Source organism: Oryctolagus cuniculus, chromosome 8, assembly GCF_051225735.1.
Source record: "Oryctolagus cuniculus isolate XC-2025 breed Fujian yellow rabbit chromosome 8, ASM5122573v1, whole genome shotgun sequence".
Lineage (NCBI taxonomy): Eukaryota > Metazoa > Chordata > Mammalia > Lagomorpha > Leporidae > Oryctolagus > Oryctolagus cuniculus.
Window position 1 is genome coordinate 135,867,052 of NC_142874.1, and position 72,089 is coordinate 135,939,140.

The window sequence follows — 72,089 nt, forward strand, 5'->3', positions numbered from 1 at the left end:
ATAGTAAAATGCAGTTGAGTATGCTGTACCCATACTTGGTAACGTGTTACATACAGTTTGGACTTATTTTCTATAGAGTAAGGATATTAAATTATGGTTTGTGCAGAGGAAGAACAGAACCTAATTACCTTAAACAACACAAAGCCACAAATTGCTATGGCTGAAACTTCACCCAACTCTCCAACCTTGTTCACATTCCTCATCTGTTTTTGCTATCTCCTCATTTATTCAACCAATGTTTCACATCAACTTTCTGATATTTTCAGAAATGTTTATAAATATTTGGATTATTCCATTGCCTCCAAGAGGCCTAGAGAGAGAGAGAGACAGAGGTGTAAACACAGTTTTGAGTAAGAGGAGTCATTGAAGGGATATCCATTCATTAATTCACTCATCCAAGCCATACTTCCTGAGCACTTATTATATGGTACTAAAATTCATTATAGTAGCGATACAGTAATAAAAGACAAACATACATTCACATAGCTTTTGGTTTAGCTGAAATAACAGAAAATAAATAAATAAATAATCTAGGAAGATATATGTATAAGTACAGGGGCCTGCCATATGTTCCTATACATTAAGCTATAGCTTGTGACACTGGCTATAGCTTAATATTGGATTGCAATTTGAGTCCCTGCTGCTTTACTTCTGACAAAGCTTCCTACTAATGTGCATGGGAAGGCAGTGGAAAAAGGGCCAAGTGCTTGGGCCCCTGCAACCCACATAAAAGACCAGGAAAAATTTCCCAGCTGATCGCTTCAGCCTGGCTCATACACGGTTATTGTAACCATTTGTAAACTAGTGATGAAAGATTCTCTCTCTCTTTCCCTCTGATCACTTCCTACCTCTCTCACCCTCCTTCCTTCTCTTTTCTAACCTCTTTTTAAAATAAAATATAGATCTTTAAAACATTATAGATATATTTATGTAAATTGTGAAAGATTATAGTTTAGCTAGAATGCAGGATATTACGTAGCATGTTATGTTGGCTTTGTATCTTAGAGAGACAAAGTCATAAGCCACATGACACCCTGCATTCCAGCTAAATCGTAAACTCTTTTAAAATAAAACCTACCCCTGCCTTTCTCTGAAGGGAGGAGAGAACCTCCACTTTGACTATGACCGTGTCTAAACAAGATAAGAGTCGGAGAACTCAAGGGGCTTCCATAGCCTTGGAAACTCATGACTGGTGCATAGGGAGATTACTGATGCCATAAACAGGAGTGTCAATTTGTAAAGTCAACAACAGGAGTCACTGTGCACTTACTCCTCATGTAGGATCTCTGTCCTTAATGTGCTGTACATTGAGGCTTAATGCTATAACGAGTACTCAAACAGTATATTTCACTTTGTGTTCTATGGGTGTGCAAACGATTGAAATCTTTACTTAATGTACACTAAACTGATCTTCTGTAAAAAAAAAAAAAATTATCAATTCCCAACTTGACTCTCACTGGGATTAAACATGACAATAGGTCTGATCTGATTTCATCATCATTTAAAAAAAATCATCTATTATTTTTCACTTTATGTTTCTGTGTGGGAGCAAACTGTTGAAATCCTTACTTAAGGTATACTAAGCTGATCTTCTGTATATTAAGATAATCGAAAAAGAATCTTGATGTGAATGGAAGGGGAGAGGGAGTGGGAAAGGGGAGGGTTGTGGGTGGGAGGGACGGTATGGGGGGGGGAAGCCATTGTAACCCATGAGTCGTACTTAGGAAATTTATATTCATTAAATAAAAGATAAAAAAAAAACCTACCCCATAAAGAAGAAGGGGCAAATATACCAGATGGGCAGCCATCAACATAGAGACACAGGAGACCTGAAGAAGAAAGGTAGCATGATGCCTCCAAAAGAACTCAATACTCCTCCAGAATAGGTCCTGAACTGAAGGAAAGGGATGACATGGCAGATACAGAACTCAAAGCAGTGATTGTAAAGAAGCTCAATGCGATGCGGGAGAATAGAGACAGATTAAAGAAATGAGGAAATCAATGAGCGACACGAATGAAAATATGACAAAGGAAATAGAAATCATTAAGAAGAACCTACTAGAAATTTTGGAGGTGAAATCACAATCAGTGAAATAAAAGATATGATTGAGCAATTTAATAGCAGAATAGACCAAGTGGAGCAAAGAATATCTGACCTAGAGGAACAAAAAATTGAAATAGCCCAATCAGACAAAAATAAATAGAAAAGAATAAAAAGAATGAAGGAAATGTACATGAAATATGGAATACTAATAAATGAGCAAATACTCACATTATAGGCATTCCAGAAGGAGAAGAAAAGGAAAAAGGCATTGAGAATCTGTTAATGAAACAATAATTAAAAATTTGCCAGGTATTGAAAGAGACATGTACACCTGGAAGCTGAAAGAACACCAAGCAGACTCAGCCCAAAAAGGTCTCCTCCAAGGCATATTGTCATCGAATTGTCAAAAAGTTAAAGACAGGAGCCGGCGCCATGGCTCACTTGGTTACTCCTCCGCCTGTGGCGTCAGCATCCCATATGGGCACCGTGTTCTAGTCCCGGTTGTTCCTCTTCCAGTCCAGCTCTCAGCTATGGCCCAGGAATACAGTGGAGGATGGCCCAAATGATTGGGCCTCTGTACCCACATGGAAGACCAGGAGGAAGCCCCTGGCTCCCGGCTTTGGATCGGCGCGGTGCGCCGGCCATCACAGCCATTTGAGGGGTGAACCAATGGAAGGAAGACCTTTCTCTCTCTCTCTCTCTCTCTCTCTCTCTCACTGTCTAACTCTGCCTATCAAATAAAAAGAAAAAAATTAAAAGAGAAAATCCTAAAGGCAGTAAGAGAAAAGCATTAAATTACTTATAGAGGGAAATCAACTAAATTAACGTCAGAATTCTCAACAGAAACCCTAGAGGCCAGAAGAGAGTGAGATTATATGGTGCTGAGGTGTAGCAGGTAAAGCCACGCCTGCAGTGCCGGCATCCCATATGGGCGCCGGTTCAAGTCTCGGCTGCCCCACTTCCGATCAAGCTCTCTGCTAAGGCCTGGAAAAGCAGTAGAAAATGGCTCAAGTCCTTGGGCCCCTGCACCCATGTGGGAGACCCAGAGGTAGCTCCTGGCTCTGGCTTCAGATCAGCGCAGCTCTAGCCGTTGTGGCCAATGGGGGAGTGAATCAATGGATGGAAGAACTCTCTCTCTCTCTCTCTCTCTCTCTCTCTCTCTGCTTCTGCCTCTCTGTAGCTCTACCTTTCAAATAAATAAATATTTTTTTTTAAAAAAAGAATCATCATCCAATCAAAAAAATGACAAGTCTTAGTTTTTAATCTATCAATACTAACCTTGAATGAAAGTGGATTATATGCACCAATTAAACATGAGCAGGCATAGCTATCCTAACGTCAGATAAAACAGACTTTAAATCCAAAACTGTAAAAAGAGATAAAGATGGACACTACATTCTGACATAAAGTTCAATGCAGCAAGACATAAAATCATAAATACATATTCACCCAACACAAGACCACTCAAATATACACAGAAAACACTATCAAACCTAAAGGGAGACATAGACTTCAATAGAATAATAGAGAGTGACTTCAACACCCCACTCTCATCAATGGACAAATCATCCAGTCAAAAACATTAATAGAGATACACTGGAGTTTAAACATACTACAAAGCAAAAGGGCATAACAGACATTTACAAGATATTTCACCCAACTGCTACAGAATACACGTTCTTCTTATCAGCACATGGAACAATTTCTAAGATAGATTACATAAATGGCCACGAATCAAGTCTCTGCAAATTTAAATCGTATCATGTAATTTCTGAGACAATAACAGAATAAAACTAGAAATCATAAATAAGAAGAACAATAGAACACTCACAAATATTGGAAATTAAACAACTTGCTACTGAATGATCAAGGAGTCACTGAAGAAATTAAAAAGGAAATCCAAAACATTCCTGAAATAAATCGAAATGAAAACACAACATATCAAAACCTGAGGGATACATCAAAGGCAGCATTAAGAGGGGAGTTTATAGCATAACGTGTTTAAATCAAAAAAGAGAACTATCTTAGTCATCCAATGATTCATCTTGAAGATTTAGAAAATCAAGAACAAACCAAACTCCAAATCAGCAGAAGGCAAGAAATAATAAGGTTCAGAGCAGAATTTAATATAATGGAAACTAACTAAATAATACTAAAGAATAAAAAAACAGGAAGTTAGTTTTTTGAGAATATAAACAAAATAGATAAAATTATAAATGGACTAACAAAGAAAAAGGAAAAAAACTCAAATATAAATATTAGAGATAAAAAATGAGACATTACAGCTGACACCCCTGCAATACAAAGGATCATAAACTACTTTGAAGAACAAGATGCTAATAACCTGGAAAACCCTGAAGAAATGGAAAAATTCCTGGATTCATATAACCTACCAATAATAAATCAAGAAGATAAAGATGGGGCTAGTGCTGTGGTGTGGTGGGTAAAGCCACTACCTGTAGTGTTGGCATCCCACATGAGCACCAGTTCAAGTCCCAATTTCTCCAGCTCTCTGCTATGGCCTGGGAAAGGAGTAGAATATGGTCCAATTCGTAGGGCCCCTGCACCCGTATGGAAGGCCCAGAGGAAGCTTCTGGCGCCTGGCTTTGAATTGGTGCAGCTCCAGCCATTTTGGCCTTTTGGAGAGTGAACCAGCAGATGGAAGACCATTCTCTCTCTCTCTCTCTCTCTCTCTCTCTCTGCCTTTGCTTCTCTGTAAGTCTGCCTTTCAAATAAATAAATGTAATCTTAAAAAAACAAGATATAGACAACCTAAATAGAACCACAACAACCCATGAGATTGCAACAGTAATCAAAAGTCTTGCATCAAGGCAAGATCTGCATCCTGATGGCTTACTACTGAATTCTACAAAACACTGAAAGAGGAAGTAACTCCACTACTCTTCAAATCATTCCAAAATGATCAACAGGATGGAATTCTGCCAAAATCATTTTATGAGGACAGCATACTTTTATACAAAATCAAATGAAAACTACAAATCTATATCCTGAATGAACATAGATGCAAAAATTCTCAACAAAATATTAAATACTAGCAAATCAAAGCCACAATGGCATTAAAAAGATCATACATCATGATAAGGGGGAATTTATCCCATAAATGCAAGGGTGGTTCAATAATCTCAAATCAATAGATGTCATAATTGATATCATTAGAACGAAAAACATTTCAATAGATGCAGAGAAAGCATTTGATAACATACAACACTGCATCATGATAAAAACTCTCGAGAAATTAGGTGAAGAAGGAGCATTCCTCAAAATAATAAAATTATGTATAACAAACAAACAGCCAATATCATACTGAATAAAGAAAAACTGAAACCATTTCCCCTCAGATCTGGGATAAGACAAGAATGTCCACTTTCACCACTCTTATTCAATATAGTACTGGAAGTTTTAGCAAGAGCAATTAGAGAAGAGAAAAAAATAAAGGGTGCCAAAGTTGGAAAAGAGGAAATTAAACTATCCATGGTTGCAGATAACATAATGTTGTAAATGGAAAAACCTAAACAGTGCACTAAAAAGCTGTTAGAATTGATAAACCAAATTCAGTAAAGTTGCAAGTTAACAAAATAAACATACAAAAAAAAAAACACACTAATGATTAACTCATTTGTTAGAGAAATCAAGAAAGAAATCCATCCACAGTAGCCATAAAAAATCAAATATTTAGGAATAAATTTAACCAAAGAAGTGAAAGATTTCAACAATGAAAATTATTAAACATTGATGAAATAAATTATCAAGGACACAAAAAATGAAAAGATGTACCTTGCTCATGGATTGGTGGAATCGATATCATCAAAATGTCTATAATATATAAACCAACTTATAGATTCAATGCAATCTCTATCAAAATGCTGATGGCATTCTTTACAGATTTAGGACAAACAGTCCTGAAATTGATATGGAATCACAAAAGACCCTAAATAACCAAAGTGATCCTGAGCAAGAAAAAACAAGCTAAAAGCATCACAATGCCTAATTTTAAAGCATACTACAAAGCTGTAGTAACTAAAACGGCTTGGTACTGGCATAAAAAATACATTTATCAACGGAACAGAATAGAGAGCCCCAAAATAAATCCACGTACATATAGCCAACTGATTTTTGATAAAAGTGCTCAGAGCATACAGTGGAATAGGAATAGCCTCTTCAAAAACTGGTGCTGGCAAAACTGGATGTATATACATAGAAGAATGAAATTAGATCCATACATTTCACTATGTACAAAAATCAACTCAGGATGAATCAAAGACCTAAATTTAAGACTTGAGTCTCTGAAGTTGCTGGAAGAAAACATAAGGGAAACCCTCTAAGACATTGGGTAGGGTACAACTTGTTAGAGAAGACCCCCAAAACATAGGCAACAAAAGCAAAACTAAACAAATGGGACTATATCAGTCTCAGCATCTTTTGCACAGAAAAGGCAACAATTAATAAAGAGATATCCAACAGTATGTAAAAAAATTGCAAACAGCCTATCTGATAAGGGATTAATAATCTGAATATATCAGCAATTTAAAAAACTCAAGGAAAATAAAAACAACCAATCCAGTTGGGAAATGGGCAAAAGACTTCTATAGACATTTCTCAAAAGAAGAAAGGTAATGAAAATAACTGAAAAAATGCATTTAAAATATGTATCTGAGTGTATTTCATTTTTTTTCTCATCGTGCATCTAGCTATGGACTAGCATTTGAGATTTAGAGCTACTTTTCCTTTTTCTGAAAAGCTGTATCCTAAAGACATGTTTATCTTATTAATCATAATGTCAATGAGTATATAATTAAATAAATTAAGAGTCACAGAATCTCCTCTTATGAAGGAATATTGTTGAAAATCCAATATTATCCTTACTTTGTCCAAAAATCAAGCAATTCTGGGGCATTTTTTGGCATGGTGGGTACCACCACCTGCAATGCCAGCATCCCAAATGGGTGTCTGTCTGTGTCCTGGCTACTCCACTTCTGATCCAATCCCCTGGTAATATGCTTTGGAAAAGCAGAGGAAGATGGCCAAAGTGTTTGGGCCTCCGCCACTCACATGGGAGACCTGCAGGAAGCTCCTGGCCCTTGGCTTCAGCCTGACCCAGAGCTGGCCATAGCCATTGCAGCCATCTGGGGAGTGAACAAGCAGGTGGATGATCTCTCTCCCTCCATGCCTCTCCCTTTCTGTCTAGTTCTGACTCTCAAAATAAATAGATACGTGTTTTTTTAAAAGATTAATAAATTCTTTCATTTTTCATCTTTCTACATCTCATGTTGGCACTCATTCTTCCTTGTCTTCCAGTTCAAAGATTGATTTGATCTTGCCATTCTCTGAAGCCAACTGCCAACTTGCCCTGTAATTTTGCTCCTGTCTGCTGAATATCAGTTGGGCACCTCTCTTCTGCAACATTATTTTTCTCTTGTGTTTTTAAATAAAATGCTTCACTCTAAAATGCCACACTTTACTTCACAGATCTTCAAATCACAAGACTTCCCGAAAAAAAAAAAAAAAATGCCTCCAGTTCTTGCCATTCTGCACATAAAAATGTTCCAATAGCTTCCTCTTTGTGTTGGATTAAATTTCAAATGAGTTACAGCACTGAATAGAGCCTGCGCAATGTAGACCCTACGGATTCTCCTCTTGACTCACCTTGACTGCTCCACACCCTTCTCTCACTGTTTGCCCTGCACAGTCCTGTTGTTATTTCAGGACCTCAAGCAGCCTGGAAGGTTTCCTAGTTGCAGGATCGTTGAACTCCCATTGCTCTCCCACTTAGTTCTCGGATCTTCACAGGGCTATTAATCAGGTGGCCACTCAGCTGTGCTGTCCACAGAGACCAGCAACACTCAGCCAACCTTCAGTAGCACCCCCATCCCAGTCACCTGCCCCTGCTCTTTCATTTTCCTTCTATCAGTATCTGCAGTTGACTTTTGACTTTTTGACAGCTGTCTCGTTTCCACTCTGGGATACAACGCTGATAAAACAGGGACCTTTTCTGCTTCTTTTACTACCACACTTATAAAGCAATTTCTGACACAGAAGTAGTGAACAACATTTTCTGTTAATACATGCAAACATTTTACTCAGTTCTGACCCACATATATTAATTATCTTCTGCATTATATTGTTAAAGGATTTTAACCTCAACCTTTTATACTTGCTTTGAAAAATGATAAATGATTTCAAATATGCTTCCTTGCAATTTTCAAATAACAAAAACTTTATAATAATATTAGTATAGTGTCTTATTGTGAATTGTGCTAGAATCATATACATGAGAAAAATCAACAATTTGCTTTACAATTGATGAGCATCAAAATACGTGCCCATAAACACACATACACATTTACATGTAAATACTCATATATTTGAAGTAAAATAGAAAATTGAGATTTGTTACTGGTAGATGGTAATTTACATTTTTCTAATTTTCAAGATCATAGCTAAAACAGTAGGCCTGGGCCAGTGCCATGGTGCAGTAGGTTAATTCTCCGCCTGCGGCACCAGCATCCCATATGCGCGCCGGTTCGAATCCTTGTTGCCCCTCTTCTGATCCAGCTCTCTGCTGTGGCCTGGGAAAGCAGTAGAAGATGGCCCAAGTCCTTGAGCCCCTGCACCCACATGGGAGACCAGGAAGAAGCACCTGCTCCTGGCTTTGGAAAGGTGCAGCTCCGGCCATTGTGGCCATTTGGGAAGTGAACCGACGGAAAGAAGACCTTTCTCTCTGTCTCTCCCTCTCACTGTCTGTAACTCTACCTGTAAAATACATAAATTAAATTTAAAAAGTAGGCCTTCCATTACAGATACCCACAATGTCTAGGTGATAGGCAGACTCTAAGATGGTCCTCTGTGATCTTCCTCTTTTAAAACCTTGTTGATTTTTTTGACTTTTTTATTTCTATAAAGCGAACAAATTTGATGTACTTAATATATAGTTTCAAGAGCATAATAAAACTTCCCACCCTACTAACCCTGCCTCTCTTCCCAACCACACTTTCATCATACTTCCTCCTTCTTGTCTTTTAATTTTTATAATACTTTCAATTTACTTTATAGTCACAAGCTTCACCCTCCACTAAATAAAGAATTCAACAATCTGGAGAGTGGGATAGACCTTGCGCCTGGCTTCTATCCAAAAGAGTACATGAAACATAAGGGGATGTCATTGTCATGATTGAGTGCCACAGGTTATGACTTCCATGATGCTGCATACACTATTGGGGTCCTGGGTTGCGTGATTCATAACACAAGCTGCTGTGTTGGAGAGACCCACTTGGAAAGCACTGGGGTTGACTTGGGCCCAAAGCCAGGAGGGAACTGAGTTCTGAAACAGCAGCTTACAAGCAGACCATTTTCCAGCTAAGCTTGAGATGAGTTGTAGCACATCCGTATATGAAGGCAGCCTGTGAGCGCCACTGAGATACAGGACACAGCTGAGCGCTGGCTGGATTCAGGACCCACCAAACCTGTTCGTGATAAATACTTGTTATTAAGCTAAGATGTGGTATCATATTTTACATAGCATAAATAACTATGATAGGCTCCTTTATATTCAAATTCTGTCTTAAAATATTTAGAGTTTGTACCCTTATGTTTTGGTATTCACTCTGCTTTTTCATTTACATGTTTATCTCTATGATCTTTTCCTTTTTTTTTCTTTCAGCCCATGCTTTCTTTTCTCTCCATCTAGGGAAGATACATCCTTATATATTCAACAATATATTTTTCAGCCTTCAAGTTACTGCAATGTGACATAAATACCACTGATCATCAGACCCTATGTGTGGGTTTATCACAAAGAGTTTGTTATATAGAAATATATGATTGTGTATTAGGTTGGGGAGCTGACAGAGATAACACACATTTCAGTGCAGATAGGTTGAGGAAGAATTATAAATAAATTGAACAATCTCAAATGTTCAGGATGTGTTAAAAATAGTTTTCCCTGGAGCTGGCATTGTTGCATAGCAGATAAAATCGCTGCCTGCAATGCCAGCATCGGATACGGGAGCTAGGTTGTGTCCCGGACACTCCATTTCTGATCCTGCTTCCTGCTAATGCGCCTGGAAAAGCAGGAGAAGATGACTCATGGGCTTGGGTCCTTGGGGAGACCCAGATTAAGCTCCTGGCTCCTGGCTTTAGTCTGGCTGGGCCTGGTTCTTTCATCCATTTGGGGAGTGAACTAGCAGATGGAAGATTCTCTCTCTCTCTCTCTGTCTCCTCCATTCTGTAACTCTGCCTATCAAGTAAATAAAATAAATCTTTAATAGGACAGTTCTGCTCATTTATTTTATTTTATTTTTATCAGAACTTGTATGTGTGTGGGTATTTTTGAGATCAGATGTTGCATTCTGAAATAGTTTCAGTTAGTTAAATCTAGATGTAATTCAATATAGAGCCTCAAATTCCCACCAGTTATAGGCAAATTATAGGGCATATTTTCAGCTAAATTTTATTACTATTTTAAATTAATTTCTGGCACATAGTAAACATTCAAAAATTGTGTTTGTATTTGAAAAAGGAATTGAAACCATTATTGTTACTGCTCTTTACTTCCATGAGTCTTACTCCAAAATGTGTGGATTAGTGTATCTATTTTACATCTGTCTTGTTTACTAGACACTGATTCCAAGATGACAAGGCCAATGTATTTTGTGAACACCAAAATCTTCTGCTGGAAGCAAGGTATTACGTATGACACATGTATGTTAATAAGGAAAACAATAGTTCATTTTTATAAAATTGATTCTGATAACAAAGTACATAAATGATTGTAAAGGCAAACTATTTCAAGTCCTTTTCCTTTAATATCTAATCTATTGCTAGATTTCTGGTTTTATTGTTGCTTATGGTTTTGAGGTGGGGGGGAACGTGTGGGTGAGTTTGTGTGTGTGTGTGTAAAAATCAAGGGTAATTGTGGGTGTCCTCACTGTAATAAATTAATTGTAGTCTATGAAACAGGTCCCATTCCTCTAAATATGACATGTAAGTTACTTCAATAATATTCCCTATGTTGAGAAATGTGTTTTTAAAGTATTTTCCTCTGTGTTAAATTCTAAATCTTTCTTCAGACTCAATTCAGATAAAATTTTCTTCCTGACAGTCCCAGTATTTATCAAACCTTCCCCCATTCAATTTTTAAAAAACATCATCTTATATATGTGTGGGGAGCAACTCGGACTAGACTAAGTTACTGGAATCAAAACTTATTCTATGCATCTGCTCTCCCACAATATGGCGCTGGGAGAGGAGGAAACAGCTTCTACACAGCTGCCTCCAGTTCAACCAATAAACAGCAGGACCTGCTCCTGATTGGAGGAGAGCAGCGTACTCGGCGTGTGGGTAGCAGAGTTGGGATTGGTGGAAGAGGACTATAAAGGAGGAGAGAGACAACATGCACCAGGAACACCTGAGGAACATCTGAGCAGCCCCCAAGAGAGCCGGCCGGCGGTGTGCCGCTCCCCCGCAGAAGTGGGGAAAGTGGCAGGGGGAACCGCCCTTCCACAGAGGTGGAAGAATCGGTAGCCAACCCAGGAAGAACCAGCAGCAAACCCGGGAAGGGCCGAGCAGACAAAAGAACAGCGCAGGGTCCTGTGTCGTTCCTCCGTGAAGAGGGGGAGCGACATATATGGTCACATCTCATGCCTTAATAGACTGTTAACATTTCAAAGACATGAAAAAACCTTATTTCAATTTGCCTTCTCTACATTTAACACAACAAAAGATACGTACTTAACATCTAAGTAAATTAAATTAATGAATCATTGAGAAACTGTTTCTAGTTACGGGATTTATGTCAAAAAATATAAATCACAGCAAGACAAACCATTCTAGCATTGTTCCCTTGCTATAACATTTGTTATATAAACTAAGGATAGTAAATGGGCCACAATGCTTTTGTCCAATGGGACACAGATAATTCTCTCCCTTAGTTGTTTGCTTTATTGACTTCTTATCACATAAAAGAAGTATAGGTGTCTCTGCTCTGATGAAAACAGTCTTCTGGCCTTGTTAAGGCCTCTAATTTTTCCTTCAATTAAATAGTCAAAAAAGCAGTGAGATTTAAGGTGCTTCTTTCCTTATTGGACCATTAGCTCCATCTATCCTTTCATTGTGAGCATTGATACAGCCTTAGATTACTCAAAAAAAAATTGAAAATGAATTACGCTCCTCGAGGCTGTGGTTAATTAAATTGGCTACCCTTTTGTCTTCAGTGTGGGCAGCTGGAGCTCCGGACTATAGAGGACTAATGAGTCCTACTTAAGGTAAGTCCCCAAGGGATGTGGATTCCTGCTGTCAGGCGGAATACCATTCAGATCACAAAGTTCTCCAGTCTACTAAGTAGGTCAAACTCTCTAAGGCAGAATAGAAAGCCATTTTGGTCTCTTGAAATCAGAAACTATGAATTTAATTACTTATTACATCCAACAAACTTTCTTTAAATGTTGCGTTGGATGGCTGGTTGTGCAGAAGTGTTAAGAAGTCCTCTGTTGTTGACGTGGAAGGCAAGGTCTGTTGGAAGTCATATGTCTCAGGAGCATTCAGGAAATGCCATGTGCCTAAATAGGTCATAAGATTTACACTAAAATTTTTAAAACACTAGCCAGATACATGATTAAAATTACTACACTTGATAGCAAACTACATTGTATTATACATTTTAATGCTATACATCATACATGTGTGTTTAGCAATTTGGTGTTGAGAATAAAGTTTGTGGTGGTTTTCTCATTTTATATATGTAATAATTAATAATATATTATATATATATAATGTTATAATTAGTTAGAATTTTTCAGCACAGCCCAGTGTATAGAACAAATCTTGAGAACATGTCAGTACCATCACATGTGTTATTCACTGTTTAGCTGTTATGACATAGGTAAAAGTAGAATAAAGATATATAGTAGTAGTAGTATCAGAAACAAACATGAATTATTAAACACTCATGAATTGGAAAAGACTTTAGTATTCACTTATCACTGATTAGCTTATTTATTATACACAAATTGATAGTTATTATCCTTGATAATTAGAGAAACTGAGGCACAGACAGTACACAAAATTTGCTCATGGTTATACAGAGACTCCACGTGAAGCAAGATCCCAAGCCCATACTCACAACACAGCCCACACCCTTATAGACAAAGCAACGTTGCCTCCTTTTGGCAATGCATTGAAAGATTTTGAATCTCTTATATTTGGGATATGAAGACAGATTACAGATGATGTAATGCTCTACTGATCAGTCTTTCCCAGGCCCCTGCAGACTCAGTGTCATCTGGTTGGTTGCTAGAATTGCAGAATTTGAGCCTAAACAGACACTGAACCAGAACATGCATTTTAACAAGATCCCCAGGTGCTTTGCACACGTTAAATCTGAGGAGCACTGATCTGCCACAGTGGTTCTCAGCCTTATATTCACATTCAGAATCGCCTGGGGAAATGTATGTGTGTACCTGTGTACACAGATGTACTATATCCCATTTCAGAACAATTACTGTAAATAATCTCTGGATTTCTCACCATAATATGTTTTAGGCCTTCAAGATGATTTTAAGATGTAGTCAATGTTTCAAAACATGATGTAATGTTATATATTATGTTCTTCCATCACATTCTTTATATCCCAGAAGCATCAGTTTGCACTAAAATAAGCTTTGCATAGCTAATTGGAGTATTGCCTAATAGAAGTAGCTAAGCATATGGTGAGGGAAATGATAGATATTTCTTGTAGACTAATTATCCGAAATCTAACTACACTGAAACATATCAAATGCAGGTTCTTCATTTGTTTTATTGAAACATTTTCCTCTCCTGTTTTTTAAGTATGGCAATGGCCAATAACACTTCTACCATAAATAGAAATATCCACAAAGAGAGTCATTCTTAAAATGTTTGCCTTTCTTCTCCTTGGCTTTACTGTAACATTTAAATGTCGTGCTTTAAGAACTTAATCCCTTTATATGGGATCATCCTGTACACCCCTCTGCTTAACTATCACCCCATTCCACACATTCAACTTTCACTGTGGCCAAGGAAGTTACATGCAGAGTCCTGATATCAAACTCCTGTTTCAGACCCCTGCCTTCTACACATGCATTTTCTGCTGCATTTTCTGTCTTTTAGGTTTCCTTGTAAAACCACAATACCCCATATGATAATCTGAAATGAATTCAGCATTGTACTGAATTGAAATTTTTGTACTCTTTGTTTTCACCATTGTACCATAATCATGAGAGGGTAGATTTCATTATTACATATTTTTTTAAAAAAATTATTTATTTATTTGAAAGAGTTACACAAAGAGAGAAGGAGAGGCAGAGAGAGAGAGAGGTCTTCCATCCTCTGGTTCACTCCCCAATTGGTCACAACAGCCAGAGCTGTGTCAACTGAAGCCGGTAGCCAGGAGTTTCCTCCAGTCTCCCATGTGGGTGCAGGAGCCCAACAACTTGTGCATCTTCTACTGCCTTCCCAGGCCATACAAGAGAACTGGATTGGAAGTGGAGCAGTTGGGACTGGAACCAGTGCCCATATGGGATGCTAGCACTGCAAGTGGCAACTTTACCCACTATTCCACAGTGGGGACTTCATTATTTACATATCTCTTCATTTACATTATTTAAATTTAATTTCCAAAAACTCAGTTTGCTTTATTGTAGTATTTGATAAATATGAGATGATTTAAATAATCTGAATAGATGATATAAATGTTCTCCAAAGTCAGATATTCAGCCAAAAAAAGTCCATCAAAAATAAAATATACAAATATACATATGGCAAATATGATTATATGACTGGTTTAGTAAATTCTGCATTGTTAGCACTTTCAAAAATACAGCATTAAGCATTGAAATTTGTGAAGTGATACCTTTAGATTAATAGCAATTTCATTTCATTCCAATATAACAACAAACCAAAAGTACCTGCTTAGACATTTCCCCAAGTCAAACACTTGGAATACAATCATCTCCATGATTGATTTGGTATTGATAGGGAACATGGAATGTAGAGAAAGAAAAATATGCATTGTCCTCACGAAGGTGCTCCATTTTATGCGGTCAAAGCTATAAAATTAAATGAAAACTTTCGAAGTATTTAAATAATGGTCCCTGTTCACCTTTAAAAAAAAGAGGAACATTATAATTAGGGCAGCCAACAAGGTTATGAGACAAAACATTTATGAAATTGCAGAGGAAGCTGTGAATCTTGCTGTGCCAAAATAAATAAACCGCGGAATAAAAATAACTCAGAAGTAGAACAAGCAAGAAATGATATCATTAACAACTAACTTTGACAATTACTTTTCCTCAGGTAAAGCAAGAGCACAGAAAGACATGATAAGGCATTAGGCACATCATTGAGAAAGTTAGTTAATATTAACATAGTGTTGAAATATAAATAGGAATATCCCATCTAAGACTCTCAAAAGATCTAAATACATATGATCTGAGAAAGAGATTAGCAGACTTTGAATTAGAAGATCAAAGCACAAACTCATTCTCTAACCTTAACTGGTTTTGTGACCTTGATGTGATAGTTCATTTCTGAGCGTCTATTCCTCATCACCACATGTGTGTGATCAATTAATTAATATAAAATCTGCTAACATATGGTCTTCTATATGGTGTGCATTTAAAATATTTTGTATTTTTATGCAAATAATATTTAAGCTTTGCAGATATGTTGAGTATGTATTGAGAGATTACAGAACATCTTAAAGAACATGAGGTGCCCTCAACCGTGACGAGTGTGCTGATACAATCAGCAGATGCCTGCATATAGGTAGCACAGATGCCTTTAACACTACCTTACCTATTTGGTTTATTTCTCACAAATTGTTGAGAAAACTGCCAATCCTTGCCACAGACTACATGGGAAAGTGTGAGACTCCAGAGAGACAGATCTTTTCCTACCCAGGGGCAGTAATTTCCTGAGCTCCAAAGAAATGCAGGAGGGAAACAGTCATCCAGAGTCACCTCCTTAGGTGCCTAAACACAAGCCAGCTCCCCTGAGGTTTTTTTCCAGGGCTCCCCATCAATGATTGCTGGGTGGAGTGGATGCACTCAAACCAAATTCTCCCCTCATGACACTCATTCACAACCAATCCTCCAGGATGGTTTGCCTTTTATTGAAACAGTATTTATGACGAAATAACCAAATAAAGCAGGGGTTTAAAAGGAATTGATAAACCAGCTATCATCAAGGCTGAAATGAAAAAAAAAAAAAAAAACAGTTAAAAGCTCTGGCATTGCTACACTTTTGAGTATGCTGCAGTCTAATCCCCATTGGGAGGCACTGAGGTAGAAATTTAGTCTAATTATGGTGTTAAGAGTGGGGTATTTGGCAGGTGATTAGCTAAGGCCTTCAGAGTGCAGTTCCTAGGATTGACTCTTGTTAATTTTATGAGCAGGGAAAAGAGCAGAAGATGCACACATATGATTCCCTGCACTACGAAGGGTGGGAAACTATTTTTTCAACAAAGGCCATTTGAATACTTGTAACATCATTCACCACCTATGCAGAAGTACCGGCTTCACAATCAGGCTGCTATCGAGTCTCACGTGTGGTTGCCTTGGCAGGGCCAGAGCAGATGACTTCAGGGAACTCATACAGCCCTCCAACTGGACATTCTCCACCCCTGTAGGGAAACTAGCCTCAAGAGAGCCATCACCACATGCAGCTTGGACCAGCATCTTGCCCCACACTAAAACTCTTTATTTTCATCTGTTCTTTAAAAGGCAGAAGGAGAGAAAGAGGCAGAGACACAGACAGAAAGATAGAAAGATCTATCATCTCCTGGTTCACTTTCTAAATGTCTGCAGGAGCCTGCACTGGCCAGCCCGAGGCCAGGAGCTCAGAACTCCTTCTCAGTCTCCCATGCAGGTGGCAGGATGTAAGCAGTTGAGCCACCACCTGCTATCTCCCAGGGTGCACATTCCCCAGAAGTTGTTTCCAAAGCAGAGAGTAGCCCAGATGGCAACAGGCGCCCTGATACTGAATGCAGGTATCCCAAGAAGTGAATTAACTACTGCATCATGTACCTCTCTTTACTTTAAAACGTGCCCAGTCTGTCATATGGTGTTATTAGTGACATAAAATAGACTAACGTAGATATATAAAGAATTTTCAAATGGGAGTTATCATGTATTATCATGTAGCTGTGGAATGGTGTTATTAGTGACATAAAATAGACTAATGCAGACATATAAGGAATTTTCAAATGTGAGTTATTATGTATTATCATGTATTCTAGTGAATGTACTACTAGAATGCTCAAATAAAAATATGAATTTTAATATTGTAAAGGTGAAGAGTTTGATATTTCTAAAAATATAAATAAAACAATTCTGAAAACAGTAGGTAGTTACCTATTTAAGAATGACTGCATAAAAACCTTCCTAGCTTTGAAAGGATTGACTGAGTTCCTAAAATATTATTCATGAACTTTCTACTAAAAAAATTCTAAATACTAAAATACTAAAAAAAGCAAAACTTTCCATTTGATCAAAGAGAATCAGACCTTGATCCTGGAATGCCTCCGCTAGTCCAGTGGATGGATGTTTCTCATTTGTCTTGGCCCCTTCAGGAACCTTTCCGGTAATGTATTAATTTATAAGATACAAGTATTCTTTTTCTCTAAGGACTTGTCCCTGGAATTAACAATTCCCCTTCCCTATATTATGATATTTGGAAATCAAAAAATAATTGTGTTATTGCTTTTTAGAACACATTATTAGAACACATAGAGTAATCATAATCCATTAATTTTATAAACACTTAATAGCACCTATAATTAGCCAGGAACTCTTGGGTATCGGGGTTACTAACATAAGCAAAACAAACTCCTGGATTCATAGACCACTACTGAACCTTGCTAAGGGCTACAGATGCAGGTACTATAATCAAATTGTAACTATCTATGATGTCAGAATATGCTTAGTACAGCAGAGTGTGGGGAAGCCAGAGGAGGACACTAAGAAGTAGCTAGCAGAAGGGCTGAATGGTAGCTTTAGAGGCTTATCTGGAAGACATCTGGGCTGAGAAAACAGTCATATATCTAGAGAAGGATGTTTTAGGCAGGGGCAAACAAGTGCAGAAATCCTGCATCAAACATATGCAGGGAGACTATCACAGCTGGAGCAAAATGGAGTAGAAAGTGCATGGGCATGAGGTCAGATTGCTAGCAGAGGAATCAGATTGAGTAGGGCTTCGTAAGCTACAGTAAGAATGCTTCCTTTTGACTGAGTCAGCGAAGACATTGGAATATTTATTGTAGAAGAGAGGTGTAACCTGACATGTGTATAATTTGAAAAGATTAGGCCAGTTGCATTAAGAAGCATCTGAGCCTTTGAGAGGTTGTGACAATACTCGCAGCATGGGCCAGAAGCATACAAGTGAAAGAAATGGAAACAGATCCGATTGGTTTGCTGAGATTTCACAAGCAATACGTGCAGGAAAAGGACTCAAGGATGACTCAATGCGAGGCCAATGTGTGCTTTATCTGGTCCATTGGCAAAGCCAGGTGAACCACCACCTTCCCACAACAGAAGGCTCATGTTCTGGGGCTCCATTCTGACTCTGGCTGCATAGACACCATCAGACATCCACGCTCCATTCTGTCTCTGGCTGCATAGACACCAGCAGACATCCACGCTCCATTCTGTCTCTGGCTGCACAGATACCATCAGACATTCACTGTTATCCTAGCCACATGCAGTTGCTGAGTTCCCACTTTAACTTTCCACATCTTTAAAAACTAACAGCACCTGTCACAAACAATCAACTCTTTGTGACTTTGCTCTCTGCTCTCCCTTCTTTGATCAGAAAACCTTTATGTTTTTTTCCTGGGTAAGAGGAAAAGCCACTGGAATTTTTACCACAGGAGAGTGGCATAATCTGACAAATGTACAATCTGACATGAGCTCTAATAGGCACGCTATTATAATTTAATATCATTTAACTCAGTAAATTCCATATAAATATCTATGTGTTATGTATTATTTATGGTTATATTTACATAGAATTTAAGCCTGCAGTGCCATTTGTTTTATCCAAGGTCACCAAGATGGATGGGGTGAAGCAAAGATTTGCATCTACATCTAAGTACTGTCTAAAACAGTCAGCCAAACAAGCTAACATATGCCAACCATATTTTCAATTATTAAACTATTGCACCTTAAACTAGAACTATTTATACTGGGCTTACCTGAGGTCATGGAGGGCCCCAGGGTCTGGAATGGGAATAAATGCACAGGTAGGGGTAAACGGTTTTAAATAACAGTATTTGAAAGACTCAGGGCAGAGACTGGGCAGAGGCTGGATGTGTGTTTGTGTAATAGTTTGGATTCTTGTGTATGTTCATGTGCAGGAACCTGTTTAAATAAATGGATTTGACAAATAATACAAACATATCTCAATGGTTAACTGGGCTGAGAATTCTACCAAAGTCACTTGAGATCAACTTTTTCCTGTGATTTCCTAGTCATACTTGCATATACGCACCCCATAACTGTACTATTTAGCCTATATATTAATTTCAATTATTCACAATTTTGAATGCTATTGGTGCAGCAATCCTTTAAGCACATAATTGATATGTTAGAATCTAGAACACTGATCTGCACTATAACATTTGTTTGAGTTAAATATGCTCTTAAAAGTTGGGAACAACCTAATGTTAATTAATCAGAAGCACAAAGGGAGTACGTTTATTATCTTTAATATTTTAGCCTATAAGCATTCAATTTTTGCTATTTAAATTGAGTACTAGTTATACGGCATTATTCTCTAGTTTTGTGCCTTATGATAATTTATACTACTTCATTTGTATTTAATTATAGTTGGGTTCAGATGAAAATTCATTATGCATACAAAGTTTAAATAAATAGTTAGAGAATTACCTGCACAAATCAGAGAAACTGCTAAGCACTTTGTATTATGCAATTAGTGGTAGATAAAGTTCTTCAATTCCAGTTTATTTTGCAGATGATAAAAAGTATGTGATTAAAAGAGCCCTTCCTACAGTATCTAAATCACCTGTGATTGGCAAATTATTCTTTTGTATACACTCCTATTTGGTTGATGTTGAATAGGCTGCCAATTAAACATTATAGAAATTCCTCTCTTCAGCACTTTAAATGAGTTGAATTTCAAGAAAAGTCCAGGTTCAAACTGCAGAACAAGAACACCAGATATTACAGCATAGTTTTCTTTGATCCCTCAGATCTCCCAGGATGAGAAATTGGTTTTACTTCAAGTGCAGGCTTCAGGAGATTGGAATTCTATATTGAGTAGGGTGGTCATAGCTAGTGTCCCAGGAGAAACCCCGTAATAAGGAGCACCATCACTGTACATGAATGTTATTTTCTCTGTGTGCCTTGTATTTGCTACACTATAATATCCCTAGCTCCTATGTGACAAGAACCTTCCAAATCCCAGAGTTTGACAGAAAATGAATGAGAGTTGATTTTGATAGCCTGTCACGTGTAACTAAATAATTACATCATTAACCATCTTAATGTCCACGGAAGGGGTAAAACATTGGCTTCTCTGTCAGTCTCCCACCTGCACACACAGTATCCCCTGCATGAGCCTACAGGATGGTTAGGCACTCTAGCAGTGCCTGTGCCATATGTGACTCAGGGAGTTAGCATACCTCCTGCTCGAGATGAACCAGGACAGTTGTGCTGCCCTGTACCTTCTGTGTTCTTTTTTCTTATTTTATTAATAACTTCTTAAATTTTCAAATGGCAGATAAAAATTACACATAGTTATGAGGTACAATGTGATGTGCCAATACAGGTTTACATTACATGTACAATACATAGATTTCTGTCCTCAAATGTTCAAAATTCTTTATGGTGAAAATGTTCAAAATACTTCTTTGAGACTTTTGTTCATTAGGGAAATACATAATCCATTATCATTATCTACAGCCAGCTTACTGTGCAATGAATATCAGAATTTCTTACTTCTATCTAACTATGACTTAGTAACCATTAATCAGTCTTCCTCATTACCCCTTCCAACCTATTTTCCCCACCTTCTGCTAACCACTATTTTACTCTTATTACCAGATTGACTTGTTTAGACGCCACACGTGAGTGAGATCATGTAGTGCCTGTATTTCTGTGCTTAGTTTATTGAATTTCACATGATGACATTCAGTTCCATTTATGTTCTTGCAAAAGACAAGATCTCATCTTTTTGAACGGCTTAATATTATTCCACTGCCCATATGCACCACTTTTTCTTTATGTATTTATCAGTGGATGGGTACTTAAGTTGTTTCCATTTCTTGACCACTGTGAATAATAAACAAGGGAGTGCACATGTCTCTTTCACTGAGCAATTTCAGTTGTCTTAGATATATACTCAGAAATGGGATTCCTGGATTATATCATAGTTCTATTTTTAGCTTTTCCAGTAACCTAATACTAGTTTCTACAACCGTTGTACTATTCCCATCAAAAGTGTTCAAATGTTCCCTTTTCTCCACATCCTTGCCAAAAATTTGTTATTTATTCTGTTGTTCATAATAGCCTAGTAGAGATAGGTAACATCTTTTTGTGTTTGGGATTTTTATTTTCCTGTGACTCATGATATTGAGCATTTTTTCTTCTATCTGTTCATTATTTGTATGTTCTTTCTTTGATAAATGTTTATTTAGATTTACTACTTATTTCAACTATATTATTAGTGATAGTGATTTTTTGCTATTGAGTTGCTTATATGTTTTGATTCTTAACCCTTATAAAAATTACAGTTTGAAGTCCGGCGCCACGGTTCACTAGGCTAATCCTCCACCTGCAGTGCCAGCACTCCTCGTTCTAGTCCCGGTTGGAGCGCCGGATTATGTCCCAGTTACTCCTCTTCCAGTCCAGCTCTCTGCTGTGGCCCGGGAAGGCAGTGGAGGATGACCCAAGTGCTTGTGCCCTGTACCTGCATGGGAGACCAGGAGGAAGCACCTGGCTCCTGGCTTTGGATCGGCACAGCGCCGGCCGTGGTGGCCATTTGGGGGGTGAACCAACAGAAGGAAGACCTTTCTCTTTGTCTCCCTCTCTCGCTGTCTAACTCTGCCTGTCAAAAAAAAATACAGTTTGAAAATATTTTTATTCATTCCCTAAGTTCTGTCTTTATTTTGTTGATTTCTTCATTTTTTGTGCTAAGCTCTTAAATTCTTTCAGTAACAGTTTTTAATTTGATAAATTTTCATTTCTCCATTGTTCCTTTTCTTTCCTGTGATTTTGGGTCCAATCTGAAAATAATTTCTGCTCATTTCAATGTCATCAATCATTTCAAAATTTAACATATTACATTTAAATCTTAATCCATTTTGAGTTGATTTTTGAACACAGTTATTCTCCTGCATAAGGATATCCTATTTTTCCTGCATTATTTATTGCAAAACTGTCCTTTCTTCAGTGTGTGTCTTCTATCAACACAAGTATTGGGGGACAGTGCTGTGGCATAGTGGGTAAAGCCTCCACTTGCAGTGCTAGCATCTCATACGGGCAAGGGTTAGAGTTTAAAGTCAGAGTTACACTGAGATAGGAGGGGAGGCAGAGAGAGAGAGAGAGTCTTCCATCTGCTGGTTCACTCACCAATTGGCTGCAATGGTGGGAGCTGCCTGATCCGAAACCAGGAGCCAGGAGCTTCTTCCGGGTCTCCCATGTGGGTGCAGGGGCCCAACGACTTGGGTTATCTTCTACTGCTTTCCCGTGTCATAGCAGAAAGTTGGGTCATAGCAGAGAGCTGGATCAGAAGTGGAGCAGTCGGGACTTGAACCAGTGCCCATATGGGATGCCAGCACTGCAGGCTGCAGTTTTACTGGCCATGTTACAGTGCCAGCCGCAGGCTGCTCCACTTTTGATCCAGAGCTCTGGTATAGCCTTGGAAAGCAGTGGAATATGGCCCAATTGCTTGGGCCCTGCACCTGCGTGGCAGACCGGAAGTAGCTCGTGGCTCCTGGCTTTCGATGGGTCCAGTTCCCGCCATTATGGTCATTTGGGGAGTGAATGGATGAATGGAAGACCTCTCTCTCTCTCTGCCTTTGCCTCTCTGTATCTCTGCCTTTCAAGTAAATTAATCTTAAAAAATAAAAGATAAAAGGTGCTAAGAGCAAAATACACAGGTTTTACTTCTAGAGTCTTCATTCTGTTCCATTGTGTTAGGTGTCTGCTTTTATGCCAAAATCATGTTTTTTTTTTTTTTTAATTACTATAGCTTCGTAGCCTTTATTAATATCAAGGAATATAATGCCTCCTGCTTTATTGTTTATATTCAAGATTGTTGTGGATATTCTGGGCCTTTTGTGGTTTCACAAAATATTTAATAGTGTTTTTAAAGTTCTGTGAAAAAGTCTTAGTATTTTCATAGGGGTTTCATTATGCCTGTAAATTGCTTTGGGTAATGTGGACATTTTAAGATAGTATTTCTTCCAATCCATGAACACAAGATGTCTTACCATTTCTTTATATCATCCTCAATAATCTGTGGTTTCCAATATGGAAAATTTTCAACTGTTTAGTTAAATTTACTCCTGGGTGTATTCGTTCTTCTTGTAGCTATTAGAAATCGAATTGCTTTCTTTATTTCTTTGTCAGATAATTTTCTATCATTGTTAAGCACCACTAATTATTGTGCATTACATTGATAAATTCTCTTATTAGATCTAACAGTTTTTTGGTGAAGTTTTCTGTTTGTTTTTTTGTTTGTTTTTTTTTTGTTTTTTTTTTGTTGTTGTTGTTGTTTTTTTTTTTTTTTTTTTTTGACCACTTCATCTGCAAACAGTGTAAATTTGAGTTCTTTTTGTGAATTTGGATGCTCTTTTTTATCTTGCCTAATAACTCTGGCTAGGAGTTTCCCTACTATGTTAAACAAAAGTGGTAAAATTTGGCATCCTTGTCTTCTTACACATCTTGGGGAGAAAGCCTTTGCTTTTCCCACTCAATATGATGCTAGTTGTTGGTTTGTTATCCATGACCTTTTATCTGTTGAGATGTGTTCCCCCTGTATGTAATTTCTTCAGAGTTTCTACTTTAAGTCCTTTGGACTTTTATCAAATGCCTTTTTGTGCATCTACTGAGATAATTACATGATTTTTGTCTTCTACTCAGCTGATGTGGTATATCCACATATATTGACTGCATATGTTAAAACTTCCTTGCATCCCTGGGTGAAAACCGTTTGATTATGGTGAATGATGTTTTTCATGTGCCATTGGGTTGAGCTTTCTAGTATTTTGTTGAGAATGTTGTATCTATGTTCATCAAGGATGCTAGTCTGTAGCTTACTATTTGTTGTTCTGTTCGTCCCCGGTTTGGGACCAAGGTAATGTTGGCCTTGTAGAATGTATTTGTAAGAATTTTCTCCTCTTATTTTTGTAGGAATTATAAAGAGTAATTGTTGTTAATTCTTTAAATTATTGTTATAAATCAGCAGTAAAGTCATTTGGCCCCAGGCTTTTGTATGACTAATTCAGTTTCACTACTCCTTGTTGGTTTGTTTATGTATTCTGTTTTGTCCTTATTCAGTCTTTGTAGGGTATATATTTAAAGGATTTTTTCCACTTATTCAATGTCATCAAATTTTCACATATCAATATTAATGATATTCTCTAATAGTACTTTGTACTTCTGTAATTTTAGTTGTATTATCTCCCTTTCCATGCATGTCTGATTTTATTATTTGAGTATTTTCTTTATCTTAGACAGTAAAGTAAGGGTTTATCAGCTTCACTTATCTTCACAAAAAACTAGCACATTTCAATGATTTTAAATTCATATTTATTTCCAAGTGTTGTTACTTCTTTCTACTAACTTTCAGCTTAGTTTTTCTTGTTTTTATTTTTCCTTCAGGTACAATAGTCATGTATTTGAGATCTGGCTTTCTTGATAGAGATATTAATTACTATAAACATATGGCTTTACCTCTGCTGCTGTGTATGTCATATGTTTGGGCATGTTATGTTTCCACTTTCATTCAAGAAATATTTAAATTTTTTTCCTATCTTTTTCTCATCCATGGCTATTCAAGAAAAGTTGTTTAATTTCCATGTGTTCATATAACATACAATGCTTTGTTGATATTCATTTGTAGCTTTATAGCACCATGGTAAAAAAGATACTCAACATAATTTCTATGTTTCAAACTTGTTGATATCTGTTTTCTGATCTACTATAGAATGTTCCATGTGCTGTTAAGAAGAATGCACATTCCAGGGCAGTACTGAGGTACAGTGTGTTAAGACACCATTTGGGATGCCTACATCCCATTTTGGAGTACCTGGTTGAAATCCTGGTTACTCCATATCCAATCCAGTTTCCTGCTAATGCATGTCAGAAAGCATCAGATGACGGCTTGGGTTCTTGAGCCCCTGCCACTCATGTAGGAGACATATGTGGACTTCCTGGCTTCAATCTTGCTCAGGACTGGCTTTTGCTAGTATTTTGATAGTGAACTAGATGACGAAAGATCTCTCTCTCTCTCTCTCTCTCTCTCTGTGTGTGTGTCTCTCTCCCTCTCACACACACAAACACACACTTTAAATAAATAAATAATTTTAAAAACCCAGTAATGTATTTTTCTGCAGTTGCTGGTAAGAGTTTTCTGTTGATGTCTGCTAAGTTCAGTTGATTTAGGGTACCGATTAATGGCTGTTTTTTGTTTGCTTTCTGTCAGCTACCCTGTACGTTTCTGAAAGTGAGGTGATAAAACCCCTGCTGTTATTGTATTGCAGTCCATTTCTCCCTTTAGGTCTATTAAAATCCGTTTTAAGTATTTGAGTATGCCAATAGTGGGTGTGTATATACATACAATTATTATTTCTTCCTACTGTATTGAACTCTTTGTCTTTACGTAATTTATTTTCTTGTCCTTTTAGACTCTTATCACATAAAATCTGTTTTATCTGATATAAGCATAGCTATGCCTGTTTCTAATTGTTACCATTCTTATGAAACACTGTATTCCATCTTTTGTCTTTCAAAAAAAGACCTCCTTAAGAGTTAAATGAGTCTTTTGTAAGCAGTATATTCTTAGGCTTTAAAAAAAAATTCCATTAATTCACACAATGTCTTTTAATTGAAGGGTTTAATCCATTTATATTTAAGGTAGTTATTGATAAAGGAAATCTTAACACTGTTATTATAATACTTATTTTATCCTAGTTTTAATGTACTTCTTTTTTTTTCCTTTCTCCTTTTTTTATTTGTGTTTAAACTATTTTCTCTATTAAGGTGCTTCTGATTTCTTTTGTGCTAAGGCCATTATTTATTTTTGCTTTGTGACTACCATCAGGCTTTCAAAAATCTTTTATTTCTCACAAGGTACTTTGAATTGATATGAATTTAATATTGATTATCAAGACAGCAAAACAGACAAAAAGAAGTAGGAAATACTACTAAAGGACTCTGTACCTGGATTCCACTCCTCCCACATTTTGAATTGTGATGTTCCATTCAGCCCTTTCTTCTACATCTTAAAATTTTTGTAGTTGTTTTCTTTATTTTTTTAAATCTCCAGTATTTGTCAGAGGTTCATAGATCAGGTATACAATGTTAAAACATGCTTAATTTGTATAGTTACTCTTTCAGAGAGCTGTCTAGCTTCTGATATTATCACCTGATCAACATCTCTTTCTTTCAGCTTAAAGAACTCCCTTTAGCGTTTTCTTCAGGACAGATCTGGTGGTGGTAAATCCTCTGAGATTTTTTTTTTTTTTTTTTGGTGGCTTGGGAATGTCTTTATCTCTTCCTCATATCTGAAAAATAGCTTTATGGGGGTTCAGTACGCTTGGTTGGCAATGTTTGTCCCTCAGTATGGCTAAAGTCTCTTCCCACTCCTTCCTGGCCTGTAGAAGTTCTGTTGAGAAGTCCTTAGTTAAGTGAGTGGGGAGGCTTTTATGAGTTACTTGTTTCTATTCTCACACAGCATTGGGAATCCCTTCTTTATTCTTGAAAATCTTGATTATTGTTCCGCTTGGGGTAGACTTGGTTGGATTGTATTGATAGGTGACCTTTGATCTCCCTATTCTGGAATACTTGTACTTTTGTCTTGGTTTGGGAAAGTTTATGCTACTGTCTCTGAATATGCTGGTACCCCTGTGGCTTTCTTGAGTTCTTAAAACACAGGATCTCAAATATTTGCTCTTTCCATGCTGTCCTGAAATGTTGTAACGGTGCTTCATTCCTTTTGAGTCTTTCTTTTTCTTTTCTCTGCTCTGACTGCATATTTTCAAATAGCCTGTCTTCAGACTCACTGTTTCTTCCCTCTTTTGACCTATTCTGCTATAGATGTCTTCTATCACAGCTTTTAAAATTTCATTTAGTGTACTTTTTAGTTAAATATTTGTGTTTGACTTTTTTTTTAAGATTTACTTGAAAGCTAGAGATACAGACATGGTGAGAGAGAGAGAGAGACTCAGTTTTCCATCCACTAGTTCACTGCTCAAATGGCCCCAATAGTCAAGGCTAAAGTCAGGGGCCAGGAGCTTCTTGTGGGTCTACCACATGGGTGGCAGGGGCCCGAGTCCTTGGGTCATCTTTCACTGCTTTCTCAGGCCATTAGCAGGGAGTGGGAGTGGGAGTGGGAGTGGAGCAGCCAGCACTCGAAGGTGCACCCGTATGGAATGTGAGCATCACAGGCAGCTACTTAACCTGTTATACCACAAAGCCAGCCCCTCTGTTTTACTTACTTGCAAGATTTTCTGTTAGAGTATTAGGTTACTGGGTTTTTCTTGAAGTTCTTTGTTTCCTTAAACAACTAGTTCTAAACCTTCATCTGAGTATTTGAAAATGTTAGATCCTGGCTGACTGGTTTCTGGAATCGTATTTGTTCATTAGCTGGTGGTTCATGATCATGGTTTCCTGAAATGAAATGACAGCTGGCACATACCACAAGGTGAAAGAGTGCTTGTGTTTTCCAGTACTCACAATTGGAATACATTCCAGAATTTCTAAGCAGTATGATTATTTTCTCTGAGCCTGTGGACACTTCTGCTACTTCTGTACTAGCTGGAGCTCTAAGTTGAATCATTTTGCAAGTCTGATGTTGGTTCATTTTTCAGTCCTAGAGGATGCCCCAATGTCATAATTTTACCCAAGTCTGCAGCTGGCTTGTGGCTTACAAAGAACTAAGTATCTGAACAGGGATATTCAGGCATGGAGTAGGTCAAAGTCACCTAGTCCTGTGGCTTCCAGTTCCAGTGTTCTAGATCATACCCAGAGTCCTTGGCCCACTCAGAATATCACAGTGCTGTGTAGCACCAAAGCCTACCTGTCTGTCTGTCGGCTACTGAGGTGGAATCCAGCTTGAGGTCACTTCAACTAGCCCCAAGGGATGCCAGGTAGAGCACAAGCCCAGTCAGCTGGGGCTATGGGACTCCACTTCATATCAGGGTAAGAACAGAGGCTCTGTTTGCAGGCACTGTCCTGGGGACGAGGTCCATTACCAAGATACACTCAGTATCTCATGAAAAATTCTTGTGGCCCCTTGCTATTCACTCAAGGTTTGGAGAAGGGTGTTGTTGTTGTTGTTGTTTGACAGGCAGAGTAGACAGTGAGAGAGAGAGACAGAGAGAAAGGTCTTCCTTTGCCGTTGGTTCACCCTCCAATGGCCGCCATGGCTGGCGCACTGCGGCCGGTGCACCGCGCTGATCCAAAGGTAGGAGCCACGTGCTTCTCCTGGTCTCGCATGCGGGTGCGGGGCCCAAGTACTTGGGCCATACTCCACTGCACTCCCGGGCCACAGCAGAGAGCTGGCCTGGAAGAGGGGCAACCGGGACAGAATCCAGCGCCCCGACCGGGACTAGAACCCGGTGTGCCGGCGCTGCTAGGCGGAGGATTAGCCTATTGAGCTGCGGCGCCAGCCGGAGAAGGGTGTTAAGACAGACTCTTTGCCCCTGGACTGCCACTGAACTGAGTCACAACACAGTCTCACAGTCATGAGACCAAACAAAATCTCATAGTTTCATGCCAGACTCCCTTGCAGCTGGCAGTTGCATGTACTAGAGCGAGCCCATTCCACTGAAACACACGTCTCTGCCTACTTCTGAGACAAATACGGTGGCCTCATCCACAGGCAGTAGCCTAGAGACAGGGTCCGTTAGTACATGCCCAGTGTGTGGTTATACCAGCACTGATTCCTGAGATATGCCCCTGCGATTCTTTGTTGTCTGACCTGGCCTTCACTAAACTGGGGCTTATTGTGTATCACAATTACGAGCCCACGTGATGCAAACAGCATTACACAATGAAATATGTCTGTCCCACTAGGTTGCAGACTTATACCTGATGCCAGAGTGTCTCCATGGACTCTGTGCTTAATAGCCTGGGAATAGAGCCCTGTGGACTTCATCAAGTGTTGGATCCTCTAGCAGCAGGTCCGGCTGTGAGCTCCCTGGGAAAATTCAAAGTTCATTTTTCTGCCCTGCTCCCCAGTGACGGGTGTCTTCTAGAGGCTAGAGAAGGGGTAGTGGAGATGATCCTCACTTTCCTGATAGGGTGGTCCAAAGCCTCAGTCTGCAGGTAATAGCCCGGAAACATTGGTTTTATCTTGTTGGCCCTGGAGGTGTGGACTAGAATTCATTCCCATTTTTCACCCAAGTGAGAGGCAACACATCTCTTTCCATTTGACATTGCTTGGAACTGGGGGAGAAGGAAAATAGGCGACTCCTTCCTGATTTCTTCTGATGCTCATATGAAGGTTATTTGTTGCGTAAATAGTTGTCCAAATTAGTGTCTCTGTGGAAAGATGATAACCCAAGCATCTTAACCTCCATCTTGCTCCACCTGTCAGTCACTAGTGAAACGAGGAACTCTGAAATTGTGTGTGTGAAAGCAAAGGGGAAGAAATGTGTGGATGCACACAGATGAATCACAAACTATTCAAGTGAGTCCAAGTGTTTTTGTATATTACAGTAATGTGAAAACACCTGTGCATAAAAGATATGATTTGGTTGGCTTAATTTTTAAACTTAGATACTTGTATTTTGATTATATTGTTTTCAAGAAAGAGCCATATTTTAAAAAGACACAGAGACATTGATTGGAAATCTTACATAATTGTAGAGGCTCTTCCACACAGAATTTATATATATATATATATATATGTGTGTGTGTGTGTGTGTGTGTGTGCCTCTGTGTGTAAATGTGTGTATATATATATATGTATACTTACCTATGCATAAAAAATAAATATGGATATGACATAATTTATTATGTTTATATTGTTTGGTAAATTATGTAATTTGATAAGTACAGGAGTGATTGCAACTATAGCAATAAATCACTTTAGTCCTCAATCACACTAGTACATTTAACTGTATACAATTTATTACCTGGTAAAGAAAAAAATGAGAAAATTTTGGAGTGGAAAGAGTAAAATAGTCATACCTGAAAGGGTTACAGTGTTTAAATAATGTAATCAGAGCCTCTTGTGAATACCAAGAAGTGTGAGAGCAGAGCACCAGCGAATTTTGGTAAAGACCTAGGACAAAGACTCTGAGAGACATTTTAATATGAAAGACAAGATTGATGCTGCATATTTTACAGTATATTAGGACTGGTATAGTTATTCTGTGTTTTGATGTAATGTAGGCTCAAGGTTGACAAAACAGCATTATACTGTTGGCAGTCATACCATCAATCAGGCTACTGAGATTATAGTACATGTCACAATTCTCACAGCATACAGAGAACCAGCACCTGTCCTACATATAAAAGTAGAATAGTGATTCATCAATCACTCCCATACAATCAGATGAGCTTCTGAAATTTAATATGAGTAAATGCATTTGATTCATTGTAGTGGCTGTGTTATCTGTAGCATGAGTATCCATTTTACCTTTGGCTTTATTAGTCAGGATAACTCAGCCATATTCCACACTCCATATAAGCTCTTTTTTTCTAAGTGGGGAAAAAGCATGCACTTTAAATATTTAATTTTTAATTTTATTTGTTATACAAATTTCATGTATTCCATATATACAAATTTAGGAACATAGTGACACTTCCCCCCCATAATCCCTTCTGCTCACACTCCAACCCTTCTTCCTCCTCCCTCTCGGATTCTCACTCTTAATTTTTACAATGATCTATTTTTAGTATATTAATGATCATATAATTAACCCTACTCTAAGTAAAAGTATTCAACAAATATTATGAAGAGAAAACAAACAAAATGTTCATCAATGCAAGAGACAAGGGCTGTAAATAACCATTGATTCTCAGAATGTCCATTTCACTCCAATACATGACATTTCAGGTACTATATTTGTTACTTTGGATCAGAGAAAGCATAAGATATCTGTCTTTTTGGGACTGTCTTATTTCACTAAGTATAATGGTTTCCAGTTGCATCAATCTTGTTGCAAAACACAATATTTCATTTTATTTTACAGTTGAGTAGTTCTTCATAGTGTGTGTGTGTGTGTATATATAATTTCTTTATCTCATTCAATAACTGATGGACATCTGGGTTGATTCCTTATCTTAGCGATTTGAATTGTGCTGCAATTAACATGACGGTACAATTAACACCTTCATAACTGATTTCTCTTGGTTTGGGTAAATTCCTAGGAGTGGGATAGCTGGATCATACAATACATCTATATTCAGATTTCTGAGGTATCTCCTAACTGTCTTCCACAGTGGTTGCACCAGTTTACATTCCCACCAACCATGTACCATGGTAGCCTTTTTCCCCACATCCTCACTAGCATTTGTTGTTTGTTGATTTCTGTATGAGAGCCATTCTAACTGGAATGAGGTAAAACCTCATTGTGGTTTTGATTTGCATTTCCCTGATGGCTAGTGATCCTGAGCATTTTCTCAAGTGTCTGCTGGTGATTTGAATTTTTCTCTTGAAAAGTGCTTGTTCAAGTCCTTTGTCCATTCATAACCGGATTGTTTGTTCTGTTTCGTTGAGTTCCTTGAGCTCTTTATAGATTATTGATGTGATCGCTCCTTGGTCTTTGGCTAAGATCAAGTTGTGTAGCTTGCAAATATTTTCTACCATTCTGCTGGTTGTCTCTTCACTTTGTTGAGTGTTTCTTTTGTAGTGCCAAAACTTCTCAGTTTGATGTAATCCCATTTGTCAACTTTCGCTTTGATTGCCTCTGCTTCTGGGGTCTTTTCCAAGAAGTCTTTGCCTGTGCCAATGTCTTCAGAGTTGCCTCAATGTTCTCTATTAATTTGCTGGTATAGGATTGTAGACTTAGGTCTTTGGTCTATTTTGTGTGTATTTTTGTTCATATGGAGATTCAATTTCCGAGCACCATTTGTGAAAGAGGCTGTCCTCACCCCCAGGATTCATTTTAGTTCCTGTCAAAGATAAGTTGATTGTAGATGCATTGATTGATTTCTGGCATTTCTACTCTGTTCCATTGGTCTACAAGTCTGTTTTTGTGCCAGTACCAGGCTATTTTCATTATAACTGCCGTATAGTATGACTTGAAATCAGGTATTGTGATGCCTTTGGCTTTGTTTTGTTGTATAAGATTGCTTTAGCTATTCAGGGTGTCTTGTGTTTTCATATGAATTTTTGCATTGTTTTTTCTAGATCTAAAAAGATTGTTGTTAGTATTTTGATTGGGATCCCATTAAATCTGTAAATTGCTTTTGGTAGTATGGACATTTTGATGATGTTGATTCTTCCAATCCAAGAACCTCAAAAATCTCAAATATGCAGTATATATTTAAATTTGTATTGTAATGTAAAATTATGAATTTCCAATCTCACTAGAAAAAAATAAAAGATCTATCATAGGCACATATTCCCATAAGTCAGCAATCAAGCAAGCAGAAGGTGCCAGCTCAGGTAAGGTCATTTAGTTTCTACTGCTGCATATTTAAGCTTTTCATTTTTTTTTTTAATTTTATGAACATGTAGTTGTACATTTCACTGTTTTGACTTTTTGTCTTTTTTATTTTTACAATTTTAAAACCTACAGCAAAGTTCCAAACACAGTAAAAAAGGACTCCATTATGCTCATATACATATACCTAAATATTGCTTCTGAACCATTGAGCAGACATCACACTATTTATTTGCGTCAGTGTTTATTTCCTAAGACTAAAGCCATATTCTTGCACTCTGCAATATCATTCTTTATATTAGTGAGTGCAGCATTGATGTGATGGTATTATTTTGCCACTGTTCTTTTATCTTGCATAGTTTTTACCTTATATAGTATACCATTTGTATACAATACAATGGATATATAATGTAGTATAGTATTGTATTTGCTTTCAGTAATTTCTTAATTTATTTGTTTCTCGGGTATTTGAATACGCTGTGCTTAGGCATTGTTTTCTCAGGATTTAATATGCTCAGTTACTGTTGAGCTTTTTGAATTATAAGTTGACATTTTCCTTAATTTTATAAATTTCTAGCATTGCATTTTTATTTTTTCTCATATTCTTTCATCATATCTCTGGGTTCTAACTGAATGTGTGTTTCTCTGAAATTTTTTTCCAGAAGTCATTGAACTCTGTTTATTTTAGTGTTCAGAATTTATTATCCCGGTTCTTCAGATTGATCAATTCTAGTGATCTACATTCAAATTCAATGATTCCCTTTTTTGCTGTCCCATGTCTACCATTGAGACCACTTAATAAATCTGATGCTTTATTTGATTCCCTTTCATATCTTTCATTTATTTGTCATTAATGCACATTATAAATATATCTTCCTTTAACTTTTAACACGTCATAAGTGTTCTTATGTTTCTGTCTACCAATTCTACATTCTTATAATTTTGTAGCATTTTAATATTATGAATTATATTTTTTCATTGTACTGCACTTGTAGTGATTTCTGTAATTTATTGTACATTGGAGATGATAAAATCAAGAAAATATGTATTCATTTTTCCCATGAATATTACTGGATAAATTCTTGAAAGTACTGAGGAAGCAACATACGTGCATATTTTTTTACTTTTAATTTTGGCAATAGCATATTTTAACTGATCAAATCAAAGTTTTAATTTTTTTAATTTGTGGTTAAAATTTGTTTATAACATATTTTTCAATTTTCATGTTAATTTGTTATTAATACACAGAGAATAGATTCAATGTAGTTTATAGATACTATTCTAAGAGTATAATAATCCTTTAAAAATTCCAGGGCTCATATCAAGTTGGCATGTACCAATGCCATCTTACTAATCAAAGTAATCAGTTCAAGTTCATAATTGATCATGATAGGATTAAGTGCCAAAGACATGACATAAACAAAACTAGTGTCTGCTAATACTAACTGATAGAATTAAAAAGGACAGAGCAATTCAACATGGGAAGTAGGCCACACAGCAGACTCATAGAATGGCGGATTTCCTAAATAGCACTCTGTCCTCAGAATCAGCCCTTAAGGCATTCAGATCTGGCTAAAAAGCCTATGAGAGTTTGTCAGGCATGGAAAGCCAAGACACTGTGGCAAAAAACAAAAAACAAAAAACAAAAAAAAACAACCACCTAAATGAAAGATCACTGTGACTGTGATCCCAGTAGAAAGAATGGGCCATCAAAGGAGGAGGTACCTTTCTCTGAAGGGAGGAGAGAACTTCCATTTTTATTATGGCCTTGTCTAAATAAGATTGGAGTTAGTGAATTCAATAGGCTTCCATAGCCTTGGCAGCTCATCACAAGAGCCTTGGGTGATTACTGACGTTATAAATAAGAGTGTCAATTGCTAAATCAAGAACGGGAGTCACTGTACACCTAACTCCCCTTATAGGACCTTTATCCTTAATGTGTTGACTATGCAAATTAATGGTAAAACTACTACTCTAGGCCAGCGCCGCGGCTCAGTAGGCTAATCCTCCGCCTTGTGGCGCTGGCACACCGGGTTCTAGTCCTGGTCGGGGCGCTGGATTCTGTCCCAGTTGCCCCCTCTTCCAGGCCAGCTCTCTGCTGTGGCCAGGGAGTGCAGTGGAGGATGGCCCAAGTGCTTGGGCCCTGCACCCCATGGGAGACCAGGAAAAGCACCTGGCTCCTGGCATCGGATCAGCGCGGCGGCCATTGGAGGGTGAACCAACAGCAAAGGAAGACCTTTCTCTCTGTCTCTCTCTCCCACTGTCACCTCTGCCTGTCAAAAAATAAAAAAAATAAAAAAAATAAACTACTACTCTGTACTTTGTGTGTTTGTGTGGGTGCAAACTATTGAAATCTTCACTTAGTATATTCTAAGTTGATCTTCTGTATATAAAGATAATTGAAAATGAATTTTGATGAAGAATGGGATGGGAAAGGGAATGGGAGATGCGATGGTTGTGGGTGGCAGGGAAGCTATGGGGGGAAAAGCCGCTATAATCCAAAAACTGTACTTTCAAAATTTATATTTATTAAACGAAAGTTGAAAAAAATTCCAGAGCTCAGTAGGAATTTTTTTTTTTTTAACTTATCTGACAGGTAAAGTTAGAGAGTGAGAGAGAGAGACAGAGAGAAAAGTCTTCCTTCCGTTGGTTCACACCCCAAATGGCCTCTACGGTTGGCACTGCGCCAATCCAAAACCAGGAGCCAGGTGCTTCCTCCTGGTCTCCCATGGGGTGCAGGGCCCAAGCACTTGGGCCATCCTCCACTGACTTCCCGGGCCACAGCAGAGAGCTGGACTGGAAGAGGAACAACTGAGACTAGAACCCGGCGCCCATATGGGATTCCGGCACCACAGGTGGAGGATTAGCCAAGTTAGCCATGGTGCTGGTCCCAGAATTTTTTTTTATATTGTTGATACGAATGTTTATGGAAATAAGTTTTTACTTTGTGTTTTAGGTCATTAAATACTTTCATATTCATTTTTTTCCAAAATGCTAATTTTAAAAAAAAAAATTATATTTTTCCAATCTTGGATGAACATATTTTATATTTTTCATTTTCGGAAATGAGATTTAACCATTTTTGTCTACCAGCTCGAACTCTGTAGTAGCACACACTATCAGCTGCTATAATTTCATGAATTTCTGGCAAAGGCTCATGTATACCAATGAGTATGGGGTCTTTGGAATTTCCCACTTAATTCAAATGAAGACTTTGGTATAATTTCTACTCCTATGCTTTTTTAAAAGATGTATTTATTTATTTGAAAGTCAGATTTACACAGAGAGAAGGAGAGGCAGAAAAAGAGAAAGAGAGGAGTTTTCCGTCCACTGGTTCACTCCCCAATTGGCTGCAATGGCCTGAGCTGTGTTGATCCGAAGCCAGGAGCCAGGAGTGTTTGCAGATCTCCCACATGGGTGCAGAGGCCCAAGGAGTTGGGCCATCTTCTACTGCATTCCCAGGCCATTGCAGAGAGTGAGATCAGAAGTGCAGCAGCTAGGAATAGAACCAGCGCCCATATGGGATGCCAGCACTACATGTCGTCGTAGCTTTACCCCCTACGCCACAGTGCCAGCCACTCCTATGCTTTTATTCTAAAGATGTATAAGGCTTTGTTTTCTCCCCCATCCATCTCCTTATTGTACCTCCATTAATATCTGATAGAAATGAAACACAAATCACGATGTAACATTAGTGAGATGTGTATTTTAAGTGGAAGAACTAATGAAATTTAATCAGAGTAGGGAAAAGAAACATGGACTTTAATTATAACACTTAAATATCTTAACTTTCTTCTTGTTTACTTTAGTTATAATGGAGGCCAGGTAGCATCTCCCCATTGGGAGATAGATTAAAATCACATGAAAGGATACACAAAATAGGGTTCTCTCATCGGCCTATCACAAGGTAACAGAGCAAAATAAGTCCTCATTTCTTCTATTCAGAGGGGAATCACCCACTGATGTATGGTTGAATCACTTCTGATTAGAGAAGATCATATGAAGAAACACAAAAAGTTAGTGTCCATTTTTACAAAGCATTGCAGTGCTAAGAAATAAGAATCCTCCTTATTGAACAGATAGCAGAAGTGAAACTAAAGCAAGGGTTGGCAAACTTTGAGTTCCGGAAGATGATCTAAATAGTTTAGATTTGGCCATCACATTGTCTCTGCTGTAACTACTCAGCTTTGCCATAGCTGCATGAAAACAGCCATGGATGGTGCAGCATGTGAGTACATGAGTGTGCTGTGCCCCCAAATTTCACTTATGGACACAGAGATGTGCGTTCCAAATACCTTTCATTATGACTACTTAAATTACTTAAAAATGCATAGCACTTTATGGACCTCGGGTCATACCAGAAAACCTGAGTCTTTCCTGAATGTGGCACCCGGATATCATTTGCCAACCTTTGCTCTGAAATGATAAATGATGGCCTAAGGATGTGTGACAAGTTTGATCCAAGTTGAGCAGCATTTCTTCACCCTATGAAGGCAATTCTCTGTCCATGAAATTTCTATATGGTCCCATCAAAATTAAAATCAGATATTTGTCACCTATCTTATCAAAGCTCTAAGTGAAGTCTATTTCACCCAAGGAAATAGAAACGTCAACATAGATGGAGACAGAAAACATCTCAAATGGCTTTTACTCTTCTTTTATTCCTTTTTACACACAGTGTCAAGTGTTGTCCAGGTTTTGTGAGCATTATTCCTGCCCTCTGTTTGAAGGTGAATACCTCCAATATCTGATGTTCTGAAGTCCAACAATTGACATAGTTCACTTTTGTGGGGGAATAGGATGACTTTCTGTGGAAAGAAGTGAACTGACTACTTTTATTATTTCTCTGAAGGCAGAAAAAATTGAGTCTATGAAGCAATATAGCTTCCAGTATTTGAGAAACAGGTAGAAACAAGAATCATTATATGGAAACATAACGGTTTTTGAACACAAATTATCAGCCAGTGTGATATTAGCAAAGGTTTTGAATGTATTGTTGTTCTCTTTTGTTAAGAAACACACAGAACGTGATCTGTTGTATTTCTTGGCACTGTTTATCAGATATCTACCGTTTCCTGTTACCTGGTAACATTTCATTCCTTGAGCTATAGAGGACACATGGGTCCCTTCTAGTCTAGGAGTCATCGGCGGAGGTGAAAATGTGTTGCTTCTGGGTTGAGAACTTGATCGGTCCTGTAACATTCTCTGGAGTGCTGCATACCACAACAAATGCCATGAATCACAACAACTGAAAATGATCCTGACTATGTCTCCTCCAACAGCCTGGATACCACAGTGAGAATGGTAACATTGAAAAATACCACCACCTAAATTACAATGAACATTTAGAGCGAATAACATAAGGAGTAAGAAAGAAATCCTTTTTTAATTATTTATTGTTATTTTTAATTTTAAATGATTTAATTTTTCTTATTTGAACATCAGAGTGACAGGGTGGCCAGAGATAAGGTCTTTCTGGCTGACAGTTCCTGCCACAAACGGCTGCAATGGCCAGGGCTCTCGCAGTTCGGTGTGAGGGGCCCAAACCCGTGGACCCGTCATCGCTGCTCTCTCAGTGTACTAGCAGGGCACTGGATCAGAAGCAGAGCAGCTGGGACTCAAAATGACACTCTGATGTGGGATGCTGGGTGGCACCACGCTCTTTCCAGAAAAAGCATTCTTTGTTGGTTTGCCAACTAGGATGTGGGGTTTGTTTTTTATAAGACAATAGCTAAGAAACCTAGTTGAGTTAAAGGCAAACTCTGCTAACTGATAGCCTTTTGTGAGAAGGGTATTTACATGTGCTTATTAGAACTCAAACAAGGTTTTATTATGGGATCTAATTGCACATATTATTTTCCACATGAAAATACAAAGCATTAAACGTTTTCTGCAGCTATACTTAAAGTCTTTCTGACTTGTTTTGTCATGGTTTACCTGGAGTGAGCTTGACCTTGCCATATAGCTAGTCTCTATACCATACCTAAAGCAAAGGGGCAGATTTGAGAATGTCAGATTTCCCTCACTCTGACCACAACAGTTAAGCTTCTGGAAAAATTCTCTGTTGATATGTTTTTTGTTGTTGTTGTTAATATCAGCCGCTTACAATGTACTTTTTTTACAAATTGAAGTTAAGAACTTTAATTATAACTCAATAATTTTTATAAATATCAGTTTTATAAATTATAACAAATATAATGTTGTAAAAAGCTGAAATACTGTATTATTTTGAAAAACTATTTATTTAATTATTTATTTTATTTGAAAGGCAAGGGAATAGAAACAGAGAGAGGCAACAATAAAAAGAAACAGAGACAAACAAAGGGATCTTTGATCCATGGGCTTACTCCTAAAAGGTCTCAGCAGCCAGGGATGGTCCAGGCCAAAGCTAGGAGCTAGGAACCAAATCCAGGTCTTCCACATGGGTGGCAAGGATCCAAGTCCTTGAGATATCATTGCTGACTCCAAGGGCACACACCTACAGGAAGCTGGAGGCAGAAGCAGAGCCAGGACTCAAATCTAGGCTCTGATATGTTTCCCAAGCAGCATCCTAACTACTGTGACAATGTCTAAATTAGAATCTTTATCTTTTGATATTCAAACGAAAATATCTCCAAACCCAGATGTCATTGAGTTGTCCTCTGCATCAGTAATTTTGAGAGACACACATTGTTACGGGAGACATGTATTGAAATAATAGCATTTTGGTCACAGCATTGTGGTGCAGTAGGTTAAGCTGCTGCCTGCAATGCCAGCTTCTCATGGAAGCCAGTTTGAGCAGGGGCTGCTCCACTTCTGATCCAGCTTCCTGCTAATGTGCCTGGGAAAGCAGCTAATGTGCCTGGGATACACGCAAGTCCGTGTATCCCTGCACCTATGTCAGAGAACCAGATGGAGTTCCAGGCCCCTCAATTCATCCTGATCAGTCCCAGCCCCAGCTGTTGCAGCCATTTGGGAAGTAAACCAGCAGATGAAAGAAATTTCTCTCTCTCTCTCTCTCTCTCTCTCTCCCCCTTCTCCCTTTCCCTTTCCTTCTCTCCTCCCCCTTCTCTCCCTGCACCCCCCAGTGTGTGTGCCCAATTCTCTGTAATTCTGTATTTCAAATAAATACATAAATCTTTATTTAAAAAAGAATAGCATTTTCACTACCCTTTCTATTTTATCTTTTTTAAAACATCTGTGCTTGTAAAACTATTTTTAAAAATCAAGAGAGATTCTCTGTTTCTGATACTATTATTAATAAAATAATAGTATTAAAAAAGAAAATCACACAAATGGAAAGAATACATTTACGAAAAAACAAAACAGATAGATGGCAAATGTGCTATAAAAGATTAGGAGAATGAGTTAGACAGTCACTGGAGTGTTAAAACCAAGGACAGTGATTTTTTTTTTAGTGGTGAGTGGTTAGCATTTTATTGATTTTTGATCTGTACAATAATTGGAGACATTTTTTGTTACTGGATAGCTTAAAATATACTAAAAGCAGTTAGTGTTTAAATATTAAATGTTTTTTAAACATAATGTATCTTTTGATGTTGGTGTTAAATCCCCTTGGCTAGGAAGGGTAGAGAGACTCATGAGAATCCAACGACAGAAATGACACATGATACATGCAGAGCCTCAGCTTCAAGGTAAGCTATTACACAGGAGAGCACAGTGAACTCAGTATCAGAGTTAAGGAAATAGCCAGTGTGCCAGAAGAAAACTTCAGCTAGCAATGGCATTGTAAACAGAAATTACAGCAAGATGCATCACATATGTCCTTCCTTTAACTCTTTTTCACAAATGTCATTTCCAAAATATTACTTTACTCGTGAATATGTCCTTCTTGATTTTATTTAACAATAATTGCTATAGTTTGAATATGATGTGTGCTACCCAAATTATGCACAAATTTAATACCCAAAATCTTATTTTTATTAGTGACATTAAGAGTGTGACTACTTAATACTTATTAATATGTTTAGAGGTTAGGACCTAAGTAAATGATTAGATTATGTCATTAGAGTGAGGTCCCCATTATTGAATCCTGGTAGATTCATAAGCAGGTGAGGGGAGAGACTACAGAGACAGAGATGAGCGTTTCCTATGTATTTCTTGACACTCCATTTCCTCGGGACATTGCCAACATAAAGATCATTGTCAATGTGAGACCCCTAGATCTAGCAAAACATACCCCTTCTCTTTATAAATTTAACCTGTCTTGGTTAGGTTGCTGAGAATACAGAGTAAGAGGAACTGTCATTTATTACTGGATGAAAAGTTTTTCATAAAACTAAACATGTTCTTAGTACAAGATTCAGAAATAATGACCTTGATATTTTACCAAAGGATCTGAAAATTTCAACCCACACAACACATGGTTGTTTATACCAGCTTTTTTCATAATTTCCAAACCTTAGAAACAGCCAACATATCCATCAGCAAGTCAATAGATAAATTGTGATAGTCCCAACAATAAAATATTTTTCAGAACTAGAAAATAGTGAGCTAACAAGCCAATAAGAGACATGGTGGACATTTAAATGCAGATTATGAAAAAGAAGAAGCTAATCTGGAAAGGCTACTTAGTGCATGATTCCAACTATGTGAGATTCTGGAAACGGTAAAAGCATGGATAGAGTCAACCAATCCCTGACTGTCAGGGCTGGGAGGATGGTGGAATGAACAGGTGTAAGAACAGAAGATGTTTAGGGAAGCTAAGCTACTCCGCATGCTTCTGGGGTATCATCGGATATTTTCCCTAACACAATGTGTAACATGAAAAGGGAATGCTAATGTATGAGATAACTGATTTTGGGTGATAACGATGTGTCAATATAGTTTAATCAGTGGTAATCAATATAGCACTCTGTAGGAGATGCTGATAAGGGAGCAGCGATGCATTGTTGGGAGGAGTAAATGGGAAATTTCTATGCCTTTCCTGCAACTTTCTTTTGGACTGAAACTAATATGAAAACAAAGTTTAAGGGGAGGGCCACCGGACGGAGGGAGGGAGGTTGGGGGGGGGAGCCACAACAATACAAAAGTTGCACTTTGTAAATTCACATTTATTAAATAAAAAAATAACTATATAACAAAAAGAAAGAAAAAGAAAAAAAGAACTTAAAAAAAGTTTATTAAAAAAATAAAGTGTTGGAAATTAAGATTAATTCAACACTACAGGACAGAAAATATAAGGGCCAGAGCTGTGGCATAGAAGGCTCAGCCTCTGCCTCATTGCTGGCATACCATATGGGTGCCAGTTCGAGTCTCAGCTGTTCCACTTCCCATCCAGCTCCCTGTTACTGCCCCTGGGAAAGCCCAGGAAGATGGCCCAAGTATTTGAGCACTTGAGGCCACATGGGAGACCAGATGGATATCCCGGATTCACTTCTGGGAGTGAATCAGTGGATGAAAGATTTCTCTCTCTCTCTCTCTCTCTCTCTCACTCTCTCTCTTCTTCTCTATCTCTTCCTTTCAAATAAGTAAATAAATCTTAAAGAAAAAAGAAAGAAACTGTAACTGAACGAATTCAACTTAATGGGCAGAAACTTGAACAGGATTGATTGGGAGCCAAAAATGGACCAAAAACTAAACAATAGCCAAAAGTCTCTTTATATTATAAGCTATGAAATAAAAATAAATAATTATAATGTCAGCATTGTGGTGCTCTGGACTGAGCCCCTGCCTACAGTGCCCATATGGGTTGCTGGTTCAAGTTCCAGGTGCTGCACTTCTGATCCAGCTTCCTGGTAACGCACCTGGGAAAACAGCAGAAGATGGCACAAATACTACGGCCTCTGCCACCATCTAGGCGACCTGGATGGAGCTCCTGTCTTCTGGCTTCAGCCCGACCCAGCCATTGCTGTTGCAGGCATTTTCGGAGTAAACTAGCAGATCACGATCTTTCTCCCTCTCTCCTTTCTCTCTCTGTTGCTCTGCTTTTCAAATAAACAAACCTCCAAAATAAAATATATATAAATATATATAAATATATATATATATATGTTGACTAAAACCTTCTTTATTTGCAACCACAAAGAGGACAATGAGTTGCTGGTTCTTAGTCACAGGGAAATAGTGTGAATATTGATGTTCCTTCTCTATCATCATTAGTAATAGTTGCTGCTTTCTATACAAATCAAAGAAACTAATAAATTTGTAATTAATTATCAATAATTTTCCACTGTCTGTGCTTCTTTTTAATAATGTCATTGGTGGTCTTTGATTGAAAATTCAAATTAAAAAAACCTTAGAATATATGATATTCTTTCAAAAATATGTATTATTCCAGTCTTTTGTCAGATATAAGGTAAGGCAAACCCAATGTATATGTTCAGCAAAATAGGATGAGAGTGAAGAGTTGAGTAACCAATGACAATGAAATCTAACGCATACCAGAAAACTATTTTCTCCGTGATAATCAATGCTCATGCTCATTAATGTCCAGAACAACAATGCATCATTAATTAGTACCACAGAGCAATGAAGACCTACAGATTCTGTTGTAAGTTACTGTTAATTGTTCTTTGCAACTTAAACCATAGGTAGTAAGAAATTAGATCATTAGAAACAAGGATTCAATATTCACCATCATAACAAAGGTTTTTTTTGTATTTTTATAAACTATTTTCAGAAGAGGAAACATTTTAATCTATTTCTAAATGTAAAATATTTTAGGTGGCAATAATTTAGTATTGTAATTGAATTTATTCAATTAAATACGTATGACTATTTATGAAAGTGCTATCTATTTGGCACAAGTATTGAAATAATTTTCAAGTTTAGAATAATCTAGCTCATAAATTAATAAGTTGTAAACTAAAGTATCTATTAGGAATTGTATTAAGGCAACCAGCCACCTTATATTAGCAATTTATTTTTCATTTGAGCTTCAAATTTCTTGAATAAGTATGTTTATATAATATGAAAGAAGTATTTATTTGGTGAGAACAAATTAAGTAGAAAAATAAGAAATTAAACATTGGTCATGTTGCATCATGGACTAAAACAATATTTAAGAACCATCTTAAATCTGCAAGCCCCCCCACCCCGAGGTTAACTGGTTGCTCTAAGTACATATTAGGACAAAAATAGCATTGCTGCCTAAATGAAAAGCTCTTGCTATACTTTTCGTGTATTAAAATGTAAACTTTTCATTAGAGGTAAATTTTAAATAAGTCACATAAGCAGAGAAGTCTGAGATGGCAGAGGAGAGGCATATACCACTCCTTGTGGCTGTTAACATTAACAGTGGCTGCCAGAGAAGAGTACATGAAAGGACCCACAGAGCATATTAGGCATTGAGCAACTTTTGAAGTTGGCAAAGTTGGAATACAGGTCAACCCGGACATGGAGGAAGCAGAAACTGGTTCAAAAGAGCTCTCTAACTATATTTAGCTCATCAAGTGGTAATCTGTAAGTCACGGTGGATCACAAAGCCTTGTTCCCCTTTGCAGGTGCCAGCCCTAAAAAACTGGAAGAATTGTAACTGGGACAAAATGGCTTGTTCTTAGAAGGAGCTCAGATCCTGTTTAGGAGGAATGTATAAGAGGGCCACATGAAGCAACGACTCGCTCCTCTCATTGTGTTGAACACAGGCTCCCCTGTGAGAAGGGAAAATGTGGGACACTCAGGTCATAGCCCATTCTAGGAACACAAGACAGGGTTATGTCCCCCTTGTATTTGTGCTAAGGTGATCAATCAAGGTTTTCCTGTCTTTTATTTTTAACTTTCGAAACATGTGAAGAAGGAACGGGAAAGGAAGCATCTACTGTACTAACTTGTAACAATGATTTTGAATCCAAATAGACCTTTATATAAGTAGCATTCTCAGACATTATTGGGATGCCTAAAATACTTTCACAGAACGCTATTCATGACAATAATGATCCTTTCATAGATTTTGAACTTCTTTGATCAGAAGTACCAGTTGGGTCTGATAAACAAAACTGTGCTTAAGTTATGAAAAAAGATTCATTGTCTTAGAAACTTCCAGAAGACAAAAGTACACTGAAGTGACAACATAACAGTTTACATTCTAAAAACATCTTGACTTTGAAAATTAGATTTAAATATTTTGTATAGACATATAAAATATTCTGGATACAATAATATTCATAGCAAACATTATTTTACTGACAATTGTAAAAATATGGAGGAAATTTCAAAACTGGCTTTTAAATAATAGCATATAAATACAGACCAAGATACTGTAACTTAAATTTTATTACACGTTACTAATTAAGAAGAAAAGAAATATATTTGAAGGATTTTGTTCAGAATTCTGTTTCATCTTTTATATTTGTGCATTTAATTTTTATCAATTTATTCTTTTTCTTTTTTTTGACAGGCAGAGTGGACAGTGAGAGAGAGAGACAGAGAGAAAGGTCTTCCTTTGCCATTGGCTCACCCTCCAATGGCCGCTGCAGCCGGCGCGCTGCGGCCAGCGCATCGCGCTGATCCGAAGCCAGGAGCCAGGTACTTATCCTGGTCTCCCATGGGGTGCAGGGCCCAAGCACTTGGGCCATCCTCCACTGCACTCCCGGGCCACAGCAGAGAGCTGGCCTGGAAGAGGGGCAGCCGAGACAGAATCCAGCGCCCCGACCGGGACTGGAACCCGGTGTGCCAGCGCCGCAAGGTGGAGGATTAGCCTAGTGAGCCGCGGCGCCAACTTATCAAATTATTCTTTGTCATTCTTTTTAAGGCTAACCCTAATTTTTAGGTTTACATAAATGATTAATTTTCAAAGCAGTTAAATGTCATATCATAATCAAGCTATAGAGAGACAATCTTCTGCAATTGTCAGCAATGCAATTTTCAGAATTAATTATGGTTAATTCCAGGTCTTAGTTATTGTGAATTGAGCTGCAATAAACATTCAGGTGAAGACAGCGTTTTTGCTTGCCAATTTAATTTCCTTTGGGTAAATTTCAAGGAGCGGGATGGTTGCATTGTATGGTAGGGTTATATTCAGGTTTCTGAGGAATCTCCAGACTGACTTCCATAGTGGCTTGACCAGTTTGCATTCCCACCAACAGTGGGTTAGTGTCCCTTTTTCCCCACATCCTCGCCAGCATCTGTTGTTGGTAGATTTCTGAATGTGAGCCATTCTAACCACGGTGAGGTGAAGCCTCATTGTGGTTTTGATTTGCATTTCCATGATTGCTAGTGATCCTGAACAATTTTTCATGTGTCTGTTGGCCATTTGCATTTCCTCTTTTGAAAAATGTCTATTGAGGTCCTTGGCCCATCTCTTAAGTGGGTTGTTTGTTTTGTTTTTGTGGAGTTTCTTGATCTCTTTGTAGAATCTGGTTATCAACACTTTATCTGTTGCATAGTTTGCGAATATTTTTTCCCATTCTGTCGGTTGCCTCTTCACTTTCCTGACTGTTTCTTTTGCTATACAGAAACTTCTCAATTTGATGCAATCCCAAATGTTAATTTTGGCTTTGACTGCCTGTGCATCTGGAATCATTTCCAAGCAGTCTTTGCCGGTACCTATATCTTCCAGGGTTTTTCCAGTGTTCTCTAATAATTTGATGGTGTTGGGTCATAGATTTAGATCTTTAATCCATGTTGAGTGAATTTTTGCATAAGGTGTAAGGTAGGGGTCTTGCTTCACGCTTCTGCATGTGGAAATCAGTTTTCCCAGCACCATTTGTTGAATAGACTGTCCTTATTCCAGGAATTGGTTTTAGATACTTGATCAAATATAAGTTGGCTGTAGATGTTTGGGTTGATTTCTGGTGTTTCTATTCTGTTCCATTGGTCTATCCATCTGTATCTATACAAGTACCATGCTGTTTTGATTTCAACTGTCCTGTAGTATGTCCTGAAATCTGGTATTGTGATTCCTCCGGCTTTGTTTTTGTTGTACAAAATTGCTTTAGCTATTCGAGGTCTCCTGTGTCTCCATATGAATTTCAGCATCATTTTTTCCAGATTTGAGAAGAATGTCTTTGGCATTTTGATTGGTATCGCATTGAATCTATAAATTGCTTTTGGGAGAATGGACAATTTGATGATGTTAATTCTTCCAATCCATGAACTTGGAAGATTTTTCCATTTTTTATATCCTCTTCTTTTTCTTTCTTTAAAATTTTGTAATTCTCATCGTATAGTTCCTTAACTACCTTGATTAAGTTTATTCCAAGGTATTTTATTGTTTTTATGGCTATTGTGAATGGGATTGATCTTAGAAATTCTTTCTCAGCCGGTGCCATGGCTCAATAGGCTAATCCTGCACCTGCGGCGCCGACACACCAGGTTCTAGTCCTGGTCGGGGCTCCAGATTCGGTCCCGGTTGCCCCTCTTCCAGGCCAGTTCTCTGCTATGGCCCAGGAGGGCAGTGGAGGATGGTCGAAGTCCTTGGGCCCTGCACCCGCATGAGAGACCATGAGAAGCACCTGCCTCCTGGCTTCAAATCAGCGCGATGCTGTTGGGTGAACCAACAGCAAATGAAGACCTTTCTCTCTGTCTCTCTCTTTCACTGTCCACTCTGCCTGTCAAAATGAATAAAATAAATAAATAAATAAATAAATAAAAAGAAGTTCTTTCTCAGCCGTGGCATTGCCTGTGTATACAAAAGCTGTTGATTTTTGTGCATTGATCTGATATCCTGCTACTTTGCCAAATTCATTTCTATGAGTTCCAATAGTGTAAATGCCCATCAACAGTAGACCGGATAAAGAAATTATGGGACATTTACTCTATAGAACACTATACAGCAGTAAAAAACAATGAAATCTGGTCATTTGCAGCAAAATGGAGGAATCTGGGAACATCATGCTGAGTGAAATAGCCAGTCCCAAAGGAACAAATATCATATGTTTTCCCTGATCAGGTACAACTAACCAAGCACCACAAAGGAAACCTGTTGAAGTGAAATGGACACTATGAGAACCAGTGGCTTGCTCAGCCCTTGTCATGAATGTTGATGTTTAACTTAATACTTTATGCCTTTTAGTATTTTTTATCTACTTAATACTATTGGTTGAACTCTGTAATTAACACACAATTATTCTTAGGTGTTTAAATTTAACTGAAAAGTGATCCCTGTTAAATATAAGAGTGGGAATAAGAGAAGGAGAAGATGTACAATTTGAGACAAGCTCAAGCTGTCTTGCCCCAAATGGTAGAGTTAGAAACGTGCCAGCGGATTCCAATTCAATCCCATCAAGGTGGCATGTACAATTGCCATCTCACTAGTCCAAGTGATCAATTTCAGTTCACAATTTGTCATAATGATAGGATTAAGAGTCAAAGGGGTCACATAAACAACACTAGTGTCTGCTAATACTAACTGATAGAATCAAAAAGGGAGAGAACGATTCATCATGGGAAGCAGGATACACAGCAGACTCATAGAATGGCGGATGTCCTAAATAGCTCTCTGGCCTCAGAATCAGCCCTTAAGGCATTTGGATCTGGCTGAAGAGCCCATGGGAGTATTTTAGGCATGGAAAACCAAGACACTCTGGCAAAAAAAAAAAAAAAAAAAAAAAAAAAAAAAAAACAAACAAAAAAAAACACCACCTAAATGAAACATCTCTGTGAGTGAGATTCCAGTGGAAAGAACAGGTCATCAAAGAAGGAGGTACCTTTCTCTGAAGGGACGAGAGAACTTCCACTTTGACTATGACCCTGTTGGAATAACATCAAAGTCGGCGAACTCAAAAGGCTTCCATAGCCATGGCAATTCATGACTAGAGCCTAGGGAGATTACTGACACCATAAAGAAGAGTGTCAATTTGTTAAGACAACAACAGGAGTCACTGTGCACTTACTCCTCATGTAGGATCTCTGTCCTTAATGTGTTGTCCAATGTGAATTAATACTAACTAGTACTCAAACAGTATTTTACACATTGTGTTTCTGTGTGGGTGCCAACTGTTGAAATCTTTACTTAATATATACTAAATTGATCTTCTGTATATAAATAGAATTGAAAATGAATCTTGATGTGAAGGGAATGGGAGAGGGAACAGGAGATCGGAGGGTTGTGGGTGGGAGGGAAGTTATGGGGGGAGAAGCCATTGTAATCCATAAGCTGTAATTTTTGAAATTTATATTTATTAAATAAAAGTTAAAAGATTAAATATTAAAAAAGTTAAGTATGGTTGAACTCTCTCTTTAAGTAGAGCCCTTTCTAAAGCTGTACTCTACAACTCAAATATTTAAACTTTAGTTCACTTATGTACTTTTAACTTTAAAGATATTCATTATTCTTCTGGGCCTTTCTAGTCCACAACATTTCTTTTCTCTCTGTGTGTGTGTGTATTTTATTTCATATGATTATTCTAAGTGATAGCAATTTCTTCTTTAAAAGTGTTACAACAGCATTTGGTGAAGTATTTGTTTCCATTCTTTTCCTTTAAGGATAAACATTCTCTTTTCAGACTTAAAGTAGTTATCAATAGTATATTTTGGTGCTATTTTTTTTTCAGTTTTTAATGTCCTTAGTACTTTGTAAGACACTGGTCCAGGTGTCCTCCTGACCAAGTAAACAATGAGAACATTAAGAGCTGGTTTTCCTTTAAGCATCATTTACATGTCCCTTATTTGCTTTTTGTTAGTATATGTGATAGTGTTTTTTACAAATTTTCATCTAAGTTTCCTCTACTACTCAGACACTTTCTTGAAATCTGCTTCAGACATAACAGGGAGTTTTGTTTTTCAAGAATTATCTACCCTTAACAGAATATCTTCAGATTTGTCTCCAATTTACTTACATTTCAAATTTTATTTGAAAAGACATATGGGAGTAACAAGTTATTTATTCCACGTGAGACGACAACTTCTTTCACTAATGTCCCAAATCTTACCTTTCTTATTGATTTGTTTTTCAGCTTCTAGCATCATAGAATCTGGAACTTAAATGAGTTTTCTTTTCTGCATTTCTTTATTTTCAAAAGGCATAACTGGATTTGTCAACAAGGCTTTGACAAATCATTTTTATTTTCCTTCATTGGGCTAAGGCTGACTGCTGATTACTTAAAATTACATTTTTTTTAAAGTCAGAAGCAAACACTTCAGCACTTCAAACTCATTAAATAATTAATGTTTTCAACAACAGTAAAATCAGAGCTAATTACCCAATATTTCTGCACAGTGAACCTTGCATACTTACTCTGGGAATCAAGGTCATTGTTTTCATGTGCTTATTCTACAGGCACTAATGACTATTTTATATCGCATTCAGCTTCTGTCCTCAGAGTGGAAACAGGTTACAAGAAACAAAACACTGTTGGAAACACTTTTTCCAAGCATTGGAGTTCAGTTACAACCATGTTTTCAAAATTGCAGGTCTATTTTTATACTTGAGCAGATACTGGTATTGCAGAGAATCAATTTAATGTACTACAAAGCATTGGTAATGACCAATTTTCTACAAGAACATAAATATTGCTCTTCTTAAGATACATGAAAATAACAATGACTTGCCCACAGAATTAATAAAAAGGTTTTTGGTGTTTCATTACAATCCCCATGTTTTAATTAATTCAAATGAGTTTCTTTTTCACCATTAGCACAGGAGAAAAACACTAATGTGCAAACATTATCCTATTTTTACAAAAGAAAAAGAGGAAACTTGGATTTATATAAAATAGCATGCTACGAACTTTTTTATAATAGGAAATTTCACAAGTCCTTATGTTATTAATTTTCAAAATAAAACATTTACCAGTGTTTTAGTTTTAAATACACAGAGTACAGACTATTTTTTCATAAATGTATTTTACAAAATATATTAATTTATTCTAATATTGAAAAAATGTTAGGAAATTAGTAAACCGTGCATTTCTAAACTAAGTTAACAAACTAAATCATTGTCACTAAAATCAATAATCATTTCATCATTCATCAATTTCTATTCCTGGCTTGAAGTTGTGTCAGGGCAATTGGATGTGCCAAGGGAAATGTTAAAGGAAATATAGAAATGGAACCAAAACTCCTCAGTGAGTGCATGACGCAGGTTGCTTCTTCCAAAGAACAATGAACATCTATGACTCTTTCGGTCATAACTGTGAGCAGATAACTTTCCATGAACTGAAGCTGTTCTCTGTGCTTCACTTTACAATTTGAGAACACCTTATGTATGTGATATACAGGTGTTTGTTTGGATACTTGTATGGGGATGCCAACAAGAAAAGAGGAGTACTTCCCTGAGGCCAAGTCCTATGAAGGTTGAGTATCTCTAATGAAAACTTGGAATCAGAAGTATTTAATATTTTGTAATTTTTCAGATTTTAAAATACTTTAGGTACATAATGAGACATCATTATGTATGTATAGGGATAGGATCCAGACTTAGACACAAAATTCACTCATTAATACCTTTCTAAATACAACCTGAAGATAGCTTTACATAGTATTTTTACTGTCCCTGCATTTTGACTGCTACCTACCACATAAAATTAGTTGTGGAATTTTCTATGTATGGTGTTGCATCAAAGGTTCTGGGATCAAAAGTCTAGGTCTATGTTAGCTGTCTCTTCTGCTTGGCTTTTCACAAAACTGCAAGGCTGGATTGTCATGCAGAGATTCGCTTAGGAAAGCATTCACTTCCCTACACACACGGTTGTTGCCTGCAGCAGATTCTTTACAGCTGAAGGGTCCCTGGCATCTTGCTTCTCAAAAGGCAACAAGAGCTGAGAAAATCTACAGTTTGCCTCTGGTAGGAAGAGTGAGTTTTATATAACATAATGCAATAATGGTAGTGAAATTATGTCACTTGTATAGAACTTTACAATTGAGGAGTAACTGTAGATTCTGCCCCCAATTCAGGGACCTAAGATTATAAAACTGTGTGAACACTGACAGGTGGGGGTCATGACAGCCACCTTAAAATCAGGCTGTAAAATCTTTCTCCATCTTTCATTGCCTCCCATCCACAGCCTAGTGTAACCAAGAACTAGAGGAAGCCAGACTCAAGAGGGAAGGACTGACAATCAGGTTCTACTTTCTAGAATAACTTTTAGCAAGTATCGTACTCTGAAATATGTATTCATTATTTATTAGCACAGAATGGAAGAGATATACTAAGCTTGGATGGAAGGTTATCTTTTAGCAAGTGATCATAAGTAAATGTGGAGGTGGACAAGGACATGAAATTCTACTCAGGTAAACTAAAGTTCAAGCACAAAATCAGCTTCTTTTCTCTGTCTGGGAGACATCACGAGGTAAAATAAAATGCGGTAAGTGAGTCAGGGTTTTCATTGCTAACCCGTCTTTTTTAAACATACCCAACCATTTTAACTTTCTTATTTGTGATTTTTCCCTTTATTTTAAAGCTATGACATAGGTATTACCCATGCAACTAAATATGAAAAATGAATTTTAATAAAGAACTAGGAAATGGCATAAAATATTTCATGATGATGAATTTTAACCAAACTCTTTCATAATTGTGGAATATAACACAGATAATGCCTTTCTTTAAGTTTCCATTAGAGATACTGTCCCTGCTTATTTAAGATAAATTGCTTTCCATTTTTAATTCAAAGAGTCACAGTATGTGCCATATACTAAATCAGTTGCTAAATGAAAAAGAATCTCTGGCAAAAATAATCTCTTTCATTTTTTAATTTTACTAACTTAGAATCTTAAAACTCAAAACATGTAAAAGAAAAAAAAATTCAAAATCTTGATTTATATGCTCTGTTCTATTATCTCCAAATATTTTATTTTAAAAAACTAAATAAAAGAATATTGGATTATTTTATTGAAAAACACTAGACTAGAATAATCTTATTTAATTTAGTGTATTTGTTTGAAAGGCAGAGAGAGAGAGAGAGATACAGACTTAAATTTACCATCCACTGGTTCGACAGGGACTCAGACTGTGTCTCCCAGTGGGCAGTTTCTTATCCCCTCTCTCTTGTGGATCGCTGCTTCTTTGCTGGTCAGTTCTGGGCGATGTCTAACATGGATGGTTGATTTTGAGATGTTGCCACTTCACTAGTAAAGCCATGATTCTGGATAAAATATTTTCCTGGATAGAGTGAATGGTTTTTAGTTCTAAATGAGAGCTTCCTGGCAGGGTGGAGGCAGGGGTGGCGAGGATTCTTAAGACTACCACATGAGTCTTCATGGTTGCCAAATCTATCAATCTATTTAAAAATATAAAATGTTACACTTTACAGTCTTGAATAAATGCTACATGGGTGCCAGACAAGCTGACAAATGGAACTAAAAATCCATTCTACAAAATGCTGGTTTTGTGATCCGAGCTCCTTCAAACTGAAAAATAGCCAAACAATAGGAAAATGGATTTTAAAACATGCAAAATATTGCAAGGCAAACCTTCAATATGAAGATGTGTTACTAAATATAATTAACTAGAGAATCAATTGGGACTTCTTGAAAGTCAATTCTTAAGGTTCATGGACTTGGGTGCAGTGGTGAGATATGGATTTGATTCAGATCGGAAGCACAGTCTTTGGATCCACGCAGCAACCTTCTTTCTGATGTCCGGGAAGGACATACCCCTGGAGCTGCTAGGTTCAGGCAATTAGGTTCCCAATAAGCTGACTAAAGGAAAAGGAAGAGGCTTACCCAAGGTAGCAGTGTATTATTCACCTTCTGTTGAGAACAGGTGGATTTTGGTACCCGATTCTACAGATGTTAAGTCATCTTAACCTGAAGCATCATGCTTAATAGGTGACTAAAATTAATCTAGTCTGACATGCAAAGTTTCTCTCTCTCTCTCTCTCTCTCTCTCTCTCTCTCTTTTCAGTCTTTTTACTGAACACAGTTCTTATCACAACAGGATGAGATCTATCTACATTAGAAAACATTGCAAGACTTGTTTGGATGTTGATGACTCTGTGACAGCTTTGTATGTTCTCAGCATGTGATGGAGGTTATACATAAGAGAGCAGGGTTATGCATTGATAAAACTGTCAGTTGGTCACTCTTTATCCTTATCATGTGGCTGTTGATTGCTTACAATGGATAGGTATATTGATTGGTATTTGCTTCATGGTACTGAACACAGGAACGTTGTCTGTATTGTCACTTCCTCCATAATTAGATAAATTAGACTTTGTACTGAAGCCACAGTTTCCATAGTCCTCACCCACAAAACAAAGATTATACAAATTGGGATTGTTGCATACTAGTGTTTCCTAGAACATCAAGAAGATCAAAAATATCTTCTTTATAGTTCATTATTAGCAATAGGAAAAATGTTGTATAGTTTTAAGATATATATTATACTTCAAATTTATGAAATGATGTTGATATCTCTACTCCTCTAAGAACACAAGTGAGTTTCATCATACACTGTTAATATTTAGAGCATGAAAGTTATTAAAAACATTTTGTTGGTTTTCTTCCTCTCAATAGGATAATAAAAAAGTGTTGATCACTCATTTATATAAATTTTTTTCATTGAGGAATAAACATAGTTAACCACTTCAAAACTCATTAAGTAATTAACACTTTTCAACAACAGTAAAATCAGAGCTAATTACCAATATTTTGCTCAGTGAACCTTGTGCCCTTACTCTGGGAATCAAGGTCTTTGCTAGCATTTGCTTATTCTAGGGGCACTAATGGTTATTTACACTGTGCTCAGCTCCTGCTGTCAGACTAGACACTGATCACAAAAGAAAATGTAGAATCGCTTTTACAATGCAGTGTGACTGTATAAGTACACACCTAAGCAGCATATAATTTACAAGGAGGCTTTTGTTAATCAAATTGCTTTATATTCTGTAACCATAATTTAAAAAATGCTTCTTCCACTTATTGGGAATGTTTCTATGCTTTGAAGGTCAGGTTTCCTAAGAATTATCTGAAGAAAAAGATCTAACTTTATACAATTACTTTGCTAGAATTTTCTTGGTATAATTGTTTCTGATTTAAACTGTGTTTAGTTAAAGGATATTAACATTTTTCTGGTTATGAAAAGTAACTATAAAAATACTGCACTAAGATGACTTCTTTATAATGAAAAATGCTTGAATCATAGTGTATTTCCCTTCTAGAAGAAAAAATGATTAATTCTTTCACTAAGTTGAATATGTTGGAAAGATTATTAGATTTACTAAAATTCAGAATGTCATAAACTTTCATCTAGTAACAATAATGTTTTTGTATTATTTTTATTCTATTTAAAGACAAAAATATCTACCTGTGAGGAGTCACATTGAAATATTAGACATAATAACTTTGCTATGGTAGTTTTACAGGTCTTTAAATATATTTTATAGGGCCCGCACTGTGGCATATCAAGTAAAGCTGCCACCTGTGGTGCCGGCATCCCATATTGGTGCCAGTTTGTGTCCCAGCTGCTCCACTTCCGAGACAGCTCTCTACTAAGGCCTGGAAAGCAGTGGAAGATGGTCCAAGTCCTTGGGTTGCTGTAGCCACGGGGGTAACCCAGAGGAAGTTCCTGCCTCCTGCCTTCGGATGGGTGCAGCTCTAACCATTGTGGTCATTTGGGGAGTGAACAAGTGGGTGGAAGACCTCTCTCTCTCTCTCTGCCTCTCTCTCTCTCTCTCTCTACTTCTGCCTCTATGCACCTCTGCCTTTCAAATAAATAAATAAGTCTTTAAAAAATATACTTTATGGCCGGTGCCACGGCTCACTAGGCTAATCCTCCGCCTTGCGGCGCCGGCACACCGGGTTCTAGGCCCGGTCGGGGTGCTGGATTCTGTCCAGGTTGCTCCTCTTCCAGTCCAGCTCTCTGCTGTGGCCCAGGAGTGCAGTGGAGGATGGCCCAAGTGCTTGGGCCCTGCACCTGTATGGGAGACCAAGAGAAGCACCTGGCTCCTGGCTTTGGATCAGCGCAGTGCGCTTGCCGCAACACGCTGGCCGCAGCGGCCATTGAGGGGTGAACCAACAGAAAAAGGAAGACCTTTCTCTCTGTCTCTTTCTCTCATTGTCCACTCTGCCTGTCAAAAAAATTATATATATTTTACATGATTTTCTGTATACCAACTGATGCACAATTAAATTTGTCAGATTTAGTAAATAAAACAAAATCAACAGTTTAATTTTCATGCCAGAAAAAAATGAACAAAAATTTACTGTAAGTATCTCCTGAATCTTGCAAGACATGTGTTTGGACTTAACTTAAATTTGAACTTCAAAGAAATAAAAAATAACCTTTAGTGAAATGTATATGGCATATTGGAGACATAATAATAAAAATGCCCATTGTTTATCTCAAATGCAAATAAAGCTGTCATAATTTACTTGATAAGCATAAGCAACATGAGAAAATTACTCTTTTAAGGAGAAAGGTACTATTATTTAATTTAATATGCTTAGCTTTTTAGTTTTAAAAGAAAATGTACCAATGTAGTCCATCTGATTCCTCTTTATGTTCCTAGTCACATTTGATGAACATATCATATGTTTATGATGAAGAATTTAGACCTTATTGTAAAAATATAAAGCAAAAAAGTAAGCACTGAACGTTAGAATAAAGAAAAAAACACACAAATAAAGCAAAGTAACTGATATAGCTTGAAGCTAATTATCCCACAGTTAGTGAAGTAGTATTCAATGTGACTATTTCCTTTTATGTTTTCCTCTATAAATCTCTCTTCCAAGTTGTAGAAATAAATCCAATAACAGGAGAAAAATCAAAACTGTTATCACATAACCGTTAAATTACCTTTGTAGCTGAGTTAGGAAAGTACACAATGCGAGTATTTTTATCACTAACTCACACTTCAATATACATTTGTGTGCATTACTCCTCAAAATTTCCTATGAAAAAATCCTAAAATTGATACTTAGGCATTTTCACTCAATAGAGGGTAGGTATCCACGTAGTGACAGAAAGTATCTTAGATCTCCTTTACTGATCATCTCTTTCCTCTTTTATGCCTTATTGAACAGCGAGATTAGAGAAATCTGACTGGCATCCCAGGGGAGACCTAATTTTCTGAGCATCAAAGGTGTGTAGGGCCAGCATCCCAGGGGGTAAAAGGCTAATGATCACAACACAACTAGCAACCTTCTTAAAGAGACTAATATTAGGAAACCCATAAGGTCTCCACGGGGTAGCTTTGGTGCTCAGACAGTTCAAACTGTGTACTCAAAAGATTTTCGTCTTCTCAAATAATCTCGAATAACAAGTTTTGATTATTTCAATACAGTGACTAGAGGACACAATACTCAAATCTAACAGCATCTAAGTGCACTCCATGCTGCTTAAGCCCAATTCTAGAGGCTGGAAGGGTGGGCCAGGGGGCCTCATGGGGAAAGGGTGATTGGCAAGCACTAAGTTACAGTTAGATAGGAGAAAGAAGTTGTGATGTTCAATTGCACAGTAGGGTAACTACACAGTAGTAGCATCAATCTAATACATACATACTGTACATACATATTGTATATATATATGTGTGTGTGTGTGTGTATATATATATATATATATATATATATATATATTGGCCTGGGGCCAGCATTGCGGTCCAACACTTCAGGCTGCTGCTTGAGACACCAGTGTACACACATCTTGGACACCTGTTTCCAATCCGGCTTCCCATTAATGCACCTGGGAAAATGATTGATGATAGCCCGAGTTACTTCAGACCCTACCACCCACATGGGAGACCAAAGTGGAGCCCCTTACTCCTGGCTTCAGCCTGGCCCGGACCTGGGTGTTGTAGCCATCTGGGGAATGAACCAGTGAGTGAAAAGTCTGTGTGTGTGTGTGTGTGTGTGTGTGTGGACTTTCCTCTCCTCATTACTCTGCCTTTAAAGTAAATAAATCAATTTAAAAATCTTTTTTAAAAGAGTTAGAAGAAAGTGTTTTGAATTCTTTTGCCATAAAGACATGATAAATATTTGTGGGGACAGATATTTTTGTACCATAATTCAGATAATAAAAAAGTTCTCTAATTTTCAATTGAGAAGGAATGGATAGCAGAAATTTCTCATGAAATTGGGCAGGAGAAGTGCATATGGCTAAAAGATTTTATTCCATTACTTTAAAAAAATTTTAAAATTAAACTAAGGTGCAATTTTGCTAGCAGAATAAAATGTCAAAATGTCAGAAGTGAAAAACTTATGTAAATTCACATTTTTCATTTGGATTCTGGAAATAGGATTTTATTTTTGTTTTTGTTATATTAGACTATATATAAATTCACTTCTGTTATTGATACATGGAAAATATCAGATATAACTATTCTATTATGCAGATTAAATTTTATTGTCTTTCCTCTATTGAGCCATGCATTCAAATGAAAACAAGTGGAAACATAAAATACTTGTTGTTTGCATGGATTCTTTTTTATTTATTTGACAAGTAGAGTTATAGACAGTGAGAAGGAGAGACAGAGAAAAGGTCTCCCTTCCATTGGTTCACTCCCCAAATGGCCACCACGGGCGGAGCTGCGCTGATCCAAAGCCAGGAACCAGGAGTTTCCTCCCGGTCTCCCATGCGGGTGCAGGGGACCAAGCACGTGAGCCATCCTCCACTGTCCTCCCGGGCCACTGCAGAGCTGGACTGGAAGAGGAGCAACTGGGACTAGAACCTGGCACCCATATGGGATACCGGCGCAACAGGTGGAGGATTAACCAAGTGAGCCATAGCACCAGCCCCGGAAACATAAAAATTAGCCTCCAATATAAAAGACACACAACAGCAATTTTAAGTACAATGCAGCTTATTAAATGTGTATCAGAAAAGTTGTTACGAGGAAGATCTGTATGTGACGACCAAAAGTGAAAGAGACTATCTCACCTTCTAACATTTCCGTAGGTGATCTTCCTGTAAACCAAGAGGGTGAATGGTCTGACATGAGAAGCACACCTGTCCAGAAGCAACTCTGCCATGAAACCAGTGGCCATTGCTCAGGGGTTCACTCTTACTGCTTTAAATCCAGGAGCTACATAGCGTATGACTCTGATACTGATATTGAAAATACTACTACATAATATTCTTCTATCAGTCAGGAAATATATATATATATATATATATATTCTATCAGTAAGGATATAGATACTTCACACTAACAATATAAACACCCTTAGTTAAGAGTGTACACTTAACCATAAATAATAATTTATAATTCAGTATAGACTTCTTATCATTCCTTCTTGCCATTCAAGTCACTGTAAACGTCAGAGATGAGTTTGAGTCTTTTCACAATATGGTTGATCTCTTCTAAATGGAAGTCATCTGCCATGTCCCATAGTAGATGTTATAGCCTTCATCTACATATTACAGTGTGGGCATATTTCCTGTCTGGAGAACCACACTGAAAACTCACTCCTCTAATGTGGAGCCTTGGAAGCAGTCTCTGGAAACAGCATGATGGATGGTGCCTTCCCATGGGAAAAAGAATCAATAAAGACTACAGAAAAGGAAAAAAAAAAGCCAAAGTATTGTAGGCTCTTAAATGAACATTGATTTCCACCATTGACCATGGAACAAGCTCATCAGTAACATCACATTTAGAAGGAATCTAATTGTTTCTTCTTAAGGTAGGGTTTGAACTAGCAGGGGAAGTGAGAGAGAGGAATCAATCCTCTGTTATCACAAGAGGCTTAGTCACAGCATACTGATTCAAAGAAATGTGATTATTTAAGGGCTCATTGTAACTACTCAATGCAATGGCTCAAAAAATCTGCTGCCTTTCTCAGAAACATAGCTCCATTTTTAACTCTTTCTTTTTTCATCTGCATACTCCTCCATAAAGATATCCTTCATCCTTCTCAGTTCCAACAGTATAGTAAATGAAACACAAAAGAAAATGCAATAATGCAAATTCACAAGTAAAATAGGATCATCTAAGTTGAGTACCACACTGATGATCCATTTCTGCTGTGAGAGAGAACCTACTGTTCATCCACTTATCACTAAAACATAATGAAGCCCAAGAACTGGTGGTGACAATCCCCTGGTTTCATGGGGCTTCTACTCTATTTCAAATGTTGGGATGGGGAAGTTAAATAAAGATGTGAAAGTGAATGGACAAAATGATTTCCAGTGGAAGTAAATGGTGACACTGAACAGGCAGAAGCAAGATTTCACTGTCAAGGAAAACAGAGAGCAGGCAGCTGGATCTCTGTCAGCTTGATGGTATCATGAATTGGTATGGGAGGGGCATGCAAATTACCTTTGACCTTGGAGAGCATGCGAAATGACTAGGTGTATTAAAAGCAAAAACCTAAGGCTTTGGGAGGTTTTAGGTGGGAAGGGGTAGAGGGATGACATTTGATTTACACTGTCTAAAAACTCTTGCTGCAAGAATCCAAGCATCTGTAAACAGGATTTTGCCCTAATCCAGGGACTGCAGCTTCACTACGGTGATGAAAGTTCTTACAAGACTATGGTGTTTGATTTAACAACCTCACATTGTTCTTTGCAGAGAACACTGAATGAGAAGAAAAGTAGAACAGGATTCAATGAACTGTTATAGGAAAAGAAAGGCACAGAAACACAACACCCTACAGAAAGTCATCACACTTTCCGGAACACTTTGCAATCCATCGCACATTGGACGAATGTTCTATTGCCACATGTTCAAGTTATTTTAACTACAGTAATACTACTATCAACTACCTATTTTTTCTGCCACCCCCTTACCTTCAACTTTTACTCAAGCACAGTTCAATTGAATGTCAACCTCATAATTAGTAATTTCACTATCACTATCATATTCTTTTTAACACAGTGGAAACAAAATCAACTTAAAAGAAGATGGAAATAAACCAGATACAGAAAGACAAATTCTACATGTCCTCCCCCATGTGAAGTATAATACCTATAGAGAAAATGTAGAAAAGTGTGACTATCATATTGTTTGGTGTATACATCGCTATAGGTAGTCTTTACTGAATTATACCCTGCACATAATAATTTGCCCTTCTTTCCTCATTTATGATCCTTGTCATGAATTTCATGATATGTGACATTAATATCCCTGCTCTCAAAAATATGCATGTGTATGTGGTTAATGTCTAGATAGGACATGAATATGGCAAAATAGTAAAAATAGTTAAATCAAAAAAATTTTTTTTTCAAAAGTAGGTGCATCCTAGTTCTGATCCATTTTACTGAATTTAGTGATGTTAGATGTTCTTCCATCTGTTGGTTCACTGCCCAGATGGCTACAATGACCAGAGATGCTCCAATCCAAAGCCAGGAGCCAGGAGCTTCTTCTGGGTCTCCCACACTGGTGCAGGAGTCCAAACACTTGGACCATCTTCTCCTGCTTTCCTAGGTCATATTAGAGAGCTGGATCAGAAGAGGAGCAGCCAGACTCGAAATGACACCTATATGGGATGCTGGCACTGCAGGTGGCGACCTTATTCTCTGTAACGGCCATAGCACCATTCTTAGGCTTTCCAGGTCTTAGTTTCCTAGTCTGGAAAATTAGAAAAATAGACGTATCCCACGCTATCTTACAAGTGCTTGAAAAAGTTTAATTTATCCACAGAAACGTTTGTGATTAGGTACATTTATTATTATTTGCACTCAGTGGTTAAGAATACTGAGGGATATAGAGATCATGTATATTATAACTCAATCAAGGCATCTAGCTTATAAGTTGAAGAGACCAGGTTTGAGTGTAGTCTTCTTGATTACAAAGCTTGCACTCCTATTAAATACTACTTATGCCCTTAATAGGTTAATATATCATAGATGATTAATAAAGATTAGTTATCTCTTTCATCTTTTCTGCATGCATTCATCCATTTCAAACTGTAATAACTGTACCTTAAATAATACTTACACCTATCAGAATTCTGCAATCTTTCAATAACTTGGTCTAAATTAATATCTCTCCTTCCCAATTTCTCATCTCCACAAGAAATCCTGAATCTTTGGGGCCGGCGCTGTGGCCATTATAGAGAATAAGGCCGCCACCTGCAGTGCCAGCATCCCATATAGGCGTCATTTCGAGTCTGGCTGCTCCTCTTCTGATCCAGCTCTCTGCTATGACCTAGGAAAGCAGGAGAAGATGGTCCAAGTGCTTGGACCCCTGCACTGGCTTGGGAGACCCGGAAGAAGCTCCTGGCTGCTGGCTTCTGATCCGAGCAGCTCTGGTCATTGTAGCCGTCCAGGCAGTGAACTAACAGATGGAAGACATCTCTCTCTGTCTCTGCCTTTCAAATAAATAAATAAATCTTTTTAAGAAATCTTTAAAAATATTATTTTATTTTATTTCTGTCTTTACCATTTTGACAGTCATACGATCTGGGCTCTTAACACTAATAGGATTCCAAATCTCTTGGATGATGCTTGTGTGTGAAAATAATGTGCAAGATCAACTTACAGATTTCAGCAAAAATGATTAAGTCACCTACATTTGAAAGAGCAACTGGAGTATTCTGATTACTCACGTTCAAGGTTATGGCAAATAATTTTGACTGAAAGAAGAAATCCATAGGAAACAAAAATACAAAACAATCTGAAACCATATCCCTATAAGGTTATGGGAAGTTAATTTCTGTTCTGATAATGGTGATTACTATTACCAGCGCTAAAGAATTGCTGAAGCGAGGAGCAGAAACAAGGGGAAGATGTAGACTGGTGTTGCAAGGTACTGTCAGAGCACTGAGGGCTTGCATTTGGTTGCAGACGCAGCAATGCTGATCTCTGAGGATGTCCAACTTCTCATATGTGCACATTGCAAAACATGCATGCCCCAAAACCAGTGTCTTCTGTGCATCTCCTGGGTTAATGAAAACACTATGGTTTGGTTAAACTATTTTTTCTTTTTCTTTTTTCTTTTGGACAGGCAGAGTGGACAGAGAGAAAGACAGAAAGAAAGGTCTTCCATTGCTGTTGGTTCACCCTCCAATGGCAGCCGCAGCCAGCACGCTGCGGCCAGCGCACCACGCTGATCCGAAGCCAGGAGCCAGGTACTTATCCTGGTCTCCCATCGGGTGCAGGGCCCAAGCAGTTGGGCCATCCTCCACTGTACTCCCTGGCCACAGCAGAGAGCTGGCCTGGAAGAGGGGCAACCGGGACAGAATCCGGCACCCCGACCGGGACTAGAACCCGGTGTGCCAGCACCGCAAGGCGGAGGATTAGCCTATTGAGCCTCCGTGCCGGCCATAAACTATTTTTTCAAATGTAGTTCTCGTTTTATTTTGCTTCCACAGTAGCTTTGAGCAGTAATTGGTAATAGAAGTAGAGACATTTAGCATGACTAGTAATGATAGCAATAACACAAGAACTATTTTATAGAAGCAGAAATCAAGAAAGATAAATAAATAAAATATCTCAAGAAACACAGCTGGTAAGAGGTAGAAATGGATCACAAAATTTCTTGCTCACTTTATATATTCTTGGATTTCAACTACAACATGAATTCAGTTGTTATTAAAGGGTATAAATATTTCAGAGGGATAATTTTGCTTCTGATTCATTGTTTGGGTTACATATAGCATATATTTATATTCTATTTTGGGTACAGAAATGTTCTGAATGCAGTATTATGCTTTGTATTCATAAATAGCATAAAAGTCATTAAGAACAATAAATGTAAAGATGAAATATATCTAAATAAGTTCACTTTAACATGTTCAATACTCATTCATTTTTAATTTATTTCTAGATAGTAAATACCATTTCATTTATTTGAGTAAGGAAAATGCAAGGTCTATTAAGTTCACTGAAGAAATTCCAACAAAGTTAATAAAATTACAACAAATACTATCCCTTTATGTCATTTGTCATGAACTTAATTATCCTAGAAAATACACAATTGTGTTATTGTTTCCAAACATAAAAGTATATATGGAAATCAGCCACACTTAGTAGCTTCTTGAAACCACTTACTTCATAGCAGTAGTGGAAAGATGTTTTAAGAAATATTCAATAGCATGAACTGTTTAAGAAACATTTCTCAGGGCTGACTGCTACCACAGAGTCATCTCATATTAGCTATCAAACAGTGACAACAAGGTAATGACTTTTGGACTCAACAAGCCCAGTCTCAATAATCCTCTGGCATCCCGAACAGGCATAAGATCCATATCCCATTACTGTGTCACTTTGATCCATTTTGCATTCTCCTGATACTTACCTGGTACTATTTCTCCTTTATCTATTGTGCTGTGTAGTATATATTACAAGCATTTTCTACATTTCCATTGCAAGTACATACAACCTCTCAAGATAAATACTTAAGCACCATAGCAAGAAATAAGGATTGCCTGGCATCATGATCTTTGAATACTCTTGAAATGACATTATAAATCACACATTCAGTGTTTCCAAGATCCATCTTTCATAGTACAGCACAATGTAAGAGAAATAACAGAGCTCATTTTTACCATTGATAACAGCCTTAATCCCTGTAAAATTAATTGAGGGTACATATTCACCACAGGTAGCACAGCTCAGCAGACTAACCCATTAGACTTTTATGAATAAAGTTTTGGAAATTTCATTACAATCACAGAAGTGTTCCAGGAAAGGAAATTCATCTACATTTTACCCAGTTATTATTATGTTTTAAGTTATCAAAAGAAAGTGGTCAAAAATAAAATGCTTAAATGACAGTTACTGTAGGGTCCCAGACTCAAGATCAAAGAGGGGAAATTCTGTGGGGTTAGAGTCTCATTTTCAAATCTTAAACCATTTTACACAATTTAATAATATCTTCTAACAGTGTAACTTATTTTATAAAGTTAGGTTTTAGCTGGACATTATGAGCTGCACTATATCAAGTTAGATTATAGTAAACTTGACTTTAAACAAAATTTTAAATTATTTTCCTATAACTCCTATTTACAATTGTATTTGTTTTCCAAAGTAAAAATCTTTTGGCAATTAAAAAATTTAACAGCTAATGTCTTGATATAACATTAATACAGTACAATCAGTTGATTTAACCAAGGGAACAGTATCTTTCTTATACCTAGAACCATTTCAGTATTTGGAACATTCATGGGTTATACAAAATCACCAACTTAAAAATTAGCCTGCTATACATGTATTGCATTTTGAGTACCACATGCAGTTGCCTTGGCAGAGCCAGACTAAATGATTTCAAGGCCCTTTTACGGCCCATGAGCCAGACACTGCCCCCCTCCCCCCACACACACACAGCACAACATACCACGTGCACTGAAAGCACTCTAGTAATAGAGCCCAGCTTCGGAGTTACGTCCAGTGTGAACTTACAGGACCAATTCAGGTCTTGACCACCATCCTTGTTTCTAAGGATGCCAAAGACCAGAGAAAAATCATAGGTCCACAATAAGCAATCTACCTTCACAATAAGAAGAGCAATTTCAGCCCATATATAAGTTTTAGAAGTACATGTTTGTGTGTCCCAAATCACATTAACAGGGTTGTTGGTCTCTAGAATCAAAATGGTATGGGAGGCATGACGTTGATATTGATACTTCTGATTTCGTAAGTGGTGATATGTGTGGTGTCAACCTCATTTCAAACGGCCCATCTGTGATGGAGCAGGATCCCAGTCAGAAGCTGGAGATACAAGATTGGATCCTTGTGATTAGAAAATCTAAAACAGGAGTCACACTGATACTTAGTCATGATCAAAAAGAGAATAGGGTCATAATTTCGGTCTCAAGTGGCTTCCAGTATCCCTGCCAGGAACCTGATAACGGGTAAGCTCAGCAAATACATGCTGTTTGATTAGGTGACCAACCCCGATCCTTACCTAAATTTCTTTACAGGTGAGTTGCAGCAAGGAGATGCAAGCTGCGGCAGCCCTTGTCGATATCCACATGGTTTATAGAGACCTTGTCCCCAAGAAGACACATCTCTGTACCCCCAAAAGAGGAAACAAAGAGTATTTTCTGACCTGAGAAATAAGACCCATGAACAGAATGCTGATACTACTAAAATGGTTTGTTTGAGACCTTTATTTAGTCTTTCTCCCCCCTACAGGGAGTCATTTTTCCTTAGGAATTACATTCGGAAGTATGTGTTGAGAAGAAGGGGAAAAAAATCTAAAGTGCTCCTCAGAGCCAATTTCCTGAATCTGAAGGTGAGCTGCAGGCAGGTTATGTTGCAATGACTTTTTATGCAAAACCTTGTGGTTCATAAATATGTGCTTTAACTTCTGGGAGAAAGCTGGAATAAAGTTTAAAGAGTTAGTGACTGAAAAGATGAATCACTTATGGCTTAGAGGTCAGCTACTATATGGGATAAGAAATACATTTCTGAATGGGAAATATATAGAGAAATTAATATTTAAGATATCTATATGTTTTTCATTTAATTTATTGCCACTGGCATGCTATGTATCAACAACATTTAAAGAAAAAAGGCAAGCTTTGCAAATTTGTATGAATTGCAATTAATTTTTACTGAAACACTACCACCCTCTATCATGAGTTGGCTGCAACAAATTATTCATAGCATGTGCCTTGTATACTTCATGCATATCCATGTTATCCAACGTTCTCCATGTAAGCTCCACTCAGCAACAAGAATTTCTTTCTGCACATTCAAGCAGCTATACATTCCAATGACTCTTGTTTCTTTTACTACAATGACTTGTATAACAGCAAACTTGCAGAAATGAAGATGCTTGTGTTTGATGCAAGAGCAACTTCCCCCACAACATTCAAGATCAATTTCCTTATTAGAAACAGTTATTTAAGATGAACTTGGCAAACATGAATTAATGCGATGTTCTCTTCTGCATCATTTAAAGTCTAATTTTTGAGCCCAACCTATGCTAAATATTTAAATAATGTGCTTTCTTAAGCTATTTCAGATTCATGAGGATATATATATACTGAATACTTGAGAGGTAAACTATGTTATATATCATATCTTAAATATGCCAAGGCTGAGTGATTTTAATTTGTTCACTTAGTAAGCTCTTTGGAATTTCAAATGTATTCTAAACAAGGTGAAGATTGAGAATATGCATTTTTTTAGTATGATTAAATATGACACTTTCATCCAGTGCAATTTGGGTGACTCCTGGCTTCATGAATCATACGTAAGAAATGAGATGACTAAATATGCATACCACATTCCCTAAACAGTTTTTTTCTATACAATATTGAAATTCTGTAACAATTTATCATTGTTTAAACAGTATGTGGCAGTGGCAGCCCATGTGATACCTTCAAAGGAAAGTAAAAAATGGAATTAACAGTATGTATCCATCCCTGAAAAATTCCATGTCTCTCCAATTCAGAAAGTAATACACAAATTAATGAAATGCAGTAAAAATTCTACATTTTAAATTATTTGTTATGTCATGTAGAAAATGGGGTAAAATGTTATTAAACTGGTTACAACTGATTGTATTTATTTCATATGGCCTGTAGATATGTTAGTAATAAATATCAAGGAGGAATTCAACAGTTGGAATTTAACAGTGGCAAAAAGTATTTGTTTCCCTCTAAGAATCTTTGAAATTATGAAAGGTCTATTCCTTTAAAATTCATTATAAAATAATAGTTATTTTCAGAGTAATCCAGATTCTAGTGTTTTACGATATCTACCTTTCATTGGATACATAGACTTAATAATAAAATGACTTCATTGGTTAAATTTTTCCATTATTAGTCATTCAGAAATATTTAACAGTAGAAAAAGCACATTTTATGTCTGAATTATACAACGTGAGGTGCTCTTACCTTGGATATAGAGATGCTGCCTAAGTGCCTCTCAGGGGGCAAACCCACCCCCTAAGGAATATGGCAGCGGGAGCAGCAGGGGGCTAAAGGACATGAACTGATATCTGGGGTGTTTTCTGGAATTTGTAAATTTGCAGTAATATCTAAATGGGCCTGTCTCTGAAGATTGCCAACACAGCTCTAATCCCTATCTTAGATCACTAGACCGAATTCCTTTTCCCAAATCCTTAAGTTGATGTATAACCTTGGCTACCTGCCTGTTGGCTCATAGAACTGTTGGTATCCTCTAAATAAAAGTGGGAGCGCAAGGCTATCTGGCGGCTCTCTTAGAATGCATGCTCTCGTGTCCTGTCTCCTCATTTGAAAAAAAAGTCCACAAAGGAAATATTCAATTTACAATTTTAAAAAATGAAGACATTTTAAGAGAAACACAAGTGATTGAAACCTGGGATATATTACCTATCTCTAGTCAGGTGACTTGTACTCTAGAGTGAAGTATACAACACACAGCAGCTTAAAGAATAGACATTTTAACAGACATGTTCAGTGTTCGAATTTTTAACTTTTGCAAAAGAGCACGATAAGATCTTAAAGCAAAAGAAAGAACTTCTTGATGATATGTAATCTCAGAGTTACACCAACCATAGAGTGAGACATTATCTATGTCTCACACAAGAGACTGGTGAATGTGATGTTCCGTGGCAACAGTAATGCAACTGGGTTTACACACCTGTCCATGTGTGAACTCCATTTTCTCCCTCTTACCTACTCTAACACTGATAAAAGCTTCTTTTTTTCTTTCAAGAGTACTTCTATTTCGCTCAAGTTTCCTTCTCTCACAGTCAAAGTCTTTGTTAATCCTCTCTCCCTATATTATCTTCAAATCTTCAGGAGTATCCCTGTTAGCATTGTGGTGATTTACTACTTTTCTTTGAAAAAGCATAAAGGATGAGTGTTGGGCATAGCGGTTTAGGCATTGATTAAGATGTCTTTGATCCACATCAGAGTGCCTGGGTTGAAATCCCAGCTTCGGCTCTGGCTCAGCTCCAGTTCTGGCTCTGCTTCCTAACTCCAATTTCCCACAAACGCAGATCCTGGGAACCCGAGGTGATGCGCAGGGGTTGGTCTATGCCACCCACGTGGCGACCAAGACTGAGTTCTTTACTTCTGGTTCTGAACTTCATATTTCAGGTATTACCAGGGTATTACAGTATATATGTAATACATTTTATATTTTCCATTAAGATCCAGTGTAACATTCTTCACTTGAGCAACTTAATGTTTATACATTCTGGAGACGTGGGATATTATGATATTTCTCTAAGTAGTTCAGATGTAGGTAAGTACATTGCTTGAGGGATGAGATGCTGGGGAAAGATCAATGCCTTAGCGTGTAATTGGAGCTTCCCAACACGTAAACAGAGATCTATAACTGAAGGTAAGAATACAGTAGTCTGTGTAAAACAGGAGAGGAAGCTGAGGAAAGAGAGCATGTTTTAAAAGCTGTATGTATAGTTAAGTTTATTGCATTTTATATACTTTTTTCAAAATTTAAGAATAAAGTACTTTAGTGCATAGTTTTTACTTATCATCTTCATATTAATCATTGTTATGCTCCTACAACTCTTCAGCACAGTCTGGCACACACACACACACACACACACACTCACACTCACACCTCTGGGTAATTACACTTTGATGTAGATAAAGAATGAAATTTTGGACTCTAGAGAAAGAAACCTGCTCCACATATATTTGTAATGTTTCCTGGTTCTCTGAAGGCTTGAAAGCACCATGACAAGGTTGACAAGAGTCTCTGAGACCTATTTCATGAGCAGGGCAAACCAAGCAGAAGCCCACAGCAGAGCTTGGAGCTATTTGTTTATTTACTTATTGGTAGAGAGAGAGAGAGAGAGAGAGAGAGAGAGAGAAATAGAGACAGGAAGAGAGAGAGAGAGAGATCCTACGTACCAGCTAACTTTCTAGATCCCAGGGAGCTGGAAATAATCCATGTGAGTGGGCAGCAACCCATCTACTTGGACCATCACTGCTGCCTCCTGGTGTCTATATTAACAGAAGCTGAAATCAGGAGTAGAGCCAGGACTCAAACACAGGCACACAGTGATATGAAATGAAGATCTCTTAGGCGCTAATCCAAAAGCCTGCCAGAGCTGTGAGCTTAGAAAGCACAATTGACGGTGGCAAAGAGCCAGTGTAGAACTCACAGCAATTTAATAGGGAGATACTGATACTGATATTGGAAGAATCTCCAGAGCCCTGTGCGAATGGCAAATGTAACCAATGCAGTGAAAATATGGCTAGAGGTGAGGAAGCAGGCCCTTTGGTAGAAGTGATCCTGTTTACTATTTATTAATAATTTTATTCCCATGAGATGTGTCAACATTCCACAAAAAATGTTGTTAAGGGAAAAAGTATTCTCAAAACAAAACAGTAAGAAAAGCAACAAGAACTTGAGGCCACGAACAGAAAAGGAGAAGTTTTTTGTTTTTTTTGTTTGTTTGTTTGTTCGTTTTTCCAGTGAACGGGGCATTGAGCATTCTTTAGTTTCCGATATCATTATATTTTGTTTCAGAAGGGATGGAGAAAAACTCAGTGAAAGTTTTGTAATTTTTCATAAAAATTATAATACCCAGTAAAAATTTGGGTGCTGTCATCACATAAATTATCTGTAAGAAAAATGAAAAAATTTGCAACTATATTATCACTAAAGCACCTGGAGTGAGTTCACAGGACTCTTTTACTACTTTTGGTTTACTTTTTAGGATAAAAGTTTGGAGACAATCAAGCAATTCATGTAATGTAATATTGCTGAATTCATTAGAAATGTTTAAGGTTTAAGGTTAAATTATTCCAAATGATTAGTAATTATATGCTTAATGTTATTAAAGATAGGGTATTTTTTAATGCTCTACATTCAGATTTAGTAACATACATAAAGGAGCAATACTAGAAGTGATTTCTTTTTTAAAAAGAACTTCTTGCTGAGAATAGAGTAGGATGTAACCCATGTTGTGGTGCAATGGCTTCAAGTCCTGGCTGCTCTGCTGCTTTTGTTTGTTTGTTTTTAAGACTTATTTATTTATAAGTCAGAATTACAGAGAAGGTGGGGGAGATGGAGAGAGAGAGAGAGATCCTCCATGCACTGGTTCACTCCCCAGATGGCTACAACGGCTGAGGCTAGGTCAGGTTGAAACCAAGAGCTTCTTCCAGGTATCCCATGCAGGTGCAGGGGCCCGAACACTTGGGCCATTCCCCACTGCCTTCCCAGGTAAATTAGCAGGGATTAGCAGGATTGGAAGTGGAGTAGTCACAAAGAGTGCCCCTATGAAATACTGGCTTTGCAAGTGGTGGCTTTACCTGCTAGGCCCCTAGGCTCAGCTTTCAATTCCAGCTTCCTGCTGATGTGCACCCTCAAGGCAGTAGGTGATGACTCCAGTAAATGAGTCCCTGCCCCCCACATGGGATAGCTGGCCGGAGTCCTGCGCTTCTGGCTTTGGCCTGGTCCAGCCCTGGCTGTTTCAGATATTTGAAGAGTAAACTGTGGCCAGCATTATGACGCAGAAGGTTAAGCCTTGGCCTGCAGTGCTGGCATCCCATTTGGGTGCCGGTTCAAGTCCACGTCTGATCCATTCCCTGCTAATGCACCTGGGAAAGCATGAGGAGATTACCTAAGACCCAAGTCTTAGGGACCCCTGCACCCACGTGGGAGACCCAGAAGAAGCTCCTGGCTTAAGTCTGGCACAGCCCTAGCCTCTGTGGCCATTTGGGGAGTGAAACAATCTCTCTGTACCTCTTCTCTCTCTGTAATTCTACCTTTTATTTTTTATTTTTTTTAAAGATTTATGTATTTATTTGAAAGTCAGGGTTACAGCAAGACAGAGAAAAGAGAGCAAAGACATCTTCCATCCTGTGGTTCACTCCCCAGATGGCTGCAATGGACATTTGGGGAGTGACCCAGCAGATTGAAGTCTCCCCTGCCCCCTCTCTGCCTCTGCCTCTCCAATCAATCAATCAATCAATCAATCTCAGGCCGTCGCCGTGGCTCACTTGTTTAATCCTCCGCCTTGCAGTGCCAGCATCCCATGTGGGCGCCGGGTGTGGGGAGCAATTCGGACTAGACTAAGTTACTGGAATTAAGACTTATTCTATGCATCTGCTCTCCCACAATATGGCGCTGGGAGAGAAGAAAACAGCTTTTACACAGCTGCCTCCAGTTCAACCAATAAACTATAGGACTTGCTCCTGATTGGAGAGCAGCGTACTCGGCGTGTGGGCAGCCGAGTTGGGATTGGCGGAGGAGGACTATAAAGGAGGAGAGAGACGGCATGCACCAGGAACATCTAAGGGGAACATCTTTCGGAAGGAACACCTGTGCAGCCCCCGAGAGAGCCGGCTGGCGGTGTGCCGCTCCCCTGCGGAAGTGGGGAATGTGGCCAGGGGGAACTGCCCTTCCACGGAGGTGGAAGGGATAGTAGCCAACCCGGGAAGAACCAGCAGCAAACCCGGGGAGGGCCGAGCAGATGAAAGAACAGCGCAGGGTCCTGTGTCGTTCCTCCACGAAGAGGGGGAGCGACATAATGGTGCCGTGACTCGGATATGAAGCCTAGGCAGGGTTTGGTGTCGTTCCTCCATGAAGAGGGGGAG